The 61,065-nt window shown below is 42.4% G+C and overlaps 5 protein-coding genes and 3 pseudogenes across 5 annotated transcripts; all 8 read right to left on the minus strand.

The window, feature by feature from the left end:
* Positions 1-2,602: 2,602 nt before the first annotated feature.
* LOC123727722 (zinc finger BED domain-containing protein 4-like) lies at positions 2,603-4,264 on the minus strand (annotated as a pseudogene).
* A 4,001-nt stretch (positions 4,265-8,265) lies between these two features.
* On the minus strand, positions 8,266-12,381 carry LOC123727867 (toll-like receptor 13). The gene is made up of 2 exons (XM_045697673.1): positions 12,152-12,381; positions 8,266-11,765 (listed from the first exon to the last, which is right to left on the minus strand). The coding sequence occupies exon 2, from the start codon at positions 11,735-11,737 to the stop codon at positions 8,828-8,830; it is 2,910 nt and encodes a 969-aa protein (XP_045553629.1). The 5' UTR covers positions 11,738-11,765; positions 12,152-12,381; the 3' UTR covers positions 8,266-8,827.
* Positions 12,382-17,948: 5,567 nt separating this feature from the next.
* LOC106599195 (toll-like receptor 13) lies at positions 17,949-49,256 on the minus strand. Its single transcript, XM_045697674.1, has 2 exons — positions 49,029-49,256; positions 17,949-21,967 (listed from the first exon to the last, which is right to left on the minus strand). The coding sequence occupies exon 2, from the start codon at positions 21,825-21,827 to the stop codon at positions 18,909-18,911; it is 2,919 nt and encodes a 972-aa protein (XP_045553630.1). The 5' UTR covers positions 21,828-21,967; positions 49,029-49,256; the 3' UTR covers positions 17,949-18,908.
* LOC106574538 (toll-like receptor 13) lies at positions 26,718-28,764 on the minus strand. Its single transcript, XM_014150490.2, has one exon. The coding sequence runs from the start codon at positions 27,956-27,958 to the stop codon at positions 27,443-27,445; it is 516 nt and encodes a 171-aa protein (XP_014005965.1). The 5' UTR covers positions 27,959-28,764; the 3' UTR covers positions 26,718-27,442.
* On the minus strand, positions 28,931-30,375 carry LOC123727868 (leucine-rich repeat-containing G-protein coupled receptor 4-like). The gene has a single exon (XM_045697675.1). It carries the CDS (start codon positions 30,110-30,112, stop codon positions 29,528-29,530), a length of 585 nt encoding a protein of 194 aa, XP_045553631.1. The 5' UTR covers positions 30,113-30,375; the 3' UTR covers positions 28,931-29,527.
* On the minus strand, positions 39,548-41,135 carry LOC106574575 (zinc finger BED domain-containing protein 4-like; annotated as a pseudogene).
* LOC106596614 (toll-like receptor 13) lies at positions 45,371-48,126 on the minus strand (annotated as a pseudogene).
* Positions 49,257-55,286: 6,030 nt separating the features above from the next.
* On the minus strand, positions 55,287-59,904 carry LOC106574574 (toll-like receptor 13). Its single transcript, XM_014150555.2, has 2 exons — positions 59,871-59,904; positions 55,287-59,083 (listed from the first exon to the last, which is right to left on the minus strand). The coding sequence occupies exons 1-2, from the start codon at positions 59,902-59,904 to the stop codon at positions 57,021-57,023; spliced, it is 2,097 nt and encodes a 698-aa protein (XP_014006030.1). The 3' UTR covers positions 55,287-57,020.
* Between the last annotated feature and the right edge of the window lie 1,161 nt (positions 59,905-61,065).

Here is a 61,065-nt window from a genome sequence, read left to right on the forward strand (position 1 = left end):
CTGTTGTCACCTTCTCACCAAGCTGCTTGGCGATGGTCTTGTAGCCCATTCCAGCCTTGTGTAGGTCTACAATCTTGTCCCTGACATCCTTGGAGAGCTCTTTGGTCTTGGCCATGGTGGAGAGTTTGGAATCTGATTGATTGATTGCTTCTGTGGACATGTGTCTTTTTTACAGGTAACAAGCTGCGGTTAGGAGCACTCCCTTTAAGAGTGTGCTCCTAATCTCAGCTCGTTACCTGTATAAAAGACACCTGGGAGCCAGAAATCTTTCTGATTGAGAGGGGGTCAAATATATATTTCCCTCATTAAAATGCAAATCAATTTATAACATTTTTGACATGCGTTTTTCTGGATATTTTTGTTGTTATTCTGTCTCTCACTGTTCAAATAAACCTTCCAGTAAAATGATAGACTGATCCTTTCTTTATCAGTGGGCAAACATACAAAATCAGCAGGGGATCAAATACTTTTTCCCCCCACTGTATATATATACAGTCTTGGCCAAAAGTTTTGAGAATGGCACGAATATACATTTTCAAAAAGTCTGCTGCCTCAGTCTGTATGATGGCAATTTGCATATACTCCAGAATATTATAAAGTGTGATCAGATGAATTGCAATTAATTGCAAAGTCCCTCTTTGCCATGCAAATGAACTGAATCCCCAAAAACATTTCCACTGCATTTCAGCTCTGCCACAAAAGGACCAGCTGACAACATGTCAGTGATTCTCTCGTTAACACAGGTGTGAGTGTTGACGAGGACAAGGCTGGAGATCACTCTGTCATGCTGATTGATTTCGAATAACAGACTGGAAGCTTCAAAAGGAGGGTGGGGCTTGGAATCATTGTTCTTCCTCTGTCAACCATGGTTACATGCAAGGAAACACGTGCCGTCATCATTGCTTTGCACAAAAAGGGCTTCACAGGCAAGGATATTGCTGCCAGTAAGATTGCACCTAAATCAACCATTTATTGGATCATCAAGAAGTTCAAGGAGAGTGGTTCAATTGTTATGAAGAAGGCTTCAGGGGGCCCAAGAAAGTCCAGCAAGCACCAGGACCGTCTCCTAAAGTTGATTCAGCTGCGGGATCGGGGCAGCACCAGTACAGAGCTTGCTCAGGAATGGCAGCAGGCAGGTGTGAGTGCATCTGCACGCACAGTGAGGCGAAGACTTTTGGAGGATGGCCTGGTGTCAAGAAGTGCAGCAATGAAGCCACTTCTCTCCAGGAAAAACATCAGGGACAGACTGATATTCTGCAAAAGGTACAGGGATTGGACTGCTGAGGACTGGGTTAAAGTCATTTTCTCTGATGAATCCCTTTTCCGATTGTTTGGGGCATCCGGAAAAAAGCTTGTCCAGAGAAGACACGGTGAGCACTACGATCAGTCCTGTGTCATGCCAACAGTAAAGCATCCTGAGACCATTCATATGTGGGGTTGCTTCTCAGCCAAGGGAGTGGGCTCACTCACAATTTTGCCTAAGAACACAGCCATGAATACAGAATGGTACCAACACATCCTCCAAGAGCAACTTCTCCCAACCATCCAGGAACAGTTTGGTGACGAACAATGCCTTTTCCAGCATGATGGAGCACCTTGCCATAAGGCAAAAGTGATAACGAAGTGGCTCGGGGAACAAAACATCGATATTTTGGGTCCATGGCCAGGAAACTCCCCAGACCTTAATCCCATTGAGAACTTGTAGTCAATCCTCAAGAGGCGGGTGGACAAACAAAACCCCACAAATTCTGACAAACTCCAAGCATTGATTATGCAATAATGGGCTGCCATCAGTCAGGATGTGGCCCAGAAGTGAATTGACAGCATGCCAGGGCGGATTGCAGAGGTCTTGAAAAAGAAGGGTCAACACTGCAAATATGGACTCTTTGCATCAACTTCATGTAATTGTCAATAAAAGCCTTTGACACTTATGAAATGCTTGTAATTAAACTTCAGTATTCCATAGTAAAATCTGAAAAAATATCTAAACACACTGAAGCAGCAAACTTTGTGGAAATTAATATTTGTGTCATTCTCAAAACTTTTGGCCACGACTATATATAATTAATTTAGTCTCAAATAAATAATGAAACATGTTCAATTTGGTTAAAATAATGCAAAAAAACTGTGTTGGACAAGAAAGTAAAAGTGCAATATGTGCCATGTAAAAAAGCTCATGTTTAAGTTCCTTGCTCAGAACATGAGAACATATGTTAAAAGGAACCACCAGCTTTCATGGGTCTTCAATATTCCCAGTTAAGAAGTTTTAGGTTATAGTGCAGAAAGCAGAGCTTGTCTGTATGGTCCCCTGTCAGTCTGCTCCTCCTCTTATCATAAATGATTCCCACCTCACTGAACACTCTCTCGCTTGGGACTGAAGAAGGTGGGGGACAGAGAACCTTCTTTGCCAGTGGAGCGAGTGATTGAAGTCTGTCCTCATTTTGCTTCCACCACTCCAAAGGCAAGCCACTCTTTTTGTCAATGACAGGCTCTGTGAGATAACGCTCCAACTCAATTTCAAAACTGCACTGGACTTCAGCCTTGCCCTCTTGGCTTCCAAGGATTCTAACGTAGAGGCTGTCCACCAAACTGGGTGGCTGATCTACCCGGACTCTTTTCCTTTTGCACCTGGATCTGGGTCCTCCTCTTCACTCGTCCCATCTGCTGTGGCTCTGGGATTTGGTTTCCTTAGTAAGTCAGACTCCTCCTTCAGCCACTCTTTTGCTTTGTCTAGTGCTGTCCCTGAGGGGAAGGCATAGCTCTTGTAACGTGGATCCAGGACAGTTGCCAGCACCAGGCACTTTGTCTCCTCAGCCTTGGAGAACCTCCTTGTCAGACTGTCCAACATGGTCTCCGTAAAGTTTTGATGCCTTGAGTAGAAGAACCCTCCTGCTGCAGCATCAGCTTCAGCACCGACACACTGGGGATGATGCATGCGGCTGTAGAGTTGGAGTGGCTCATCTCCAGTGTCACCTCCTCCATAGGTGCCAGAGTCTCAATTAGGTTAGAGACAATGTCCCACTGTGCAGCAGACAAACTGCTGATGTGTCCGTATTCACCTGCATACACTTTCAGTGCACACCTCTGTTCAAACATCCTCTGCAACATGTGTAGTGTTGAGTTCCAGCGAGTTTGAACTGCTTACATGATGCTGTGTTTGGGAAGGCCAAGCTCTTCCTGAATGGCCCTCAGCCTCTGTTTGGCCAGTACAGAGTAGTCAAAGTGAGTTGCACAGCTCTTCAACATGGCAATAATGTCTAGCACAGCTCTCTGACTGGATAGGCCATCATTAATTACAAGCTGTAGGGTGTGTGCACTGCAGCTGAAGTCTGGAAGCTCTGCCAGTCTCATACCTTTCACCATGTTTGCCCCACTGTCCCTGAGGACCAGCACTACACGTTCTGTGTGGATTTCCCAATATTCCAACATAGTCAAAAACATCTCTCTGATGTAGTTTCCTGTGTGTGATCCAATCATTGTCTTGACATTCAGCACAACCTGCTTTCTTGTCCAGATATTGTCAATGAAATGTCCAGTAAGGCTCATTAGGGACTCTGTAGTGCCTGACCAGCAGTCAGTTGTGAATGCTATGTGTGGAGCGTTCACTGGTGCCACCAGATTCTTCACTTTCATCACAACTCTTTCATGTGTTTTATCTAGGATTTCTGTGCAAAATCATTTTTCATCTTTGATCCTGTACCGGGTTTCAGCAAGAGTAATCAGCCGCTGAAAACCAACATCAGACACCACTGTGGATGGCTGGTTGTCAGTGGCAATCATCTCAATAGTTGCTTCATCCATCTTCTTGGCCCTTGGGTCTTTGTCCTGCCATTTTGCTTGTTTATTAAAAAGTTGTATGATTGTAGCCTGCGATGTCTGTGAACTGTCTGTGTCACTTTTTCCAAGTGAAGAATTTGCGTTTGCTTTTTTCATCATTGCTTCCTTATGGGCTTTTGGATGGCTGTTCTTAAGGTAATTCCTTATGGGCTTTTGGATGGGTGTTCTTAAGGTGATTCCTTATGGGCTTTTGGATGGGTGCTCTTAAGGTAATTCCTTATGGGCTTTTGGATGGGTGTTCTTAAGGTGATTCCTTATGGGCTTTTGGATGGGTGCTCTTATGGTGATTCCACAGGTTAGTGGTATTTTTTGATTTAGCCGTTGCTGACCCCGTGCTTACATCTTTATCACAAATAAGACACTTTGCTTTCCCTGGTGCCAATTCAATGTAATAGTCCCACACTGGTGCTCTGCTTTTCTCTGCCATCTGTAAAATGTATATAATTATACACACACACACACACACACACACACACACACACACACACACACACACACACACACACACACACACACACACACACACACACACACACACAGAGAGAGAGAGAGAGCTCTCTGAAGTGACAAGGATACTGAAGAGTCTGCTTAGGAGACACAAATACTCTCAACTGTTTGAATAATGAAAATAGAGTTTAAGTTACCTGTGATGAATGTTGAAAACAAAAACTGTAATTTCTATATGCAGGAAATTCTATTTTAATAATGGCCATGGTAAGAATTGACTACCAAAGTGTGAGTCATAATCCCCATGACACCTTCCAGCAAAATCTGAAAAGCGGTTCCTTCATTCGTTTATTCCATAGGATATTTTTTAGATTGACTTCAAATAAGGTCTGGGTTTCGTGTAGGCTTACACGACCTTGCCAATCTGATAACCGTGTAGATAGGACAAAGGAACTGATCAATATTGGCTAAATATAAGCGAAGATTTTTAAAAAAATTATAGAGTGGCTTTATGAAAATATTTTGACAAAAACGTTACCTTATCCTAGTGAGATTTACACGAGTATCAAAACGCCAAGGCGGTTTAAGCCTGCACGAAACAGACCTTATTTGAAGTAGATCAAGACATTCTCTATGGAAGACATGAACGGTAAAATAACGAAGGAACCCCTTTTAAGTTCAGCCGCAAGTTATTATAGGAATTTTGACGCGTCGATTATTCCTCTCTATACCATTTGTATTTCATATACCTTTGACTATTGGATGTTCTTATAGGCAGTATAGTATTGCCAGCCTAATATCAGGAGTTGATAGGCTTGAAGTCATAAACAGCACTGTGTTTCAAGCATTGCGAAGAGCTGCTGGCAAACGCAGGAAAGTGCAGTTTGAATGAATGCTTACGAGCCTGCTGCTGCCTACCACCGCTCAGTCAGACTGCTCTATCAAATCATAGACTTAATTATAATATAATAAACACACAGAAATACGAGCCTTAGGTCATTAATATGGCCAAATTTGGAAACTATCATTCCAAAAACAAAACGTTTATTCTTTCAGTGAAATAAGGAACCTGTGACGATCGTCGTAAGGAGTAGACCAAAGTGCAGCGTGGTAAGTGCTCATGATTCTCTTTATTTAACTCAGAACACTAAAACAAAACAACAAACAACGGAACACGAACATCACGTTCTGCAGGCTAACTGATCTGTACAAAAACAAGATCCCACAACTGAAAGTGGGGAAAAAGGGCTGCCTAAGTATGATTCCCAATCAGAGACAACGATAGACAGCTGCCTCTGATTAGGAACCATACTGGCCAAGCAACAAAGAAATAGAAAACATAGAATGGAACATAGAACTACAAAATCTAGAATGCCCACCCAAATCACACCCTGACCTAACCAAAATAGAGAAATAAAAGGGCTCTTTATGGTCAGGGCGTGACAGAACCGTTCCGTATTTTATCAAAATATTGCTGTTACATTGCACAACCTTCAAATTTATGTCATAATTATGTAAAATTCTGGCAAATTAGTTTGCAACGAGCCAGGCGGCCCAAACTGTTGCATATACCCTGACTCTTCGTGCAATGAAAGCAAGAGAAGTGATACAATTTCACTAGTTAATATTGCCTACTAACATGAATTTATTTTAACTAAATATACAGATCAATCGATCGACCTCTACACTACATGACCAAAAATATGTGGACACCTGCTTGTAGAACATCTCATTCCAAAATCATGGGCATTAATATGGAGTTGGTGCCCCGTTTGCTGCTATAACAGCCTCCACTCTTCTGGGAAGACTTTCCACTAGATGTTGGAACATTGCTGCAGGGACTTCCATTCAGCCACGAGCATTAGTGAGGTCGGGCACTGATGTTGGGCGATTAGGCCTGGCTCGCTGTCGGCGTTCCAATTCCTCCGAAAGGAGTTCGATGGGGTTGAGGTCAGGGCTCTGGGCAGGCCGGTCAAGTTCTTCCACACCGATCTCAACAAATCATTTCTGTATGGACCTCGCTTTGTGCATGGGGGCATTGTCATGCTGAAACAGGACAGGGCCTTGCCCAAACTTTTACCATATAGTTGGAAGTACAGCATCATCTAGAATGTCATTGTATGCTGTAGCGTTAAGGTTTCCCTTCACTGGAACTAAGGGGCTTAGCCAAAAGCATGAAAAACAGCCCCGGACCATTCATTTGGGCAGGTAGCATTCTCCTGACATCCGCCAAACCCAGATTCGTCTGTCGGACTGCCAGATGGTGATGCTTAATTCATCACTCCAGAGAACGCGTTTCCACTGCTCCAGAGTCCAATGGCGGCAAGCTTTACACCACTCCAGCCAACACTTGGCATTGCGCATGGTGATCTCAGGCTTGTGTGCGGCTGCTTGGCCATGGAAACCCATTTCATGAAGCTTCTGACGAACAGTTATTGTGCTGAAGTTGCTTCCAGAGGGAGTTTGGAACTCAGTAGTGAATGTTGCAACCGAGGACAGACAATTTTAACGCGCTACATGCTTCAGCACTCACCGGTCCTGTTTTGTAAGCTTGAGTTGCCTACCATTTCGCAGCTGAGCCTTTGTTGCTCCTATACATTTCATCTTCACAATAACAGCACTTGCAGTTGACCGGGGAAGCTCTAGCTGGGAAGAAATTTGTCAAACCTCCCTGTTGGAAGTTGACAGTGCCACGTTGAAAGTCACTGAGCTATTCAGTAAGGCCATTCTACTGCCAGTCTTTGTCTGTGGAGATTGCATGGCTGTGTGCTCGATTTTATACACCTGTCAGTCACGGGTGTGGCTGAAATAGCAGAATCCACTCATTTGAAGGGGTGTCCACATACTATGCATATATAGTGTACTTTATTATCATATTTTATGCTCAACATTTTGTATGACATATTATAATTAAAATATGCAAATAAACTGAAATAGTGTGATTATATTGCATTCATTTATGAGATAAATGAGATCAAGTATAAAAATCAAGAAAATCTATGACAATGAAAAAAAAGGTATCACTAATTCAATTTCCCATTACACATTTAAGCACATATTACAAATATAAGCATTTCTTAACTAAGCTAACATAAGGAATTGTTTTAAAAGGTTATAACATAGATCATTTGGGAATTAGATTTGGAATTTTATGACCCCTTTAAGTATCCCCCAAAAAATATTTAAAAATGATTTGATAAAATATTGAATTTGCCCTTTACTACTGTAGCCCATAGAAACGCATTGAATAACATAAATTACAAAAAAGACAATCCAAAAACAAATCATAAGGAATAAGGTTTTGAAGTGTCTGTCATATATGTAGAAGATCTAAGAAAGCTCAGGAAATGTTTCATTTTTTTTGGACACACATTTAACCCCTTATTTTTGTCGGCAAAAACTACCTCTTTACTTCCATTCGTTTCTATGGGCTACCTTCAGACGAGTCCCATGACATTTGTGGGGATCGTAGAGTAAAACGGAGAACACCGTCGTGTTAGGGAAAGTTTCCCCTTTCCATAGAGTGGAACCGGTACTGGTTTACCTTCAGATGAGTCCAAGTGTCTTTCCATAGAAGGGTCATAATAGTTTGTAGGCCAAACCGTTCGGACTCTACGGACGTTTTCGTGAGAAGATTTTCAGGATATCTCATGGGCTGACAAACACTGCTGTAGCTCAGTCACCTTCCACTGCAGATCCGGAAGGCCAACATAACAGGTTGCAAACCTGGTCTTAGAGCGTTTCGTTTTATTCTGTACTTAAATCCGAGACACCTCATCTAATATGGTATGTTACGTTTTGCATGATTACATAAGACAGATGGGTGGGTGTATAACACAAATGTCTAGCAACCCGAAGGTTGCAAGTTCAAATCTCATCATGGACAACTTTAGCATTTTAGCTAGTTAGCAACTTTTCAACTACTTACTACCTTTTAGCTACTTTGTAACTACTTACAATATTAGCTAACCCTTCCCCCTAACCCTTACCTTAACCCTTTAAACTAACTCCTAAACTTAACCTTAACCCCTAGCCTAGCTAACGGTAACCACCTAGCCACTTAGCTAGATTTCATAACATATATTATGTTTTGCAAATTTGTAACATATTGTACGTTTTACATTAATACATTAACACACACCATACGAAACATAACATATCATACTAAATGTGGTCTTTCAGATAAATGTACAGAATAATACGAAATGCTCTGAGACCAGGATTTTTTTATTATGTTACTTAGATCGACGCATTGGTGCGTCAATACTACTAACGATTTCTTAAAGATGCACTCAAGGATGCAGAGCACAGCAAAATCATAACATACTATATAGTACAAATTAGATTCGTAACATATCATACAAATTGGTTAAAAAAACTTTAGATGACGTAATACACAGAAAATGGGGACCACTTCTGGCTCGTGAGCGCCACTTTCAAAACAACTGGCTGACATAATACAACAGTTTGAGAGTGCATCTTCAATGTAAATATACAGAAAAGGTTCAGAGTGTGATGGTTGTTTCAAATCAAGGTTTCACTATCACAGAGCCTGCACACCAGAGAGGATGGGATTTTCCTCAGGAGGGCCGTCCTTGGTCTCTAAAGCCAGCCGTAGTTGCTGCCAGAAGACCCCGGTTTGCTCCCCAGCTCTGGGCCAGCTCAGATATGTGCGTCTCTTCACCAGCTTCCTCATCCGGTGGTAGGGTGACAGCTGGTGGGTAGGGATCTCCTCCAGGAACACCAGAATCAGGACGTCCTTCTGCTCATCAAAGAGCCGGAAGCTGGCCACCTGGATCTCCCGGGAGCACCACTCACTCTCCAGGTAGCGGTGGCTGATCACACAGATGGTCTTGCGGCTTCCGTAGATGCCTTCCATAATGTTGTCTATGATTGGTTTGCCTGGCTGGAAGTCCCGGTGGTGGAGACACAGTTTCCAGCCCTGCTCTCCCTCCAGCTCTGGCAGAAGCTCCCTCAGGACCCAGGGCTCATCGTGGGCGTTGTAGGAGATGAAGGCATCATACTGACAGCCATGAGGAGTGAGCTTATTCCTTTGCTTGGTGTCATAGAGGAAAGCCAGGAAGAGGTAATAGCCGTAAATTACCTGCCATTTCAGGAAGTGGTAGGCAAAGGATGCTACCAGGGTGAGGAGGACCAAACAAGTTGTAGAGATGTAGTAGTAAAGTCCTAAGTGTACTGTACAGAACTGAAGCTCAACATCCAACAGCTTGGTGTCCTTTAGATCGGCAGGATAGTTGCAGGTAAATTCTCCTGCACCAACAACTTGTGTTTGGTTGTCGTTCTCCATCCAATTGACAAACCAAGCATCGCTGCAGCCACAGGTGAAAGCATTATCTTGCATGTCCAGGTATGTCAAGGCAGGGAGAGAATGCAACACTGTCTCATTGACTACTGTTATATCGTTCTTGCTCACCTGCAAGAAAGTGACTCTACTGAGGTTTGCTCCTATGAGGAAATCTAAGGACTGAAGTCGTGCTTTGGACAGGTACATTCTGTTGAGCCTTGGGGTTGGGTGAAACAGCTCTGGCTTGAGGGCTGTGAATGCATTCTTACTGATATCAAGGTACCACAACCGGGGTGTGTGAATAAATGTGTTTGGGTGCAGCTCCTTAATATTGAGATTCCCTGCCTTGAATGCCAATAAAGATTTCAGACCTTCAAGGAAGTTGCTAGGTAGATGAGACAATCCCTTGTGACGCTGACTATGGATGTGCAGGTTCTCCAGAGATGTCAGATGAGAGAAGGGTGGAGGGTCTAATTTATCATTATTTACATATGTGATGAAATTACAGGATATATCAAGAGTTCTGAAGCGTGGAAGTCCCGTGAGCACAGTATTTCTTATGTCTATTTGAGTGATCTTATTTGACTCGAGTCTAAGTTCTGTCAGATTCACCAATCCCTCAAAGGCTCCATCTTCAAGACTAGCAATCTGATTGTCAAATAAAAGCAGAGTCTTGAGTGATGCTAAGCCTTTAAAGTCTCCTTTTCTGATAGAGCTCAGTTTATTGCCTGCAAAATTCAAAGTCTCAAGTTTGTGCAAACCATTCATGAAGACATCATTCAAGGTCAGGATTTTGTTTGATCCCACTTTAAGGATCCTTAATTCTTTCAAATCCTGGAATACACATCCTGGAAGTTTGGAGATTTGATTGTGGAAAAGAAAGAGTTGTGTGAGTCCTGTGAGATTGGCGAAATCTGAGCAGCCAAGTTTATTGATGATATTGAAGCTCAGATCCAAGATCTTCAGTGTGGGTAGATTTCTTGTGGCATTTGGCACGGAAGAAAGGCTGTTGTGGCCCAGTTTCAAAGTACTTAATTGCTCCATTGATCTGAATGAAAACTCAGACAGCTGATTAATATTATTATCACATACGTCCATTTCGGTCAAATGTTTACATGACTGCAGAAATTCCTTAGAGAGAACACTTATGTTGTTATGATGCAGTCGGAGCAAGCTAAGTGTAGGTATATGGCAGGCAATATCAGTGAGAGCCTTGACCCTCTCTTCACCAATGTCATACAGTCTCAGATGGACTAATGAGGAGTTGACAGTCTGCAGCACCATAACCATCCTCTCGAAAGACATCTCAATCCCGCTCAGGTTCAGACGTTTGACGTTGCTCAAAAAAGACCTGTCCAGCACCTCCCATTCCATGCGGCCAAGTTGGCCACAGTAGGCGATGTCTAACACCTCAAGGTAAGGAAGAACATCTGCCGTGACCCTGAAGATTCCCAATGGATTCCTGGATAAATCCAACAGCCTCAGCTCTATAGAAGTGTTTGATATTTCCTGTGACTGGAAAGAGGTGAATCTGTTGCTCCCAATGTACAACTCCTGTAAGTGTGGTAATTGTACAATTGGCTGAACGTCCTTCATATTATAAAGGTTGTTCTTGGTTAAATTCACTGTCTTCAAACTGGAGAGAAGTTGAAAGGATGAGGACCCGATGGTTGAGATTAGGTTGTTGTCCAGATGTAGCAGGGAGAGGTTGACCAGGCCCTGAAACATGTGGTCTGACAGGGTTGTGAGTCTGTTATGAGCCAAACCCAGTTCCTGAAGAGCCTCTAGGTGTCCAAGAGACCCATCGTCCACTTGAGAGATCTGGTTTCTTGACATGTTCAGATTTTTGAGGTTTGACAGGCCTTTAAAATCCAACTTTCCAATGTTGGAAATGTTATTCATGGCCACATCTAAAACACTTACATTCTGTGGAATGTCTATAGGTATGACATTTAGGTTCCTCTTTTGACAGAGTACTATCATGTCAGAGGGGTCACTGAGATTACCCCGGATTGTGCAGTTTTTCAGGAAGTACCCACATACTGGATCAGCAAGAACCGAACAATACATCAGGAAACAAAGAAAGAGTCTCAGCTGAGAGAGTGTAGACCCACATCGTTGTCCTGGCATAGTTATATTGAGTGTCATTGTGAGGGGCTTGACATCTACTTCAGATCTAGAGAGAATAACAAAGACAAATCCAGTGACTAATTGTTACATCATTTGGGGGCTGGAAATGTAACATAATTAAACAATTCAATGAAGTTGCAATAACACTGATAGCTGTTGGTATTGTGGTCCTCAAAATAACTGACAGATTATTAATTATAGGTCAGCCAAATTATCAACATAACTCACAAAAAGTTTGCTTTACTGATAAAGACAAACTAGAGTAGAAAGGAAAAAAGGAAAAGACCACTATCAAATTAGAAATGAGTAGATAAGGGTAATAACATTGTCTGAATAAGAATAAAACACACATTTGTATGATATTTTTGAAGAGATAGACCAGCAAAAGACAACTAAAAACAGCCAGACTATATAGTAATCATTTTTACTCACAATTGTCAGAGGAAGACAGTCACAGTGAACACTAGTGCAGCATAGGACTGTAATCACCTGAGTCCCGGTCCTACCACCCTGCTCCAAAGAGCACGTCCCTAATGTTTTACTTCACTATACTTTGTTCAAAATATATCTTGGTATTTGTCTAGATTGATTTCTCACAAACAGCTACAACACAAAGCGAAAACTAAACAGACAGGGTTGATCTGACACACAGTTGATTAAGGGACAGAAAACAAGTGGCAGAAAAGAAGAAGCGAGAGAGAGAGTGGGGGGGATGTCGGGCTTGTTTGCTCTCTCTCACAGTTGGACCGAATAAAATACTGATGTTGACCGTATACGGGAACTTTCCGAGAACTGAGATATTTCCTAGAACAAAGAACATTCTGATCCAAACATCAAACGGGTACTAGAATTTAATTAATTTAATGTTCATTTCTTTACCAGAAGCTGCCTCCAACCACTATATCTCATTCATACTTCATAAACTTTATTTCATCCACATGGGACAGAAAAGAAAATGCAATGAAGTGGAAAATCTCTCTCATATGTGTGTGTGTGTGTGTGTGTGTGTGTGTGTGTGTGTGTGTGTGTGTGTGTGTGTGTGTGTGTGTGTGTGTGTGTGTGTGTGTGTGTGTGTGTGTGTGTGTGTGTGTGTGTGTGCGTGTGTGCATGTGTGTAGCAAGAGTGGGAGTAAAGGTGTCATTCTCAGAAAGAATGAAGGAATAGAAATATAATGAGGGATGGCCAGGGGGATGAGTGAGTTAACATAAGTTAGAAGAAGGTTATAGAGAAAACATACTGAAATTGGACTTGTCTTCTCCATCTCACAATTGGACTGAATAAAATACTGACGCTGAACATATAAGGGCACTTCCTGAGAACTGAGACATTCGCTGGCTGAGCTAGCTAGATATTTCTACCCAGAGACCACCAAAGAAAATCCTGATTGGATATTTTTTTCTCTTCAGTTTTAACCTTTCTCTTTCCAACACAAACTGAAGAGATGAATTCAGGTCATACAAATTATTGTGAATATTACATAGAAATTAAAACAGAATTTAGTTTGAAATATATCAATACAATTATAAATCCTTAGGCTTTTTCTGAAGGCATAGAAAGCCCTCGCGGTTCCCCACTGCAGAATGTCTCTCTCAATTCCTTGTTCAAGGAAGATGACTAAACCAGAGTTCTCAGACACACTTCTGTCTCCTTTGTGTAATAACAGTTTGTGTCCACTAGATGACAAAGTATACAAAGGAATGTGTTAGTAAAGAAAGGTCAGAAAGCAAATCTAATGCAGCATAGAACTTTCAAGATGATACGTGTTTGATTATTGAGTCAGGGAGAGAGTTATTTTATTCAGATTCAGATCAGATTGTTTAATAGTCACATGAACAGGGTTGCAGGTGTGATTGCAGGGTACAGTGAAAATCTTAGGCTTCAACCTCCAACATGCAGAACCAGTGAAATAACATAATGAAAAGGGTGATAAAAACAATAGAAATAGCACTATGTACATAATAACAACAATGGCATGCATGGTTAGATCATCTGTGAAGACAAGAGCTTCATGGGAAAGTGTTCAGTGATTTACAAAGCAGGTATGAGAGAAGTATTCACAGACGTCATAGCAGACATAGTCCTTATTCGTGAGCCAGAACTGATACCACATTGTGATACCACAGTAGATCTACCTTGCTTGTATGTTCTTTATGATATCATATAACTAATATGGATAATGTTTCCCTTTGTGCACTGACTTTCCCCTTGTTATTGTTCTATTTATCATTAGAAGCATAAAGAAGGGTGTCCTGGGGGATGATTTAACAAAAGTGAATGAGGAAGTGAGACGGTTCTACATGGAACCAAAAGGGTTCTACTTGAAACCAAAAAGGGTTCTACCTGGAACCAAAATGTTTTTCCTATGGGGACAGCTGAAGAACCCTTTTGGAACCATTTTTTCTAAGAGTGTACCATGCCATTTATTCCGTTCCAGTCATTACAGTGAGCCCATCCTCCTCAATCAAGGTGTTGCAAGCCTCCTGTGATAAGGACCTGTCTGCCACCTCTAGGGCAGTAGCCAGAGAGGCCCCACTGCCCATCTCCGGCATCACCAAAGCCCCATACACTACCCACCATTGCGACCTGTACGCTCTCGTTGGTTGGCCCTCGCTTCATACTCGTCGCCAAACCCACTGGCTAAAGGTTATCTTCAAGTTTCTGCTAGGTAACGCCCCGCCTTATCTCAGCTCACTGGTCACCATAGCAGCACCCACTTGTAGCACACGCTCCAGCAGGTATATCTCACTGGTCAACCCCAATGCCAATTCCTCCTTTGGTCGTCTTTCCTTCCAGTTCTCTGCTGCCAATGACTGGAACGAACTGCAAAAATCTCTGAAGCTAGAGACTCATATCTCCCTCACTAGCTTTAAGCACCAGCTGTCAGAGCAGCTCACATCACTGCACTTGTACATAGCCCATCTGTAAACAGCCCATCTATCTACCTACCTCATCCCCATACTGTATTTATTTATTTATCTTGCTCCTTTGTACCCCAGTATATCTACTTGCACATTCATCTTCTGCACATCTACCATTCCAGTGTTTAATTGCTATATTGTAATTACTTCGCCACCATGGCCTATTTATTGCCTTAACTTACCTCTTTTGCACTCACTGTATATAGACTTTTTGTTTTCTTTTGTTCTACTGTATGTTTTGTTTATTCCATGTGTAACTCTGTGTTGTTGTATGTGTCGAATTGCTATGCTTTATCTTGGCCAAGTCGCAGTTGCAAATGAGAACTTGTTCTCAACTAGCATACCTGGTTAAATAAAGATGAAATAAAAATAAAGAAAATTTTAAAAATCAAGGAAGGCATGATGACATCAAAGTGTATGTGGGCTCTGAGTAGTACCACTATGAGACACCCAGGCTCCTGGCTTTCAGCAAGATCCACCCAGAGCCTAACAAAATCCTCCCAGACATGATGGGCTGTGTGGAATAGGAGTCAGTGTGTGTGCGATCTCTGTTCGATGAAAAACAACTGTGAACATCTGTACAACATGGTGTCTTATTGGAATATTATCCAAACCTGCTGTCAAAACATTTAATCACGTGTTAACTCAAACAACACAACACACAAGTCACTCGAACAATGTTCTTTGAACGCTTCAATTTATACTTTATTATCACATTTTATTCGAACATTTTGTATGACAGATATCAAAATATACAAATAAAATGAAATAGTGTGATTATATTGCATTAATTTAGTAACAAAATCAAGAAAATCTATGACAAGGAAAAAAGAAGCAAATATGATCATGAATTGGCTTATTCAATTTCCTATTACAAATATAAGCATTTCTTACCCTCTTAAAAAAATGATTTGATAAAATATTGAATTTGCCCTTTACTACTATAGCCCATAGAAACGCATTGAATAACATACTCATCCAATAAAAAAAAAGACTGTCCAAAAATAAATCATACGAAATAAGGTTGTTGAAGTGTCTGTCCCAGTGGTTAATTTTGCCTTTAGTTAACAGAAAGAAAAGTAATGTGAAAAAGTAAATTTTTAAGGTGGGACTAATATTCTAAGAGTTGATTTGGGTTGGGTCGGCCCGGGTTAATGGTTTGCATAACATTGTAAACTATGTTTGAGACCAACGAGTGGCCTTGGCTGTGTGAGATGCGTGCCAGTTTCTCACAGAACTAGAATGAGATTCACTTTCTATGACCTCTCTCCCTCTCTCTACTCTGATAGACATGAGCCTGCAACTCACATCTCTCATTTATTTCTTTACAGAATCATAGCCATGCGAAGGATTCTGAACGAACTGCAGCACCCTTGATACATTTAAATACATTTGCCAAAGTTGTATTACTACTGCTGTCTGTTCAGACATGAATTAAATCATTCCGAATGGCCTACTACACCATGACAATAATTTATAATTTAGCGACAGAGGCTCAGTAGCTGTGGATTGTGACCTAATAAACAAGGAATAGCCTACAGTCGGGAACACGTGGCAAATCTGTCAGTGAAAAAACACCACGCAGACAAAACAGGCCTTTCGCAATATTTCAACTACAATCAAGCGAAAACACAGGTTGTAAAGCAAATGACTCCTGCTGAAAAGAGAAAATGATGTAGGCTACCAAAATATTTGATCAACTTCGAAATATTATTTTTACAAAAGAGAGAGCGAGAGAGAGACAGGCTTTTGGCACGAGCATCGGCCATCACCAGCGAGTTAGCTGGGTGAGTCAGTGAAACTGGAAAGCATTTTTAGGACTATAATTTCCTCTGCATATTGTAGCCTACAATATATGTCTTCACACAACTAGGCCTAGACTATTGATGGATTCTAGACAAGGTCGTTTTTAATTGATCTCAGATTCTCAGTTTGTCAAAGTAGCCTGTTATTTTGATTATTTGTGTGGTGTTAAAAATGACTCTGGCAAAGTCTCCAGTCAGGTAAAATGACATAGAATTCCATGAAATGCATTTATAAAATGCCAACATTTTCCCGGACCCTAGGGTACTAAAAATGTTCTTCTATAAGTGCCTCAATTCTACTGCTCTATGCCACTATGCAAATGTGATGATATGCATGCAATGCTTTATTATAAATGTAATTCATTTTTTTCATTCGTTCCGATACCTTAGAACTCCCCAGGTCACCTGACTCTCGCTCTCACATTTTGTTCCGGCACCTCCCGATTTACAAATGAAGCACTGGTCTCGCCAATATCTAGGGGATATAAGAACTCCACCTTCCACTGCAGATGCAGAAGACCAACATAGACGGTTGCAAACCTGGTCTCAGAGCATTTCCTATTATTCTGTATGTACAGTGCATTTGGAAAGACACCTTGACTTTTTATTCAGACACCTTGACTTTTTCTACATTTTGTTACATTACAGCCTTATTTTAAAATGGATTGAACAGTTTTTTCCCCCTCATCAATCTACACACAATGCCCCATAATGACAAAGCAAAAACAGCTTGTTTGAAATGTTTGCAAATACATTCAATTTTTTTTAAACTGAAATATCACGTTTACATAAGTATTGAGACCCTTTACTCAATACTTTGTTGAAGCGCCTTTGTCAGTGATTACAGCCTAGAGTCTTCTTGGGTATGACGCTTCAAGCTTGGCACACCTGTATTTGGGGAGTTTCTCCCATTCCTCTCTGCAGATCCTCTCAAGCTCTGTCAGGTTGGATGGGGAGTGTTGATGCACAGCTATTTTCAGGTCTCTCCAGAGATATTCGATCGGGTTCAAGTCCGGGCTCTGGCTGGGCCACTCAAGGACATTCAGAGACTTGTCCCGAAGTCACTCCTGCATTGTCTTGGCTGTGTGCTTAGGGTCGTTGTCCTGTTGGAAGGTGAACCTTCACCCCAGTCTGAGATCCTGAGTGCTCTGAAGCAGGTTTTCATCAAGGATCTCTCTGTACTTTGATCCGTTCATCTATGCCTCCATCCTGACTAATCTCCCAGTCCTTGCCGCTGAAAAACATCCCCACAGGGTTGAATTCTAGAGCTCTGTCAGAGTGACCAACGGGTTCTTGGCCATCTCCCTGAGCAAGGCCCTTTTCCCCTGATTGCTCAGTTCGACCCTGCGGCCAGCTCTAGGAAGTCTTGGTGGTTCCAAACTTCTTCCTTTAAGAATGATGGAGGCCACTGTGTTCTTGTGGACATTCAATGCTGCAGAAATGTTTTGGTACCCTTCCCCAGATCTGTGCCTCAAAACAATCCTGTCTCGGAGCGCTACAGACAATTCCTTTGACCTCTTGGCTTGGTTTTTGCTCTGATATGCACTGTCAACTGTGGGACCTATATAGACAGGTGTGTGCCTTTCCAAATCATGTCCAATCAATTGAATTTACCACATGTGGACTCCAGTCAAGTTGTAGAAACATCTCAAGGATGATCAATTGAAACTGGATGCACCTGAGCTCAATTTTGAGTCTCATAGCAAAGGGTCTGAATCCTTACGTAAAAGGTATTTCTGTTTTTTTAGGTAAAACCTTCAAAAAACCTAATGTTGCTTTGTCATTATGGAGTAATGGGTGTAGATTGATGAGGATTTTTTTTTAAATACATTTATTAATAATAAGGCTGTAACGTAACAAAATGTGGGCAACCTTAACCCCTAACCCTAACCCCTAGCCTAGCTAACATTAGTGAATTAGCTAACATTAGCAAGCTAGCTAACATTAACCACCTAGCCACCTAGCTAGATTTCATAACATATATTATGTTTTGCAAATTTGTCACATATTGTAAGTTTTGTATTAATACATACCATACTAAACATATCATACTAAATTTGGCCTCGAAGATATATGTACAGAATAATATGAATTGCTCTGAGACCAGTTTGTCGGAAGCAGCGGACTGAGAACCAGCTCATGCAAAAAACCTGATAGCTTAAACTGACTTTGATGGGGATTTTTTTTATTATGTTACTTAGATTGACCCATCAATACTCTTAGGAACTTCTTAAAGATGCACTCCAGGATGATAAGCACAGCAAAATTGTAACATACCGTATAGTACGAAATAAATTCGTAACATATCATAAGAATAGGTAAAAAAACACTTCAGATGGCGTAATACACAAAAAACAGTGACCACTTTTGGCTCGTGAGCACCACTTTTAAAACTACTGGCTGAAATTGTACAAATTGTACAGAAGGTTCAGAGTGTGATGGTTGTTTCAAATCAAGGTTTCACTATCACAGAGCCTGCACACCAGAGAGGATGGGATTTTCCTCAGAAGAGCCGTCCTTGGTCTCTAAAGCCAGCCGTAGTTGCTGCCAGAAGACCCCGGTTTGCTCCCCAGTTCTGGGCCAGCTCAAGTAGGTGCGTCTCTTCACCAGCTTCCTCATCCGGTGGTAGGGTGACAGCTGGTGGGTAGGGATCTCCTCCAGGAACACCAGAATCAGGACGTCCTTCTGCTCATCAAAGAGCCGGAAGCTGGCCACCTGGATCTCCCGGGAGCACCACTCACTCTCCAGGTAGCGGCGGCTGATCACACAGATGGTCTTGCGGCTTCCGTAGATGCCTTCCATAATGTTGTCTATGATTGGTTTTCCTGGCTGGAAGTCCCGGTGGTGGAGACACAGCTTCCAGCCCTGCTCTCCCTCCAGCTCTGGCAGAAGCTCCCTCAGGACCCAGGGCTCATCGTGGGCGTTGTAGGAGATGAAGGCATCGTATTGACAGCCATGAGGCGTGTGCTTATTCCTTTGCTTGGTGTCATAGAGGAAAGCCAGGAAGAGGTAATAGCCATAAACTACCTGCCATTTCAAGAAGTGGTAGGCAAAGGATGCTACCAGGGTGAGGAGGACCAGAGTAGTGGTAGAGATGTAGCAGTGAAGTCCAAAGTGTACTGTACAGAACTGAAGCTCAACATCCAACAGCTTGGTGTCCTTTAGATCGGCAGGATAGTTGCAGGTAAATTCTCCTGCACCAACAACTTGTGTTTGGTTGTCGTTCTCCATCCAATGGACAAACCAAGCATCGCTGCAGCCACAGGTGAAAGCATTATCTTGCATGTCCAGGTATGTCAAGGCAGGGAGAGAATGCAACACTGTCTCATTGACTACTGTTATGTCGTTCTTGCTCACCTGCAAGAAAGTGACTCTACTGAGGTTTGCTCCTATGAGGAAATCTAAGGACTGAAGTCGGGCTTTGGACAGGTACAGGCTGTTGAGTCTTGGGATTGGGTGAAACAGCTTTAGAGTGATGGCTGTGAACTCATTCTTACTGATATCAAGGAACCACAACTGGGGTGTGTGAATGAATGTGTCTGGGTGCAGCTCCTTAATATTAAGACTCCCTGCTTGGAATGACAATAAAGATTTCAGTCCTTCAAGGAAGTTGATAGGTAGATGAGACAGTCCCTTGTGACGCTGACTAAATATCCTGAGGTCCTCCAGAGATGTCAGATGAGAGAATGGTGGAGGGTTTAGTTTATCATCATTTACATATGTGATGTAATTACAGGATATATCAAGACTTTTTAAAAGTGGGAGTCCCGTGAGCACAGTATTTCTTATGGCTATTTGAGTGATCTTATTTGAGCACAGTAGAAGATCTGTCAGGTTGACCAATCCCTCAAAGGCTCCATTTTCCATACTAGCAATCTGATTGTCAAATAAAAACAGATTATTGAGTGATGTTAAGCTTTTAAACTCTCCTTTTCTGATAGAGCTCAGTTTATTGCTTGCCAAACTCAAAGTCTGAAGTTTGTGCAAACCATTCATGAAGGCATCATTCAAGGTCAGGATTTTGTTTGATCCCAGTTTAAGGAGCCTTAATTCTTTCAAATCCTGGAAAACACATCCCGGAAGGTTGGGGATTTGATTGTGGAAAAGAAAGAGTTGTGTGAGTCCTGTAAGATTGGAGAAATCTGAGCAGCCTAGTTTATTGATGATATTGAAGCTGAGATCCAAGATCTTCAGTTTAGGTAGATTTCTTGTGGCCTTTGGCACAGAAGAAAGCCTATTGTGGCCCAGTTTCAAAGTACTTAATTGCTCTATTGATCTGAATGAAAAGTCAGACAGCTGAGTAAGACCAGTATCTGATATGTCCACTTCTGTCGTATGTTTACATGACTGCAGAAATTCCTCAGAGAGATTACCTATGTTGTTATATTCTAGTCGGAGCACGCTGAGTGTAGGTATATGGCAGGCAATATCAGTGAGAGCCTTGATCTTGAGCCTTGAGCCATTGACGAGGTCATTCAATCTCAGATGGACTAAGGAGGAGTTGACAGTCTGCAGTACCATACCCATCCTCTCGAAAGACATCTCAATGCCGCTCAAGTTGAGACGATTGACGTTTCTCAGAAAAGACCTGTCCAGGACATCCCATTCCATGTGTCCAAGTTGGCCACAGTAGGCGATGTCTATCACCTCAAGGTAAGGAAGAACATCTGCCGTGATCCTGAAGATTCCCAATGGATTCCTGGATAAATCCAACAGCCTCAGCTCTATAGAAGTGTTTGATATTTCCTGTGACTGGAAAGAGGTGAATCTGTTGCTCCCAATGTACAGCTCATGTAAGTGTGGTAATTGTACGATGGGCTGAACATCCTTCATATTATAAAGGTTGTTATTGGTTAAATTCACTGTCTTCAAACTGGAGAGAGGCTGAAAGGATGAGGAGCTGATGGTTGCAATGAGGTTGTTGTCCAGATGTAGCAGGGAGAGGTTGACCAGGCCCTGAAACAAATGGTCTGACAGGGTTGTGAGTCTGTTATGAGCCAAACCCAGTTCCTGAAGAGCCTCTAGGTATCCAAGAGCCCCATCGTCCACTTGAGAGATCTGGTTTCTGGACATATTTAGAATTTTTAGGTTTGATAGGCCTTTAAAATCCAACTTTTTAATCTTGGAAATCTTATTCATGGCCAAGTCTAAATTGATTACTTTCCGCGGAATATATATTGGTATGACTTCAAGATTCCTGTTATAACAGAGTACTTTCATGTTAGAGGGGTCAAAGAGGTTCCCCCGGATTGTGCAGTTTTTCAAGAAGTACCCACATACTGGATCAGCTAGACCCCAGCAATACATCAGGAAACAAAGAAAGAGTCTCAGCTGAGAGAATGTAGACCCACTTTGTTTTCCCGGCATGGTTATCTTGAGTGTCATCGTGTTAGAGGCTTCCCACTGGGCACACACTGGTTGAATCAATGTTATTTCCACCTAATTTCAATGAAATGACGTTGAACCAACGTGGAATAGACGTTGAATTGACGTCTGTGCCCAGTGGATTGACGTCTTCTTCAGTTCTAGAGTAAATAACAAAGAAAAATATAGTGACTAACTGTTACATGATTTTGGTGCTGGAAATATTACATAATTAGACAAGCTAATTAAATTGCAATAACATTGATAGCTGTTGGTATTGTGGTCCTCAAAATAGCTGACAGATTATTAATGGTAGGTAATCCAATATATCAAAATAGCTCACAAAAAGTTTGCTTTACTGATAAAGACAAACTATATTAGAGAGGAAAAAAGAAGACCACTATCAAATTATAAATGAGTAGATAAGGGTAAAAAAATATCTGAATAATAGAAAACACAAAACATGTATCATATTTTTTAGTAGCAAAAGACAATGAAAAACATAGCCAAAATACGTGGTAATTATTTTTACTCACAATTTTCAGAGGACAATCACAGTGAACACTAGTGCAGCATAGGACTGTAATCACCTGAGTCGCGGTCCTACCACCCTGCTCCAAAGAGCACTTCCCTGACGTTTTACTTCACTATATTAAAACCCTTTGTTAAAATAATAGTCTTAGTCTTGGATAACTTTTTGACTTGTAAGCACAGATACAGCACAAAGTGACTGGGTAGACTAAACACACCGCGTTGAGAGAGAGAGAGAGAGAGAGAGAGAGAGAGAGAGAGAGGAAATGTGTCATTCTCATTATTTTGGGGGCAACAGATGAGGAAGTGAGAAGAAAGTTATTGAGCAAACATCCCAAAATTAGACTAGACACATCGCGAAGATAAAGGGAGGGGGGAGAGAGAGAGAGAGAGAGAGAGAGAGAGAGAGAGAGAGAAAATATGTCATTCTCATTATTTTGGGGGGAACAGATGAGGAAGTGAGAAGAAAGTTATTGAGCAAACATCCCAAAATTAGACTAGACACATCGCGAAGATAAAGGGAGGGGGGGAGAGAGAGAGAGAGAGAGAAACAGAAATAGAGTGGTCACACCCACTGAATATACCCTGGTATAGAAAGACCCACACACTGTCATGCTCAATGCAAACTGTGAAATGGAATGGAACATACTAAAAGCTGTACATACCACAAATGTTGGAATACACTTAACCGTACTGCATAGACAGTATTACAAGGAAACAACTTACTCAATGGCATAAACCATATAATCTCTGTCTGGTTCGCATTAACCTGGAGTTATTCAGCTACAGCTCAGGCAAACCAACCTGGAGAATGTCAAGCATTAATCTTTCATGACATCCATTCATTTCACCACTTTGATTAATGCTTGACATTAATGATGATTTTATTTGATCCACAGGTGAAAGGAAAGAAAATGGAATAAAGGGAGATAGAAGTACATGTCTTTCTCATATCAAGGTGTGTGTGTTCAACCTGGCTTCAGGACAATTCGTAGGATTTGGTATGTTGATTTTCTCCCTCCATTTAGTATGTGTCACGACTCCTACCGTAGGTGGCTCCCCCTCCTGTTCAGGTGGCACTCGGCGGTCGTCGTCGCCGGCCTACTAGCTGCCACTGATTTCCTTTTCCCCCTTTTTGTTGATTGTGTGCACCTGTTTTTGGTTTGGGCTGATTAGCTGGGCTATTTTAGCCAGGAGGCCCACCTGCTCTGTGTGCGGGATTGTTTGGTACTGTATTGCTTGTGTATGCATTTTTGAAGTGCGAGTGTGTATGGTGCACCGACCTGGTTTTGTCCCATGTGTTTGGGCACGTTGGTTTTGGTGTGCGCTCTAGTTCGCTGTTGGGGCGGCTTGTGTTTTGCCGTTGTGTGTTAAATAAATAACACTACCCTGTATTCTCTGCCTCCTGCTCCTGACTCTGCACCCACTACGCCCTAGCGTTACAGTATGATATATTGTGTGTGTGTACACACCAATGAGTGTATACACAACTATGACTGTATAGTGTACTCCCACTGACACTGTTAGAATACTCTATTTTAAAGTTGGGGGAGTTCTCATCGCTGCTGCTGAGCAGAGCAGAGCGGGTACCCCCACATATTAAATCAACCACGCCTGGTCTCGACTAGTCCGACGGCCATATTGAATGTCTTCACCAATCGCCTTACGGTGGATCTCAATTGCACGGTTTTCTCACTCATGTCCGTTTAACAGGCTTCATGAGAAAATTGGAGGCGACAAGAGTTCATTTAATATAGTCGTTTAGTTTACAGCGTGGATAACCCGAAAGCATTAAATACTCAGGATTTTGTCGGTCTTTGAAGCCGTAGTCCTTCACCAGAGGTGAGTTTGTCTGTCTCCTTAGAAGAGCTTCTGCAAGCTGATGAAAAAGGGGCGATGTTTGTGTACTCTGCGTGTTGTAAAAGTTGGCTAAGGCAGGCCTTAATTTTAAACTATTACTGATACGTGTGAGAGAATTAACAGTCTTTGTCTTTTGGGAGATAAGCTACTTTTATTATTTGCGCAGTAAGAGTTTGCACTTAGATGAAAGCACAACATCAGGCTCTGGGACACGCGGTCACATCTGTCTCGCGAAGATTTCAAAACCTGACTTAACTTATCTTGTTTGCATTAACGTTTTTGTTAGTCTGGCATGCACTGCCTCGTGTTATTAGACCTGAAACGTAGCCTATAATATAATTCCAGTTTTCCTTAGCCATAGTGTATCATTATTAGCAAGTATAATTTTGTTTCATTAGTATGGTTAACCTGTTACAATGTAGCATTGGCGCGTTTCGAAGGTTGTCATCTATTGCAAAGGGAGGCGGGCTGGTGAGTAGTGTAACCAGTGTTGCAATGATTGAAACAATATTGCTCGACATAAATTACAGTCTAGGCTACAAATAATTATGTTACTTTCTACAGGCGGCCAATACTTAAGTAACGTTACCCCAGTGCCATAAACACCGGTCCTACCCAACGTTTTTTCCACATGACCATATTTTTTCCCACAAAATAATCAGCAGCTTTACATCGGTGCGTTCAGGCACACCCATCTATGATACTAAACTTAATTCAATTTACCATCTGTTTGAAACATATGTAAAGGGACGTTAATGCCAATAATCTGCTGGATTTGGTTGCTTTGAATTGCATACAAGTTGGCCAGTCAGTTAGATTTTTACCCAATGCCGGATCCCATCAATGGTAAGGAACATGCACTTAAAATGAACCAAATATTGGGAGTGTTTGCCCGCGACTCAATGCACTGCATCAGAGGTGCAAAACAATGTTATAACTTATCACTGACAGTCTGATCACGATATTCGTTATTGTTAGTGTCGTGGCAAGGAAACCAAACACGGAGCAGATTTACCTTCTCTCCATCTTATCCCTCCCTTACCCAAAAGGCTCAGGCTTTTCTGTTTACATCTATGCGGGCCGGCACCCGTGTCTCACTGGGCCATTACATTTACATTTACATTTTAGTCATTTAGCAGACGCTCTTATCCAGAGCGACTTACAGTAGTGAATGCATACATTTCATACAATTTCATACATTTTTTTCTGTGCTGGCCCCCCGTGGGAATCGAACCCACAACCCTGGTGTTGCAAACACCATGCTCTACCAACTGAGCTACAGGGAAGGCCAAGGCCATGGCTCCAGCTGACCTGGAAATCATAACATATTGTACGTTTTGCAATAATACATTAATACATACCATTCCAAACGTAACATATCATACCAAATTTAGTTTCTTGGATTTACGAACAGAATAACATGAAATGCTCTGGGACCAGGTTGGCGGATGCGGTGGATTGAGAAGCAGCCCATGCAAAAAAAAACTGATATCTCTAGTTTAAACCCGATGCAAGACCCACTGGTTGATGCTTATTTATAAAACCCTCATAGGCCTCACTCCCCCGATCTGAGATACCTACTGCAAGCCTCATCCTCCACATACAACATCCGTTCTGCCAGTCACATTCTGTTAAAGTGCCCCAAAGAACACACATCCCTGGGTCGCTCCTCTTTTCAGTTCGCTGCTGCTAGCGACTGGAATGAGCTGCAAAAACCACTCAAACTGGACAGTTTCATCTCCATCTCTACATTCAAAGACTCAATCATGGACACTCTTACTGACACTTGTGGCTGCTTCGCGTGATGTATTGTTATCTCTACCTTCTTGCCCTTTGTGCTGTTGTCTGTGCCCAACAATCTTTGGCCGATGTTTGTGCTGCTACCATGTTGTGTCGCTACCGTGTTGTTGACATGTTGTGTTGCTATCATGCTGTGTTATGTGTTGCTGACCTGCTTTGTTGTTGTCCTAGGTCTCGCTTTATGTAGTGTTGCGGTGTCTCTCTTATCGTGATGTGTTTTGTAAAAAAAAATGGTAAATAAGAATTTGTTCTTAACTGACTTGCCAAGTTAAATAAAGGTTAAATAAATAGAAAATATTTATAATACAAATTTACAACAACAAAAAATGGTGACCACTTTTGGCTTGTGAGCACCACAAGTCTGAGAGTGCATCTTTGATACTCACATAAATATGTAGCGGGTCTTTTATGCACCACAGCAGAACCAAGAAATGAAGAGCGACACCACGGCTGGCTTTTAGGCTTTTATGTTGATCTGCAACAGTATTGTGAAAAGACAGGAAAGGAACACATCAGTCTCCAATGCACCATCTGACAAGTTGTTCTTTCTCTCTGTGTTTTCTCGGACTCACACAATCACACTCATACATAAAGCCATAATGTATACTATAAAATAATAACCTGTCCTTAATACAAAGAATGTATAATCTTAATTCTTAGACAATAGAACCATACCTGCAATAGTATTGTGAAAAGACAGGACAGGAACACATCAGTCTCCAATGCACCATCTGACAAGTTGTTCTACACAGGAGCATGAAGGTAAAACACATATCCTGTCTCACATCCCCAATACACTGCTGGGTGCTTTCAGTGTTGACAGTACCAAAATACAACAACTCATGTACAAAAACACTGCAGCACTTTTAGCACTCTGTAAACTATATTAATAACAACAATAAAACTCTTAAAGTTACATGTTTCAATAGTCTCACACTCCCTTATAACAATATCTACAGCATTAACCTTGGGATATTTTATTTATTTCACGTTATGGACTTCTACAAAGGAGTAATCTGCAACACATACCTTTCTCTCAGGGTATTTTCGGACTGAGGAGAACGGGAGCTACGGGTAGTACCAGGGTGTTAGTAGGTGTCGCAAGCACCCAGATCAAATAAAATACATTTAATGAAACAAAACCCAAAGATGTTAACATCATTCAGCTACTGTAGCTGCCTACCTAACATCAACAGGTAGCACCAGTAGTGCAACAATTAAAAATAGACACCAAAAGTATCTGACTCCCCCTTCTGTCTGAACTTGGAATATTCCTGTTCGCGGGCTTTGGCCACTGACCCTCAACCTGGTTCTTCTGTTCTGCTGTTCTGCGTTGTGTACTATTCTAATCATTTGAAGTTTGATGGAATAACCATTTTAACTCTACTACAAATATACAGAAAAGGTTCAGAGTGTGATGGTTGTTTCAAATCAAGGTTTCACTATCACAGAGCCTGCACCTCAGAGAGGATGGGATTTTCCTCAGCAGGGCCGTCCTTGGTCTCTAAAGCCAGCCGTAGTTGCTGCCAGAAGACCCCGGTTTGCTCCCCAGCTCTGGGCCAGCTCAGGTATGTGAGTCTCTTCACTAGCTTCCTCATCATGTCGTAGGGTGACAGCTGGTGGGTAGGGATCTCCTCCAGGAACGCAAGAATCAGGACGTCCTTCTGCTCATCAAAGAGCCGGAAGTTGGCCACCTGGATCTCCCGGGAGCACCACTCACTCTCCAGGTAGCGGCGGCTGATCACACAGATGGTCTTGCGGCTTCCGTAGATGCCTTCCATAATGTTGTCTATGATTGGTTTGCCTGGCTGGAAGTCCCGGTGGTGGAGACACAGCTTCCAGCCCTGCTCTCCCTCCAGCTCTGGCAGAAGCTCCATCAGGACCCAGGGCTCATCGTGGGTGTTGTAGGAGATGAAGGCATCGTATTGACAGCCATGAGGAGTGAGCTTATTCCTTTGCATGGTGTCATAGAGGAAATCCAGGAAGAGGTAATAGCCGTAAATTACCTGTCATTTCAGGAAGTGGTAGGCAAAGGATGCTACCAGGGTGAGGAGGACCAGACAAGTGGTAGAGATGTAGTAGTAAAGTCCTAAGTGTACTGTACAGAACTGAAGCTCAACATCCAACAGCTTGGTGCCCTTTAGATCTGCAGGATAGTTGCAGGTAAATTCTCCTGCACCAACAACTTGTGTTTGGTTGTCGCTCTCCATCCAATGGACAAACCAAGCATCGCTGCAGCCACAGGTGAAAGGATTATCTTGCATGTCCAGGTATGTCAAGCCAGGGAGAGAACGCAACACTGTCTCATTGACTACTGTTATGTCATTCTTGCTCACCTGCAATAAAGTGACTACCCAGGTTTGCTCCTATGAGGAAATCTAAGGACTGAAGTCGGGCTTTGGACAAATACATTCTGTTGAGCCTTGGGATTGGGTGAAACAGCTTTGACGTGAGGGCTGTGAACGCATTCTTACTGATATCAAGGAAACACAATCGGGGTGTGTGAATAAGTGTCTCTGGGAGCAGGTTCTTAATATTGAGAAGCCCTGCCTTGAATGCCAATAAAGATTTCAGACCTTCAAGGAAGTTGATAGGTAGACGAGACAGTCCCTTGTGACGCTGACTATGGATCTGCAGGTTCTCCAGAGATGTCAGATGAGACAAGGGTGGAGGGTCTAATGTATCATCATTTACATATGTGATGTAATTACAGGATATATCAAGAGTTCTTAAGCGTGGAAGTCCCGTGAGCGCAGTATTTCTTATGTCTATTTGAGTGATCTTATTTGAGCTCAGTTTAAGTTCTGTAAGGTTGACCAATCCCTCAAAGGCTCCATCTTCCAAACTGGCAATCTGATTGTCATATAAAAGTAGAGTCTTGAGTGATGCTAAGCCTTTAAAGTCTCCTTTTCTGATAGAGCTCAGTTTATTGCCTGCCAAATTCAAAGTCTCAAGTTTGTGCAAACCATTCATGAAGGCATTATTCAAGGTCAGGATTTTGTTTGATCCCAGTTTAAAGAACCTTAATTCTTTCAAATCCTGGAAAACACATCCCGGAAGGTTGGGGATTTGATTGTGGAAAAGAAAGAGTTGTGTGAGTCCTGTAAGATTGGATAAATCTGAGCAGCCTAGTTTATTGATGATATTGAAGGTGAGATCCAGGATCTTCAGTGTAGGTAGACTTCTTGTGGTCTTTGGCACGGAAGAAAGCCTATTGTGGCCCAGTTTCAAAGTACTTAATTGCTCTATTGATCTGAATGAAAAGTCAGACAGCTGAGTAAGACCAGTATCTGATATGTCCACTTCTGTTGTATGTTTACATGACTGCAGAAATTCCTCAGAGAGATTACCTATGTTGTTATATTCTAGTCGGAGCACGCTGAGTGTAGGTATATGGCAGGCAATATCAGTGAGAGTCTTGACCTTGAGCATTGAGCCTTTGACGAGGTCATGCAATCTCAGATGGACTAATGAGGAGTTGACAGTCTGCAGCACCATACCCATCCTCTCGAAAGACATCTCAATGCCACTCAAGTAAAACGATTGATGTTTCTCAGAAAAGACCTGTCCAGGACATCCCATTCCATGTGTCCAAGTTGGCCACAGTAGGCGATGTCTATCACCTCAAGGTAAGGAAGAACATCTGCCGTGATCCTGAAGATTCCCAATGGATTCCTGGATAAATCCAACAGCCTCAGCTCTATAGAAGTGTTTGATATTTCCTGTGACTGGAAAGAGGTGAATCTGTTGCTCCCAATGTACATCTCCTGTAAGTGTGGTAATTGTATGATGGGCTGAACTTCCTTCATATTATAAAGGTTGTTCTTGGTTAAATTCAATGTCTTCAAACTGGAGAGAGGCTGAAAGGATGAGGACCCGATGGTTGAGATGAGGTTGTTGTCCAGATGTAGCAGGGGGAGGTTGACCAGGCCCTGAAATAAATTGTTTGGCAGAGTTGTGAGTCTGTTATGAGCCAAACCCAGTTCCTGAAGAGCCTCTAGGTGTCCAAGAGATCCATTGTCCACTTGAGAGATCTGGTTTCTTGACATGTTCAGAATTTGTAGGGTTGAAAGGCCTTTAAAATCCAACTTTCCGATTTTATCAATGTTATTCATTGCCACATCTAAAACGCTTACTTTCCGTGGAATGTCTGTTGTCACAGCTGTCTGAAGGATCGTACCAAAACGCAGCGTGTTCGTAGTTCCACGTCTTTATTTACCATGAAACTGAATGCTATACACTACACACTAGAAATAGCAAAACAACAACTGTAACGCAGCGCAGGCAACAAACACTACTCAAAAATGAACAACCCACACATGGAAAACAGGCTACCTAAATATGGATTTCAATCAGAGACAACGATAGACAGCTGCCTCTGATTGGAAACCATACCTGGCCAACGCATAGAAAAGGAAAACATAGAAATCTAGAAACCCCACAATGAAACAGAATCCCCAAAACACCCCCCTGTCATGCCCTGACCACTCTACTATGGAAATTGACCTCTTACAAGGATCAGGACGTGACAGTACCCCCCCCCCCCGCAAAGGTGCAGACCCCGACTGCACCCAAACAAAACCCAACAAAACAACCCCAAACACAAAGGGTGGGTAGGGAGGGTGACAAAAGTCTATGGCGGCTCTAGTACTACACCCAGAACCCTCCTCTCCCTCCGATCCTCCAGCAACGGAGGTGGCTCCGGCTCAGGGCGTAACCTCCGTTCCGCCCGCAGATCCCTCCGCTTCCATAACACCGACCTGTGGATCATTATCGGAGAAATCGGACTGTAGATCATTACCGGAAGCTCTGTGATGTAATCCGCCGCTGGAGGATCTGGACTGCAGTCCGCCGCTGAAGGCTCTGGGCTGCAGGCCCCCGCTGAAGGCTCTGGGCTGCAGGCCGCCGCTGAAGGCTCTGGGCTGCAGGCCGCCGCTGAAGGCTCTGGGCCTCAGACCGCCTCTGAAGGCCCCGGACTAGGGAGCATCGCTGGAGGCTCCAGACTGGGGAGCGTCGCTGGAGGTTCTGTACGTGGAGCAGGTACAGGGCACTCCGGACTGGGCATGCGCACTGGAGGTCTGGTGCGTGGAACTGGCCTAGGAGGCGCAAGACTGGTTACGCGCACCTCAGGACCAGTGCAGGGAGCAGGAATAGGACACTCCGGACTGGGCATGCGCACTGGAGGTCTGATGCGTGGAACTGGACTAGGTGGTGCCAGACTGGTAGCACGCACCTCAGGGCGAGTGCGGGAAGGAGGCACAGGACGTACCGGACGATGGAGGCGAACTGGAGACCGTGCATGCTGAGCAGGCCTACTCCTTCCTGGCTCAATGACCATCTTCGCCCTACACCGGTGAGGAGCTTGCACCAACCGCACCGGGGTGTGAGTGCGTATGGGCGATATAGTGCACATCACACCATAACCCATTGCTCGCCCTTCAGCACGCCCGCTCTGCCGTGTCATTTCCACCAGTACCTCTCTCCGGAATCTTGCGTCGAGTTCCGCGCTTGACTCCCTTACTGGCTCCGGTTTACTCCACGGCTCTCTCCGATAAGCCCGGGAAGTTAGATCAGGGCTCCCCCTGACATCGCCAACCTCCCCGTATGCCCCCCCCCCAAAAAAAAAAAATATTTTTTGGGGGGCTGCCTCTCCACCTTGCCTCTTGGAGGATATAGCGCCTCATAGTATCGTCGCTCCCTCTTTGCTTCTTCTATTTCCTCCCTCGGGCGACGATACTCCCCATCCAGGGTCCTTTCCCTTCCAGGATTTCCTCCCAAGTCCATGACTCCAGGTACTTCCTCCCACGCTGCTTGGTCCTTCTTTTCTGGGTTGTTCTGTCACGGCTTTCTGAAGGATTGGACCAAAACGCAGCGTGTTCGTAGTGCCACATCTTTTTATTAATCGTGAAACTAAATGCAATACACCAACCACTTTAAATAACAAAACAACAACCATAACGCAGAGCAGGCAACAAACACTATTAAAAAATTAACAACCCACACCCACACATGGAAAACAGGCTACCTAAGTATGGCTTCCAATCAGTGACAACAATAGACAGCTGCCTCTGATTGGAAACCATACCTGGCCAACGCATAGAAAAGGAAAACATAGAAATAGAAACCTAGAAACCCCACAATGAAGCAGAAACCCAAAAACACACCCAAAACACCCCCTGTCACGCCCTGACCACTCTACTATGGAAAATGACCTCTTACAAGGGTCAGGAGGTGACATCTGTAGGTATGACTTCTGTAGGTATGGTTCCTCTGTTCACAGAGTACTTTCATGTCAGATTGGTCACTGAGATTACCCCGGATTGTGCAGTTTTTCAGGAAGTACCCACATACTGGATCAGCAAGAACCGAACAATACATCAGGAAACAAAGAAAGAGTCTCAGCTGAGAGAGTGTAGACCCACATCGTTGTCCTGGCATAGTTATATTGAGTGTCATTGTGAGGGGCTTGACATCTACTTCAGATCTAGAGAGAATAACAAAGACAAATCCAGTGACTAACTGTTACATCATTTGGGGGCTGGAAATGTAACATAATTAAACAATTCAATGAAGTTGCAATAACACTGATAGCTGTTGGTATTGTGGTCCTCAAAATAACTGACAGATTATTAATTATAGGTCAGCCAAATTATCAACATAACTCACAAAAAGTTTGCTTTACTGATAAAGACAAACTAGAGTAGAAAGGAAAAAAGGAAAAGACCACTATCAAATTAGAAATGAGTAGATAAGGGTAATAACATTGTCTGAATAAGAATAAAACACACATTTGTATGACATTTTTGAAGAGATAGACCAGCAAAAGACAACTAAAAACAGCCAGATTATATAGTAATCATTTTTACTCACAATTGTCAGAGGAAGACAGTCACGGTGAACACTAGTGCAGCATAGGACTGTAATCACCTGAATCCCGGTCCTACCACCCTGCTCCAAAGAGCACTTCCTGACGTTTTACTTCACTATACTTTGTTCAAAATATATCTTGGTATTTGTCTAGATTGATTTCTCACAAACAGCTACAACACAAAGCGAAAACTAAACAGACAGGGTTGATCTGACACACAGTTGATTAAGGGGCGGAAAACAAGGGGCAGAAAAGAAGAAGCGAGAGAGAAAGAGTGGGGGGCTATTTCCTGTGACTAGAAAGAGGTGAATCTGTTGCTCCCAATGTACAACTCATGTAAGTGTGGTAATTGTACGATGGGCTGAACTTCCTTCATATTATAAACAGCTACAACACAAAGCGAACACTAAACTGACTGGGTTGACCTGACACACAGTTGATTAAGGGGCAGAAAACAAGGGGTCTCATCTGCGTCCTCGTCGTCCTTACCTGGGTCTTAAACTGAATGCAGTTCGGCGTCGTAACCGCCCTCAGTGGGCAAATGCTCACCTTCGATAGTCACTGGCACGCTGGAGAAGTGTGCTCTTCACAGCCATTTTAGGGGAGTGGAACAACATTCCACAGGCCACAGTCAACTGCCTGATTAACTTTATGCGTAGGAGATGTGTGGCGCTGCATGAGGCAAATGGTGGTCACACCAGATACTGACTGGTTTTCTGATCCACGTCCTACTTTCTGTGACCTGTAGATACATACCTGTGTTCCCAGTCATGTGAAATCCATAGGTTAGGGCCTAATTAATTTATTTCAATTGAATTATGTCCTTATATGAACTGTAACTCAGTCAAATCTTCAAAATTGTTGCATGTTGCATTTATATTTTGTTCAGAGTAACATAAGGTAAAAGTTATTGAGCAAAACATCCCAGAATTGGAAACCATAGTAGATCTACCTTGCTTGTATGTTCTTTGTGATACTGTTTCCCTTTGTGCACTGACTTTCCCCTTGTTATTGTTCTATTTCTCAATCATACTTCATAGACTATATTTCATCCACAGGTGAGAGGAAAGAAAATGGAAGGAAGGGGAGAATGACGACTCTCTCATATCAAGGTGTGTGTGTGTGTGTGTGTGTGTGTGTGTGTGTGTGTGTGTGTGTGTGTGTGTGTGTGTGTGTGTGTGTGTGTGTGTGTGTGTGTGTGTGTGTGTGTGTGTGTGTGTGTGTGTGTGTGTGTGTGTGTGTGTGTGTGTGTGTGTGTGTGTGTGTGTGTGTGGAGGGTTAAGGTTAGAATTAGTGTTAGTGTCAGAATTAGGTTTAGGGTTATGGTTAGGAGCTAGGGTTAGTTTTAGGGTTAGGGTTAGGATCCAGGGTTAGGTTAAGGGTTAGGGATAAGGTTAAGTTTTGGTTTTGGGGTTAAGGTTAGGGTTAGGGTAAGGGAAATTAGGATTTTGAATGCGACTAAAGAAATAAAAATGAAGGAATAGAAACATAAAGAAGGGTGTCCTGGGGGATGATAAAACAAAAGAAATAAGGAAGTGAGAAAAAGTTTGATATGAGAGAGGCGTCATTCTCCCCTTCCTTCCAAACAGACCAAAATTGGACTTCTGTATGACCTTTATGGTGAAACTTAACTGATATGGACACTTTGTGTGACTTTCCCCTTGTATTTATTGTTCTATTTCTCATTCATACTTCATAGACTTTATTTCATCCACAGGTGAGAGGAAAGAACATTGAATAAGTGGAGAGAGAAGGACATAAAGACCACAGGAGGCTGGTGAGAGGAGGACAGCTCATAATAATGGCAGGAATGGAGTGAATGGAATGGTATCAAACACATGGAAACAACGTGTTTGATGTGTTTGATACACTCTTGGAAAAAAGGTGCTATCTAGAACCTAAAAGGGTTCTTCGGCTGGCCCCATAGTAGAAGCCTTTGAAGAACTAGTTTTAGTTCCAGGTAAAACCATTTTGGTTCCAGGTAGAGCCCATTCGACAGAGGGTTCTACATAGAACCAAAAGGGTTCTGCCTGAAACCAAAAAGGGTTCTACCTGGAACCAAAAAGGTTTCTCCTATGGGGACAGCTGAAGAACCCTTTTGGAACCATTGTTTCTAAGAGTGTACCATTCCATTTATTCCGTTCCAGCCATTACAATGAGCCCATCCTCCTCAATTAAGGTGTTACAAGCTGCCTGTGATAAGGACCTGTCTGCCACCCCTAGGGCAGTAGCCAGAGAGGTCCCACTGCCCATCTCCGGCATCAAGGAAGGCATGTGCGGCCTACATCAAAGTGTATGTGGGCTCTGAGTACTACCACTACGAGACACCCAGGCTCCTGGCTTTCAGCAGGATCCGCCCAGAGCCTAACAAAATCCCCCCAGACATGATGGGCTGTGTGAAATAGGAGTCAGTGTGTGTTCAATGAATAACAACTGTGAACATCTGTACTCAATGGACAACATGGTGTCTTATTAGAAAATTAGCCAAATCTGCTGTCAAAACATAAAATCACATCACCACAATTCACAAGTCACTCAAACAATGTTTGTTTAAAGGTTCAAGTAATACAATCTAGCTCCATCAAAGATACTGGTAACTAACCCAAGATTTATCATCGGCATTGTTTCCAATGAGAGCAGAACAAGCAAGAAGGTGGCCAGAGCCAAGCACATGCTTGTGAGATCCTATTGGCTCGTTATACCATGTATCTGCATATATCCTTTAGGGAAAGTCTACTCTGAAGTGCGAATGTTCAATAACTCAATTCGCCCTTGCACTCCTAAACAGCGCCATTTTTTAAAACTTTGGCAAAGGATCAAGCCTACAGAACTTAGAGCATTCTGTCCGTAACAGACAATACACTACAATTGAGGTCAACCGATTATGATTTTTCAACGCCGATACCGATACCGATTATTGGGGGCCAAAAAAGCCACTGCCGATTAATCGGCCGATATATATATACAGTGGGGGGGGGGAAGTATTTGATCCCCTGCTGATTTTGTACGTTTGCCCACTTACAAAGAAATTATCAGTCTTTCATTTTAATGGTAGGTTTATATGAACAGTGAGAGACAGAATAACAACAAAAAAATCCAGAAAAACGCATGTCAAAAATGTTATAAAATGATTTGCATTTTAATGAGGGAAATAAGTATTTGACCCCTCTGCAAAACATGACTTAGTACTTGGTGGCAAAACCCTTGTTGGCAATCACAGAGGTCAGACGTTTCTTGTAGTTGGCCACCAGGTTTGCACACATCTCAGGAGGGATTTTGTCCCACTCCTCTTTGCAGATCTTCTCCAAGTCATTAAGGTTTCGAGGCTGACGTTTGGCAACTCGAACCTTCAGCTCCCTCCACAGATTCTCTATGGGATTAAGGTCTGGAGACTGGCTAGGCCACTCCAGGACCTTAATGTGCTTCTTCTTGAGCTACTCCTTTGTTGCCTTGGCCGTGTATTTTGGGTCATTGTCATGCTGGAATACCCATCCACGACCCATTTTCAATGCTCTGGCTGAGGGAAGGAGGTTTTCACCCAAGATTTGACAGTACATGGCCCCGTCAAATGATGCGGTGAAGTTGTCCTGTCCCCTTAGCAGAAAAACACCCCCAAAGCATAATGTTTCCACCTCCATGTTTGACGGTAGAGATGGTGTTCTTGGGGTCATAGGCAGCATTCCTCCTCCTCCAAACACGGCGAGTTGAGTTGATGCCAAAGAGCTCCATTTTGGTCTCATCTGACCACAACATTTTCACCAGTTGTCCTCTGAATCATTCAGATGTTCATTGGCAAACTTCAGATGGGCATGTATATGTATTCTTGAGCAGGGGGACCTTGCGGGCGCTGCAGGATTTCAGTCCTTCACGGCGTAGTGTGTTACCAATTGTTTTCTTGGTGACAATGGTCCCAGCTGCCTTGAGATCATTGACAAGATCCTCCCGTGTAGTTCTGGGCTGATTCCTCACCGATCTCATGATCATTGCAACCCCACGAGGTGAGATCTTGCATGGAGTCCCAGGCCGAGGGATATTGACAGTTCTTTTGTGTTTCTTCCATTTGCGAATAATTGCACCAACTGTTGTCACCTTCTCACCAAGCTGCTTGGCGATGGTCTTGCAGCCCATTCCAGCCTTGTGTAGGTCTACAATCTTGTCCCTGACATCCTTGGAGAGCTCTTTGGTCTTGGCCATGGTGGAGAGTTTGGAATCTGATTGATTGATTGCTTCTGTGGACATGTGTCTTTTTTACAGGTAACAAGCTGCGGTTAGGAGCACTCCCTTTAAGAGTGTGCTCCTAATCTCAGCTCGTTACCTGTATAAAAGACACCTGGGAGCCAGAAATCTTTCTGATTGAGAGGGGGTCAAATATATATTTCCCTCATTAAAATGCAAATCAATTTATAACATTTTTGACATGCGTTTTTCTGGATATTTTTGTTGTTATTCTGTCTCTCACTGTTCAAATAAACCTTCCAGTAAAATGATAGACTGATCCTTTCTTTATCAGTGGGCAAACATACAAAATCAGCAGGGGATCAAATACTTTTTCCCCCCACTGTATATATATACAGTCTTGGCCAAAAGTTTTGAGAATGGCACGAATATACATTTTCAAAAAGTCTGCTGCCTCAGTCTGTATGATGGCAATTTGCATATACTCCAGAATATTATAAAGTGTGATCAGATGAATTGCAATTAATTGCAAAGTCCCTCTTTGCCATGCAAATGAACTGAATCCCCCAAAAACATTTCCACTGCATTTCAGCTCTGCCACAAAAGGACCAGCTGACAACATGTCAGTGATTCTCTCGTTAACACAGGTGTGAGTGTTGACGAGGACAAGGCTGGAGATCACTCTGTCATGCTGATTGATTTCGAATAACAGACTGGAAGCTTCAAAAGGAGGGTGGGGCTTGGAATCATTGTTCTTCCTCTGTCAACCATGGTTACATGCAAGGAAACACGTGCCGTCATCATTGCTTTGCACAAAAAGGGCTTCACAGGCAAGGATATTGCTGCCAGTAAGATTGCACCTAAATCAACCATTTATTGGATCATCAAGAAGTTCAAGGAGAGTGGTTCAATTGTTATGAAGAAGGCTTCAGGGGGCCCAAGAAAGTCCAGCAAGCACCAGGACCGTCTCCTAAAGTTGATTCAGCTGCGGGATCGGGGCAGCACCAGTACAGAGCTTGCTCAGGAATGGCAGCAGGCAGGTGTGAGTGCATCTGCACGCACAGTGAGGCGAAGACTTTTGGAGGATGGCCTGGTGTCAAGAAGTGCAGCAATGAAGCCACTTCTCTCCAGGAAAAACATCAGGGACAGACTGATATTCTGCAAAAGGTACAGGGATTGGACTGCTGAGGACTGGGTTAAAGTCATTTTCTCTGATGAATCCCTTTTCCGATTGTTTGGGGCATCCGGAAAAAAGCTTGTCCAGAGAAGACACGGTGAGCACTACGATCAGTCCTGTGTCATGCCAACAGTAAAGCATCCTGAGACCATTCATATGTGGGGTTGCTTCTCAGCCAAGGGAGTGGGCTCACTCACAATTTTGCCTAAGAACACAGCCATGAATACAGAATGGTACCAACACATCCTCCAAGAGCAACTTCTCCCAACCATCCAGGAACAGTTTGGTGACGAACAATGCCTTTTCCAGCATGATGGAGCACCTTGCCATAAGGCAAAAGTGATAACGAAGTGGCTCGGGGAACAAAACATCGATATTTTGGGTCCATGGCCAGGAAACTCCCCAGACCTTAATCCCATTGAGAACTTGTAGTCAATCCTCAAGAGGCGGGTGGACAAACAAAACCCCACAAATTCTGACAAACTCCAAGCATTGATTATGCAATAATGGGCTGCCATCAGTCAGGATGTGGCCCAGAAGTGAATTGACAGCATGCCAGGGCGGATTGCAGAGGTCTTGAAAAAGAAGGGTCAACACTGCAAATATGGACTCTTTGCATCAACTTCATGTAATTGTCAATAAAAGCCTTTGACACTTATGAAATGCTTGTAATTAAACTTCAGTATTCCATAGTAAAATCTGAAAAAATATCTAAACACACTGAAGCAGCAAACTTTGTGGAAATTAATATTTGTGTCATTCTCAAAACTTTTGGCCACGACTATATATAATTAATTTAGTCTCAAATAAATAATGAAACATGTACAATTTGGTTAAAATAATGCAAAAAAACTGTGTTGGACAAGAAAGTAAAAGTGCAATATGTGCCATGTAAAAAAGCTCATGTTTAAGTTCCTTGCTCAGAACATGAGAACATATGTTAAAAGGAACCACCAGCTTTCATGGGTCTTCAATATTGCCAGTTAAGAAGTTTTAGGTTATAGTGCAGAAAGCAGAGCTTGTCTGTATGGTCCCCTGTCAGTCTGCTCCTCCTCTTATCATAAATGATTCCCACCTCACTGAACACTCTCTCGCTTGGGACCGAAGAAGGTGGGGGACAGAGAACCTTCTTTGCCAGTGGAGCGAGTGATTGAAGTCTGTCCTCATTTTGCTTCCACCACTCCAAAGGCAAGCCACTCTTTTTGTCAATGACAGGCTCTGTGAGATAACGCTCCAACTCAATTTCAAAACTGCACTGGACTTCAGCCTTGCCCTCTTGGCTTCCAAGGATTCTAACGTAGAGGCTGTCCACCAAACTGGGTGGCTGATCTACCCGGACTCTTTTCCTTTTGCACCTGGATCTGGGTCCTCCTCTTCACTCGTCCCATCTGCTGTGGCTCTGGGATTTGGTTTCCTTAGTAAGTCAGACTCCTCCTTCAGCCACTCTTTTGCTTTGTCTAGTGCTGTCCCTGAGGGGAAGGCATAGCTCTTGTAACGTGGATCCAGGACAGTTGCCAGCACCAGGCACTTTGTCTCCTCAGCCTTGGAGAACCTCCTTGTCAGACTGTCCAACATGGTCTCCGTAAAGTTTTGATGCCTTGAGTAGAAGAACCCTCCTGCTGCAGCATCAGCTTCAGCACCGACACACTGGGGATGATGCATGCGGCTGTAGAGTTGGAGTGGCTCATCTCCAGTGTCACCTCCTCCATAGGTGCCAGAGTCTCAATTAGGTTAGAGACAATGTCCCACTGTGCAGCAGACAAACTGCTGATGTGTCCGTATTCACCTGCATACACTTTCAGTGCACACCTCTGTTCAAACATCCTCTGCAACATGTGTAGTGTTGAGTTCCAGCGAGTTTGAACTGCTTACATGATGCTGTGTTTGGGAAGGCCAAGCTCTTCCTGAATGGCCCTCAGCCTCTGTTTGGCCAGTACAGAGTAGTCAAAGTGAGTTGCACAGCTCTTCAACATGGCAATAATGTCTAGCACAGCTCTCTGACTGGATAGGCCATCATTAATTACAAGCTGTAGGGTGTGTGCACTGCAGCTGAAGTCTGGAAGCTCTGCCAGTCTCATACCTTTCACCATGTTTGCCCCACTGTCCCTGAGGACCAGCACTACACGTTCTGTGTGGATTTCCCAATATTCCAACATAGTCAAAAACATCTCTCTGATGTAGTTTCCTGTGTGTGATCCAATCATTGTCTTGACATTCAGCACAACCTGCTTTCTTGTCCAGATATTGTCAATGAAATGTCCAGTAAGGCTCATTAGGGACTCTGTAGTGCCTGACCAGCAGTCAGTTGTGAATGCTATGTGTGGAGCGTTCACTGGTGCCACCAGATTCTTCACTTTCATCACAACTCTTTCATGTGTTTTATCTAGCATTTCTGTGCAAAATCATTTTTCATCTTTGATCCTGTACCGGGTTTCAGCAAGAGTAATCAGCCGCTGAAAACCAACATCAGACACCACTGTGGATGGCTGGTTGTCAGTGGCAATCATCTCAATAGTTGCTTCATCCATCTTCTTGGCCCTTGGGTCTTTGTCCTGCCATTTTGCTTGTTTATTAAAAAGTTGTATGATTGTAGCCTGCGATGTCTGTGAACTGTCTGTGTCACTTTTTCCAAGTGAAGAATTTGCGTTTGCTTTTTTCATCATTGCTTCCTTATGGGCTTTTGGATGGCTGTTCTTAAGGTAATTCCTTATGGGCTTTTGGATGGGTGTTCTTAAGGTGATTCCTTATGGGCTTTTGGATGGGTGCTCTTATGGTGATTCCACAGGTTAGTGGTATTTTTTGATTTAGCCGTTGCTGACCCCGTGCTTACATCTTTATCACAAATAAGACACTTTGCTTTCCCTGGTGCCAATTCAATGTAATAGTCCCACACTGGTGCTCTGCTTTTCTCTGCCATCTGTAAAATGTATATAATTATAAACAAAAAAAACACACACACACACACACACACACACACACACACACACACACACACACACACACACACACACACACACACACACACACACACACACAGAGAGAGAGAGAGCTCTCTGAAGTGACAAGGATACTGAAGAGTCTGCTTAGGAGACACAAATACTCTCAACTGTTTGAATAATGAAAATAGAGTTTAAGTTACCTGTGATGAATGTTGAAAACAAAAACTGTAATTTCTATATGCAGGAAATTCTATTTTAATAATGGCCATGGTAAGAATTGACTACCAAAGTGTGAGTCATAATCCCCATGACACCTTCCAGCAAAATCTGAAAAGCGGTTCCTTCATTCGTTTATTCCATAGGATATTTTTAGATTGACTTCAAATAAGGTCTGGGTTTCGTGTAGGCTTACACGACCTTGCCAATCTGATAACCGTGTAGATAGGACAAAGGAACTGATCAATATTGGCTAAATATAAGCGAAGATTTTTAAAAAAATTATAGAGTGGCTTTATGAAAATATTTTGACAAAAACGTTACCTTATCCTAGTGAGATTTACACGAGTATCAAAACGCCAAGGCGGTTTAAGCCTGCACGAAACAGACCTTATTTGAAGTAGATCAAGACATTCTCTATGGAAGACATAAACGGTAAAATAACGAAGGAACCCCTTTTAAGTTCAGCCGCAAGTTATTATAGGAATTTTGACGCGTCGATTATTCCTCTCTATACCATTTGTATTTCATATACCTTTGACTATTGGATGTTCTTATAGGCACTATAGTATTGCCAGCCTAATATCAGGAGTTGATAGGCTTGAAGTCATAAACAGCACTGTGTTTCAAGCATTGCGAAGAGCTGCTGGCAAACGCAGGAAAGTGCAGTTTGAATGAATGCTTACGAGCCTGCTGCTGCCTACCACCGCTCAGTCAGACTGCTCTATCAAATCATAGACTTAATTATAATATAATAAACACACAGAAATACGAGCCTTAGGTCATTAATATGGCCAAATTTGGAAACTATCATTCCAAAAACAAAACGTTTATTCTTTCAGTGAAATAAGGAACCTGTGACGATCGTCGTAAGGAGTAGACCAAAGTGCAGCGTGGTAAGTGCTCATGATTCTCTTTATTTAACTCAGAACACTAAAACAAAACAACAAACAACGGAACACGAACATCACGTTCTGCAGGCTAACTGATCTGTACAAAAACAAGATCCCACAACTGAAAGTGGGGAAAAAGGGCTGCCTAAGTATGATTCCCAATCAGAGACAACGATAGACAGCTGCCTCTGATTAGGAACCATACTGGCCAAGCAACAAAGAAATAGAAAACATAGAATGGAACATAGAACTACAAAATCTAGAATGCCCACCCAAATCACACCCTGACCTAACCAAAATAGAGAAATAAAAGGGCTCTTTATGGTCAGGGCGTGACAGAACCGTTCCGTATTTTATCAAAATATTGCTGTCACATTGCACAACCTTCAAATTTATGTCATAATTATGTAAAATTCTGGCAAATTAGTTTGCAACGAGCCAGGCGGCCCAAACTGTTGCATATACCCTGACTCTTCGTGCAATGAAAGCAAGAGAAGTGATACAATTTCACTAGTTAATATTGCCTACTAACATGAATTTATTTTAACTAAATATACAGATCAATCGATCGACCTCTACACTACATGACCAAAAATATGTGGACACCTGCTTGTAGAACATCTCATTCCAAAATCATGGGCATTAATATGGAGTTGGTGCCCCGTTTGCTGCTATAACAGCCTCCACTCTTCTGGGAAGACTTTCCACTAGATGTTGGAACATTGCTGCAGGGACTTGCTTCCATTCAGCCACGAGCATTAGTGAGGTCGGGCACTGATGTTGGGCGATTAGGCCTGGCTCGCAGTCGGCGTTCCAATTCCTCCGAAAGGAGTTCGATGGGGTTGAGGTCAGGGCTCTGGGCAGGCCGGTCAAGTTCTTCCACACCGATCTCAACAAACCATTTCTGTATGGACCTCGCTTTGTGCATGGGGGCATTGTCATGCTGAAACAGGACAGGGCCTTGCCCAAACTTTTACCATATAGTTGGAAGTACAGCATCATCTAGAATGTCATTGTATGCTGTAGCGTTAAGGTTTCCCTTCACTGGAACTAAGGGGCTTAGCCAAAAGCATGACAAACAGCCCCGGACCATTCATTTGGGCAGGTAGCATTCTCCTGACATCCGCCAAACCCAGATTCGTCTGTCGGACTGCCAGATGGTGATGCTTAATTCATCACTCCAGAGAACGCGTTTCCACTGCTCCAGAGTCCAATGGCGGCAAGCTTTACACCACTCCAGCCAACACTTGGCATTGCGCATGGTGATCTCAGGCTTGTGTGCGGCTGCTTGGCCATGGAAACCCATTTCATGAAGCTTCTGACGAACAGTTATTGTGCTGAAGTTGATTCCAGAGGGAGTTTGGAACTCAGTAGTGAATGTTGCAACCGAGGACAGACAATTTTAACGCGCTACATGCTTCAGCACTCACCGGTCCCGTTTTGTAAGCTTGAGTTGCCTACCATTTCGCAGCTGAGCCTTTGTTGCTCCTATACATTTCATCTTCACAATAACAGCACTTGCAGTTGACCGGGGAAGCTCTAGCTGGGAAGAAATTTGTCAAACCTCCCTGTTGGAAGTTGACAGTGCCACGTTGAAAGTCACTGAGCTATTCAGTAAGGCCATTCTACTGCCAGTCTTTGTCTGTGGAGATTGAATGGCTGTGTGCTCGATTTTATACACCTGTCAGTCACGAGTGTGGCTGAAATAGCAGAATCCACTCATTTGAAGGGGTGTCCACATACTATGCATATATAGTGTACTTTATTATCATATTTTATGCTGAACATTTTGTATGACATATTATAATTAAAATATGCAAATAAACTGAAATAGTGTGATTATATTGCATTAATTTATGAGATAAATGAGATCAAGTATAAAAATCAAGAAAATCTATGACAATGAAAAAAAGGTATCACTAATTCAATTTCCCATTACACATTTAAGCACATATTACAAATATAAGCATTTCTTAACTAAGCTAACATAAGGAATTGTTTTAAAAGGTTATAACATAGATCATTTGGGAATTAGATTTGGAATTTTATGACCCCTTTAAGTATCCCCCAAAAAATATTTTAAAATGATTTGATAAAATATTGAATTTGCCCTTTACTACTGTAGCCCATAGAAACGCATTGAATAACATAAATGACAAAAAAGACAATCCAAAAACAAATCATAAGGAATAAGGTTTTGAAGTGTCTGTCATATATGTAGAAGATCTAAGAAAGCTCAGGAAATGTTTCAGTTTTTTTGGACACACATTTAACCCCTTATTTTTGTCGGCAAAAACTACCTCTTTACTTCCATTCGTTTCTATGGGTTACCCTCAGACGAGTCCCATGACATTTGTGGGGATCGTAGAGTAAAACGGAGAACACCGTCGTGTTAGGGAAAGTTTCCCCTTTCCATAGAGTGGAACCGGTACTGGTTTACCTTCAGATGAGTCCAAGTGTCTTTCCATAGAAGGGTCATAATAGTTTGTAGGCCAAACCGTTCGGACTCTACGGACGTTTTCGTGAGAAGATTTTCAGGATATCTCATGGGCTGACAAACACTGCTGTAGCTCAGTCACCTTCCACTGCAGATCCGGAAGGCCAACATAACAGGTTGCAAACCTGGTCTTAGAGCGTTTCGTTTTATTCTGTACTTAAATCCGAGACACCTCATCTAATATGGTATGTTACGTTTTGCATGATTACATAAGACAGATGGGTGGGTGTATAACACAAATGTCTAGCAACCCGAAGGTTGCAAGTTCAAATCTCATCATGGACAACTTTAGCATTTTAGCTAGTTAGCAACTTTTCAACTACTTACTACCTTTTAGCTACTTTGTAACTACTTACAATATTAGCTAACCCTTCCCCTAACCCTTACCTTAACCCTTTAAACTAACTCCTAAACTTAACCTTAACCCCTAGCCTAGCTAACGGTAACCACCTAGCCACTTAGCTAGATTTCATAACATATATTATGTTTTGCAAATTTGTAACATATTGTACGTTTTACATTAATACATTAACACACACCATACGAAACATAACATATCATACTAAATGTGGTCTTTCAGATAAATGTACAGAATAATACGAAATGCTCTGAGACCAGGATTTTTTTTATTATGTTACTTAGATCGACGCATTGGTGCGTCAATACTACTAACGATTTCTTAAAGATGCACTCAAGGATGCAGAGCACAGCAAAATCATAACATACTATATAGTACAAATTAGATTCGTAACATATCATACAAATTGGTTAAAAAAACTTTAGATGACGTAATACACAGAAAATGGGGACCACTTCTGGCTCGTGAGCGCCACTTTCAAAACAACTGGCTGACATAATACAACAGTTTGAGAGTGCATCTTCAATGTAAATATACAGAAAAGGTTCAGAGTGTGATGGTTGTTTCAAATCAAGGTTTCACTATCACAGAGCCTGCACACCAGAGAGGATGGGATTTTCCTCAGGAGGGCCGTCCTTGGTCTCTAAAGCCAGCCGTAGTTGCTGCCAGAAGACCCCGGTTTGCTCCCCAGCTCTGGGCCAGCTCAGATATGTGCGTCTCTTCACCAGCTTCCTCATCCGGTGGTAGGGTGACAGCTGGTGGGTAGGGATCTCCTCCAGGAACACCAGAATCAGGACGTCCTTCTGCTCATCAAAGAGCCGGAAGCTGGCCACCTGGATCTCCCGGGAGCACCACTCACTCTCCAGGTAGCGGTGGCTGATCACACAGATGGTCTTGCGGCTTCCGTAGATGCCTTCCATAATGTTGTCTATGATTGGTTTGCCTGGCTGGAAGTCCCGGTGGTGGAGACACAGTTTCCAGCCCTGCTCTCCCTCCAGCTCTGGCAGAAGCTCCCTCAGGACCCAGGGCTCATCGTGGGCGTTGTAGGAGATGAAGGCATCATACTGACAGCCATGAGGAGTGAGCTTATTCCTTTGCTTGGTGTCATAGAGGAAAGCCAGGAAGAGGTAATAGCCGTAAATTACCTGCCATTTCAGGAAGTGGTAGGCAAAGGATGCTACCAGGGTGAGGAGGACCAAACAAGTGGTAGAGATGTAGTAGTAAAGTCCTAAGTGTACTGTACAGAACTGAAGCTCAACATCCAACAGCTTGGTGTCCTTTAGATCGGCAGGATAGTTGCAGGTAAATTCTCCTGCACCAACAACTTGTGTTTGGTTGTCGTTCTCCATCCAATTGACAAACCAAGCATCGCTGCAGCCACAGGTGAAAGCATTATCTTGCATGTCCAGGTATGTCAAGGCAGGGAGAGAATGCAACACTGTCTCATTGACTACTGTTATATCGTTCTTGCTCACCTGCAAGAAAGTGACTCTACTGAGGTTTGCTCCTATGAGGAAATCTAAGGACTGAAGTCGGGCTTTGGACAGGTACATTCTGTTGAGCCTTGGGGTTGGGTGAAACAGCTCTGGCTTGAGGGCTGTGAACGCATTCTTACTGATATCAAGGTACCACAACCGGGGTGTGTGAATAAATGTGTTTGGGTGCAGCTCCTTAATATTGAGATTCCCTGCCTTGAATGCCAATAAAGATTTCAGACCTTCAAGGAAGTTGCTAGGTAGATGAGACAATCCCTTGTGACGCTGACTATGGATGTGCAGGTTCTCCAGAGATGTCAGATGAGAGAAGGGTGGAGGGTCTAATTTATCATTATTTACATATGTGATGAAATTACAGGATATATCAAGAGTTCTGAAGCGTGGAAGTCCCGTGAGCACAGTATTTCTTATGTCTATTTGAGTGATCTTATTTGACTCGAGTCTAAGTTCTGTCAGATTCACCAATCCCTCAAAGGCTCCATCTTCAAGACTAGCAATCTGATTGTCAAATAAAAGCAGAGTCTTGAGTGATGCTAAGCCCTTTAAAGTCTCCTTTTCTGATAGAGCTCAGTTTATTGCCTGCAAAATTCAAAGTCTCAAGTTTGTGCAAACCATTCATGAAGACATCATTCAAGGTCAGGATTTTGTTTGATCCCACTTTAAGGATCCTTAATTCTTTCAAATCCTGGAATACACATCCTGGAAGTTTGGAGATTTGATTGTGGAAAAGAAAGAGTTGTGTGAGTCCTGTGAGATTGGCGAAATCTGAGCAGCCAAGTTTATTGATGATATTGAAGCTCAGATCCAAGATCTTCAGTGTGGGTAGATTTCTTGTGGCATTTGGCACGGAAGAAAGGCTGTTGTGGCCCAGTTTCAAAGTACTTAATTGCTCCATTGATCTGAATGAAAACTCAGACAGCTGATTAATATTATTATCACATACGTCCATTTCGGTCAACTGTTTACATGACTGCAGAAATTCCTTAGAGAGAACACTTATGTTGTTATGATGCAGTCGGAGCAAGCTAAGTGTAGGTATATGGCAGGCAATATCAGTGAGAGCCTTGACCCTCTCTTCACCAATGTCATACAGTCTCAGATGGACTAATGAGGAGTTGACAGTCTGCAGCACCATAACCATCCTCTCGAAAGACATCTCAATCCCGCTCAGGTTCAGACGTTTGACGTTGCTCAAAAAGACCTGTCCAGCACCTCCCATTCCATGCGGCCAAGTTGGCCACAGTAGGCGATGTCTAACACCTCAAGGTAAGGAAGAACATCTGCCGTGATCCTGAAGATTCCCAATGGATTCCTGGATAAATCCAACAGCCTCAGCTCTATAGAAGTGTTTGATATTTCCTGTGACTGGAAAGAGGTGAATCTGTTGCTCCCAATGTACAACTCCTGTAAGTGTGGTAATTGTACAATTGGCTGAACGTCCTTCATATTATAAAGGTTGTTCTTGGTTAAATTCACTGTCTTCAAACTGGAGAGAAGTTGAAAGGATGAGGACCCGATGGTTGAGATTAGGTTGTTGTCCAGATGTAGCAGGGAGAGGTTGACCAGGCCCTGAAACATGTGGTCTGACAGGGTTGTGAGTCTGTTATGAGCCAAACCCAGTTCCTGAAGAGCCTCTAGGTGTCCAAGAGACCCATCGTCCACTTGAGAGATCTGGTTTCTTGACATGTTCAGATTTTTGAGGTTTGACAGGCCTTTAAAATCCAACTTTCCAATGTTGGAAATGTTATTCATGGCCACATCTAAAACACTTACATTCTGTGGAATGTCTATAGGTATGACATTTAGGTTCCTCTTTTGACAGAGTACTATCATGTCAGAGGGGTCACTGAGATTACCCCGGATTGTGCAGTTTTTCAGGAAGTACCCACATACTGGATCAGCAAGAACCGAACAATACATCAGGAAACAAAGAAAGAGTCTCAGCTGAGAGAGTGTAGACCCACATCGTTGTCCTGGCATAGTTATATTGAGTGTCATTGTGAGGGGCTTGACATCTACTTCAGATCTAGAGAGAATAACAAAGACAAATCCAGTGACTAACTGTTACATCATTTGGGGGCTGGAAATGTAACATAATTAAACAATTCAATGAAGTTGCAATAACACTGATAGCTGTTGGTATTGTGGTCCTCAAAATAACTGACAGATTATTAATTATAGGTCAGCCAAATTATCAACATAACTCACAAAAAGTTTGCTTTACTGATAAAGACAAACTAGAGTAGAAAGGAAAAAGGAAAAGACCACTATCAAATTAGAAATGAGTAGATAAGGGTAATAACATTGTCTGAATAAGAATAAAACACACATTTGTATGATATTTTTGAAGAGATAGACCAGCAAAAGACAACTAAAAACAGCCAGACTATATAGTAATCATTTTTACTCACAATTGTCAGAGGAAGACAGTCACAGTGAACACTAGTGCAGCATAGGACTGTAATCACCTGAGTCCCGGTCCTACCACCCTGCTCCAAAGAGCACGTCCCTAACGTTTTACTTCACTATACTTTGTTCAAAATATATCTTGGTATTTGTCTAGATTGATTTCTCACAAACAGCTACAACACAAAGCGAAAACTAAACAGACAGGGTTGATCTGACACACAGTTGATTAAGGGGCGGAAAACAAGTGGCAGAAAAGAAGAAGCGAGAGAGAAAGAGTGGGGGGCTATTTCCTGTGACTAGAAAGAGGTAAATCTGTTGCTCCCAATGTACAACTCATGTAAGTGTGGTAATTGTACGATGGGCTGAACTTCCTTCATATTATAAACAGCTACAACACAAAGCGAACACTAAACTGACTGGGTTGACCTGACACACAGTTGATTAAGGGACAGAAAACAAGTGGCAGAAAACAAGGGGCAGAAAAGAAGAAGCGAGAGAGAGAGTGGGGGGGATGTCGGGCTTGTTTGCTCTCTCTCACAGTTGGACCGAATAAAATACTGATGTTGACCGTATACGGGAACTTTCCGAGAACTGAGATATTTCCTAGAACAAAGAATATTCTGATCCAAACATCAAACGGGTACTAACACTGACACTTTTTTCAATCCAGAGAATTTAATGTTCATTTCTTTACCAGAAGCTGCTTCCAACCACTATATCTCATTCATACTTCATAAACTTTATTTCATCCACATGGGACAGGAAAGAAAATGCAATGAAGTGGAGAATCTCTCTCATATGTGTGTGTGTGTGTGTGTGTGTGTGTGTGTGTGTGTGTGTGTGTGTGTGTGTGTGTGTGTGTGTGTGTGTGTGTGTAGCAAGAGTGGGAGTAAAGGTGTCATTCTCAGAAAGAATGAAGGAACAGAAATATAATGAGGGATGGCCAGGGGGATGAGTGAGTTAACATAAGTTAGAAGAAGGTTATAGAGAAAACATACCGAAATTGGACTTGTCTGCTCCATCTCACAATTGGACTGAATAAAATACTGACGCTGAACATATAAGGGCACTTCCTGAGAACTGAGACATTCGCTGGCTGAGCTAGCTAGATATTTCTACCCAGAGACCACCAAAGAAAATCCTGATTGGATATTTTTTTCTCTTCAGTATTAACATTCCAACACAAACCGAAGAGATGAATTCAGGTCATACAAATTATTGTAAATATTACATAGAAATTAAAACAGAATTTAATATAAAATATTTCAATACAATTATAAATCCTTAGGCTTTTTCTGAAGGCATAGAAAGCCCTCGCGGTTCCCCACTGCTGAATGTCTCTCTCAATTCCTTGTTCAAGGAAGATGACTAAACCAGAGTTCTCAGACACACTTCTGTCTCCTTTGTGTAATAACAGTTTGTGTCCACTAGATGACAAAGTATACAAAGGAATGTGTTAGTAAAGAAAGCTCAGAATGCAATTCTAATGCAGCATATAACTTTTTTCAAGAGGATACGTGTTTAGGCTCACAATGAATAGCTTAACAAAACCAACTGATGAAATTGAAACCGAGTCCCATAGAGATGACAATGATAAGACAGTGCATAATGTGTAAGTCTCAGGTTAGAATTCAGTGCATTTTCATTGAAGATTATTGAGTCAGGGAGAGAGTTATTTTATTCAGATTCAGATCAGATTGTTTAATAGTCACATGAACAGGGTTGCAGGTGTGATTGCAGGGTACAGTGAAAATCTTAGGCTTCAACATGCAGAACCAGTGAAATAACATAATGAAAAGGGTGATAAAAACAATAGAAATAGCACTATGTACATAATAACAACAATGGCATGCATGGTTAGATCATCTGTGAAGACAAGAGCTTCATGGGAAAGTGTTCAGTGATTTACAAAGCAGGTATGAGAGAAGTATTCACAGACGTCATAGCAGACATAGTCCTTATTCGTGAGCCAGAACTGATACCACATTGTGATACCACAGTAGATCTACCTTGCTTGTATGTTCTTTATGATATCATATAACTAATATGGATAATGTTTCCCTTTGTGCACTGACTTTCCCCTTGTTAATGTTCTGTTTATCATTAGAAGCATAAAGAAGGGTGTCCTGGGGGATGATTTAACAAAAGTGAATGAGGAAGTGAGAAAAAATTATTGAGCAAACAGACCAAAATTGGACTTCTGTATGACCTTTATGGTGAAACTTAACTGATATGGACACTTTGTGTGACTTTGCCCTTGTATTTATTGTTCTATTTCTCATTCATACTTCATAGACTTTATTTCATCCACAGGTGAGAGGAAAGAACATTGAATAAGTGGAGAGAGAAGGACATAAAGACCACAGGAGGCTGGTGAGAGGAGGACAGCTCATAATAATGGCTGGAATGGAGTGAATGGAACGGTATCAAACACATGGAAACAACGTGTTTGATACACTCTTGGAAAAAAGGTGCTATCTAGAACCTAAAAGGGTTCTTCGGCTGGCCCCATAGTAGAAGCCTTTGAAGAACTAGTTTTAGTTCCAGGTAAAACCCTTTTGGTTCCAGGTAGAGCCCTTTCCACAGACGGTTCTACATGGAACCAAAAGGGTTCTACTTGAAACCAAAAAGGGTTCTACCTGGAACCAAAATGTTTTTCCTATGGGGACAGCTGAAGAACCCTTTTGGAACCATTTTTTCTAAGAGTGTACCATGCCATTTATTCCGTTCCAGTCATTACAGTGAGCCCATCCTCCTCAATCAAGGTGTTGCAAGCCTCCTGTGATAAGGACCTGTCTGCCACCTCTAGGGCAGTAGCCAGAGAGGCCCCACTGCCCATCTCCGGCATCACCAAAGCCCCATACACTACCCACCATTGCGACCTGTACGCTCTCGTTGGTTGGCCCTCGCTTCATACTCGTCGCCAAACCCACTGGCTACAGGTTATCTACAAGTCTCTGCTAGGTAAAGCCCCGCCTTATCTCAGCTCACTGGTCACCATAGCAGCACCCACTTGTAGCACACGCTCCAGCAGGTATATCTCACTGGTCAACCCCAATGCCAATTCCTCCTTTGGTCGTCTTTCCTTCCAGTTCTCTGCTGCCAATGACTGGAACGAACTGCAAAAATCTCTGAAGCTAGAGACTCATATCTCCCTCACTAGCTTTAAGCACCAGCTGTCAGAGCAGCTCACATCACTGCACTTGTACATAGCCCATCTGTAAACAGCCCATCTATCTAACTACCTCATCCCCATACTGTATTTATATATTTATCTTGCTCCTTTGCACCCCAGTCTCTCTACTTGCACATTCATCTTCTGCACATCTACCATTCCAGTGTTTAATTGCTATATTGTAATTACTTCGCCACCATGGCCTATTTATTGCCTTAACTTACCTCTTTTGCACTCACTGTATATAGACTTTTTGTTTTCTTTTGTTCTACTGTATGTTTTGTTTATTCCATGTGTAACTCTGTGTTGTTGTATGTGTCGAATTGCTATGCTTTATCTTGGCCAAGTCGCAGTTGCAAATGAGAACTTGTTCTCAACTAGCATACCTGGTTAAATAAAGATGAAATAAAAATAAAGAAAATTTTAAAAATCAAGGAAGGCATGATGACATCAAAGTGTATGTGGGCTCTGAGTACTACCACTACGAGACACCCAGGCTCCTGGCTTTCAGCAAGATCCACCCAGAGCCTAACAAAATCCTCCCAGACATGATGGGCTGTGTGGAATAGGAGTCAGTGTGTGTGCGATCTCTGTTCGATGAAAAACAACTGTGAACATCTGTACAACATGGTGTCTTATTGGAATATTATCCAAACCTGCTGTCAAAACATTTAATCACGTGTTAACTCAAACAACACAACACACAAGTCACTCGAACAATGTTCTTTGAACGCTTCAATTTATACTTTATTATCACATTTTATTCGAACATTTTGTATGACAGATATCAAAATATACAAATAAAATGAAATAGTGTGATTATATTGCATTAATTTAGTAACAAAATCAAGAAAATCTATGACAAGGAAAAAAGAAGCAAATATGATCATGAATTGGCTTATTCAATTTCCTATTACAAATATAAGCATTTCTTACCCTCTTAAAAAAATGATTTGATAAAATATTGAATTTGCCCTTTACTACTATAGCCCATAGAAACGCATTGAATAACATACTCATCCAATAAAAAAAAGACTGTCCAAAAATAAATCATACGAAATAAGGTTGTTGAAGTGTCTGTCCCAGTGGTTAATTTTGCCTTTAGTTAACAGAAAGAAAAGTAATGTGAAAAAGTACATTTTTAAGGTGGGACTAATATTCTAAGAGTTGATTTGGGTTGGGTCGGCCCGGGTTAATGGTTTGCATAACATTGTAAACTATGTTTGAGACCAACGAGTGGCCTTGGCTGTGTGAGATGCGCGCCAGTTTCTCACAGAACTAGAATGAGATTCACTTTCTATGACCTCTCTCCCTCTCTCTACTCTGATAGACATGAGCCTGCAACTCACATCTCTCATTTATTTCTTTACAGAATCATAGCCATGCGAAGGATTCTGAACGAACTGCAGCACCCTTGATACATTGAAATACATTTGCCAAAGTTGTATTACTACTGCTGTCTGTTCAGACATGAATTAAATCATTCCGAATGGCCTACTACACCATGACAATAATTTATAATTTAGCGACAGAGGCTCAGTAGCTGTGGATTGTGACCTAATAAACAAGGAATAGCCTACAGTCGGGAACACGTGGCAAATCTGTCAGTGAAAAAACACCACGCAGACAAAACAGGCCTTTCGCAATATTTCAACTACAATCAAGCGAAAACACAGGTTGTAAAGCAAATGACTCCTGCTGAAAAGAGAATGATGTAGGCTACCAAAATATTTGATCAACTTCGAAATATTATTTTTACAAAAGAGAGAGCGAGAGAGAGACAGGCTTTTGGCACGAGCATCGGCCATCACCAGCGAGTTAGCTGGGTGAGTCAGTGAAACTGGAAAGCATTTTTAGGACTATAATTTCCTCTGCATATTGTAGCCTACAATATATGTCTTCACACAACTAGGCCTAGACTATTGATGGATTCTAGACAAGGTCGTTTTTAATTGATCTCAGATTCTCAGTTTGTCAAAGTAGCCTGTTATTTTGATTATTTGTGTGGTGTTAAAAATGACTCTGGCAAAGTCTCCAGTCAGGTAAAATGACATAGAATTGCATGAAATGCATTTATAAAATGCCAACATTTTCCCGGACCCTAGGCTACTAAAAATGTTCCTTCTATAAGTGCCTCAATTCTACTGCTCTATGCCACTATGCAAATGTGATGATATGGATGCAATGCTTTATTATAAAGGTAATTCATTTTTTTCATTCGTTCTGATACCTTAGAACTCCCCAGGTCACCTGACTCTCGCTCTCACATTTTGTTCCGGCACCTCCCGATTTACAAATGAAGCACTGGTCTCGCCAATATCTAGGGCATATAAGAACTCCACCTTCCACTGCAGATGCAGAAGACCAACATAGACGGTTGCAAACCTGGTCTCAGAGCATTTCCTATTATTCTGTATGTACAGTGCATTTGGAAAGACACCTTGACTTTTTATTCAGACACCTTGACTTTTTCTACATTTTGTTACATTACAGCCTTATTTTAAAATGGATTGAACAGTTTTTTCCCCCTCATCAATCTACACACAATGCCCCATAATGACAAAGCAAAAACAGCTTGTTTGAAATGTTTACAAATATATTCAAATTTTTTTAAACTGAAATATCACGTTTACATAAGTATTGAGACCCTTTACTCAATACTTTGTTGAAGCGCCTTTGTCAGTGATTACAGCCTAGAGTCTTCTTGGGTATGACGCTTCAAGCTTGGCACACCTGTATTTGGGGAGTTTCTCCCATTCCTCTCTGCAGATCCTCTCAAGCTCTGTCAGGTTGGATGGGGAGTGTTGATGCACAGCTATTTTCAGGTCTCTCCAGAGATATTCGATCGGGTTCAAGTCCGGGCTCTGGCTGGGCCACTCAAGGACATTCAGAGACTTGTCCCGAAGTCACTCCTGCGTTGTCTTGGCAATGTGCTTAGGGTCGTTGTCCTGTTGGAAGGTGAACCTTCACCCCAGTCTGAGATCCTGAGCGCTCCGAAGCAGGTTTTCATCAAGGATCTCTCTGTACTTTGATCCGTTCATCTATGCCTCGATCCTGACTAATCTCCCAGTCCTTGCCGCTGAAAAACATCCCCACAGCATGATGCTGCCACCACCATGCTTCACCGTAGGGATGGTGCCAGGTTTCCTCCAGACATGATGCTTGGCATTCAAGCCAAAGAGTCAATCTTGGATTCATCAGACCAGATAATCTTGTTTCTCATGGTCTGAGAGTCCTTCATGTGCCCTCTGCAGAGATGGTTGTCCTTCTGGAAGGTTCTCCCATCTCCACAAAGGAACTCTAGAGCTCTGTCAGAGTGACCAACGGGTTCTTTGCCATCTCCCTGAGCAAGGCCATTTTCCCCTGATTGCTCAGTTCGACCCTGCGGCCAGCTCTCGGAAGTCTTGGTGGTTCCAAACTTCTTCCTTTAAGAATGATGGAGGCCACTGTGTTCTTGTGGACATTCAATGCTGCAGAAATGTTTTGGTACCCTTCCCCAGATCTGTGCCTCAAAACAATCCTGTCTCAGAGCTCTACGGACAATTCCTTTGACCTCTTGGCTTGGTTTTTGCTCTGACAACTGTGGGACCTATATAGACAGGTGTGTGCCTTTCCAAATCATGTCCAATCAATTGAATTTACCACATGTGGACTCCAGTCAAGTTGTAGAAACATCTCAAGGATGATCAATTGAAACAGGATGCACCTGAGCTCAATTTTGAGTCTCTTAGCAAAGGGTCTGAATCCTTACGTAAAAGGTATTTCTGTTTTTTTAGCTAAAACCTTCAAAAAACCTAATGTTGCTTTGTCATTATGGAGTATTGGGTGTAGATTGATGAGGATTTTTTTTTAAATACATTTATTAATAATAAGGCTGTAACGTAACAAAATGTGGGCAAAGTCAAGGGGTCTGAATACTTTCTGAATCCACTGGGAATCCAAAACACTCCATTTAGTATGGTATGTTAGGTTTGTCATGGTTGCATATGACAGATGGGTGGGCATATAACTCAAACATCTAGCAACCCAAAGGTTGCGAGGTTGAATCTCATTACGGACAACTTTAGCATTTCAGCTAGTGAAGAACTGTTCAACTACTTACCACATTTTTGCTAATTAGTAACTACTTAGCTTATTAGCTAACCCTTCCCCTAACCCGAAACCCTTTAACCTAACTACTAAACTTAACCTTAACCCCTAACCCTAACCCCTAGCCTAGCTAACATTAGTGAATTAGCTAACATTAGCAAGCTAGCTAACATTAACCACCTAGCCACCTAGCTAGATTTCATAACATATATTATGTTTTGCAAATTTGTCACATATTGTAAGTTTTGTATTAATATATACCATACTAAACATATCATACTAAACTTGGCCTCAAAGATATATGTACAGAATAATATGAATTGCTCTGAGACCAGTTTGTCGGAAGCAGTGGACTGAGAACCAGCTCATGCAAAAAACCTGATAGCTTAAACTGATTTTGATGGGGATTTTTTTTATTAAGTTACTTAGATTGACCCATCAATACTCTTAGGAACTTCTTAAAGATGCACTCCAGGATGATAAGCACAGCAAAATTGTAACATACCGTATAGTACAAAATAAATTCGTAACATATCATAAGAATAGGTAAAAAAACACTTCAGATGGCGTAATACACAAAAAACAGTGACCACTTTTGGCTCGTGAGCACCACTTTTAAAACTACTGGCTGAAATTGTACAAAAGTTTGAGAGTGCATCTTTAATATTCTCATGTAAATATACAGTGAAGGTTCAGAGTGTGATGGTTGTTTCAAATCAAGGTTTCACTATCACAGAGCCTGCACACCAGAGAGTATGGGATTTTCCTCAGAAGAGCCGTCCTTGGTCTCTAAAGCCAGCCGTAGTTGCTGCCAGAAGACCCCGGTTTCCTCCCCAGCTCTGGGCCAGCTCAAGTAGGTGCGTCTCTTCACCAGCTTCCTCATCCGGTGGTAGGGTGACAGCTGGTGGGTAGGGATCTCCTCCAGGAACACCAGAATCAGGACGTCCTTCTGCTCATCAAAGAGCCGGAAGCTGGCCACCTGGATCTCCCGGGAGCACCACTCACTCTCCAGGTAGCGGCGGCTGATCACACAGATGGTCTTGCGGCTTCCGTAGATGCCTTCCATAATGTTGTCTATGATTGGTTTTCCTGGCTGGAAGTCCCGGTGGTGGAGACACAGCTTCCAGCCCTGCTCTCCCTCCAGCTCTGGCAGAAGCTCCCTCAGGACCCAGGGCTCATCGTGGGCGTTGTAGGAGATGAAGGCATCGTATTGACAGCCATGAGGCGTGTGCTTATTCCTTTGCTTGGTGTCATAGAGGAAAGCCAGGAAGAGGTAATAGCCATAAACTACCTGCCATTTCAGGAAGTGGTAGGCAAAGGATGCTATCAGGGTGAGGAGGATCAGAGTAGTGGTAGAGATGTAGCAGTAAAGTCCAAAGTGTACTGTACAGAACTGAAGCTCAACATCCAACAGCTTGGTGTCCTTTAGATCGGCAGGATAGTTGCAGGTAAATTCTCCTGCACCAACAACTTGTGTTTGGTTGTCGTTCTCCATCCAATTGACAAACCAAGCATCGCTGCAGCCACAGGTGAAAGCATTATCTTGCATGTCCACGTATGTCAAGGCAGGGAGAGAACGCAACACTGTCTCATTGACTACTGTTATGTCGTTCTTGCTCACCTGCAAGAAAGTGACTCTACTGAGGTTTGCTCCTATGAGGAAATCTAAGGACTGAAGTCGGGCTTTGGACAGGTACAGGCTGTTGAGCCTTGGGATTGGGTGAAACAGCTTCAGAGTGAGGGCTGTGAACTCATTCTTACTGATATCAAGAAACCACAACTGGGGTGTGGGAATGAATGTGTCTGGGTGCAGCTCCTTAATATTAAGACTCCCTGCCTGGAATGACAATAAAGATTTCAGTCCTTCAAGAAAGTTGATAGGTAGATGAGACAGTCCCTTGTGACGCTGACTAAATATCCTGAGGTTCTCCAGAGATGTCAGATGAGAGAAGGGTGGAGGGTTTAGTTTATCATCATTTACATATGTGATGTAATTACAGGATATATCAAGACTTTTTAAAAGTGGGAGTCCCGTGAGCACAGTATTTCTTATACCTATTTGAGTGATCTTATTTGAGGCCAGTTTAAGTTCTGTCAGGTTGACCAATCCCTCAAAGGTTCCATTTTCCATACTGGCAATCTGATTGTCAAATAAAAACAGATTGCTGAGTGATGTTAAGCTTTTAAACTCTCCTTTTCTGATAGAGCTCAGTTTATTGCTTGCCAAATTCAAAGTCTCAAGTTTGTGCAAACCATTCATGAAGGCATCATTCAAGGTCAGGATTTTGTTTGATCCCAGTTTAAGGATCCTTAATTCTTTCAAATCCTGGAAAACACATCCCGGAAGGTTGGGGATTTGATTGTGGAAAAGAAAGAGTTGTGTGAGTCCTGTAAGATTGGAGAAATCTGAGCAGCCTAGTTTATTGATGATATTGAAGCTGAGATCCAAGATCTTCAGTGTAGTTAGATTTCTTGTGGCCTTTGGCACAGAAGAAAGCCTATTGTGGCCCAGTTTCAAAGTACTTAATTGCTCTATTGATCTGAATGAAAAGTCAGACAGCTGAGTAAGACCAGTATCTGATATGTCCACATCTGTCGTATGTTTACATGACTGCAGAAATTCCTCAGAGAGATTACCTATGTTGTTATATTCTAGTCGGAGCACGCTGAGTGTAGGTATATGGCAGGCAATATCAGTGAGAGCCTTGAGCCGTTGACGAGGTCTTGCAATCTCAGATGGACTAATGAGGAGTTGACAGTCTGCAGCACCATACCCATCCTCTCGAAAGACATCTCAATGCCACTCAAGTTGAGACGATTGACGTTTCTCAGAAAAGACCTGTCCAGGACATCCCATTCCATGTGTCCAAGTTGGCCACAGTAGGCGATGTCTAACACTTCAAGATAAGGAAGAACATCTGCAGTGATCCTGAAGATTCCCAATGGATTCCGGGATAAATCCAACAGCCTCAGCTCTATAGAAGTGTTTGATATTTCCTGTGACTGGAAAGAGGTGAATCTGTTGCTCCCAATGTACAGCTCATGTAAGTGTGGTAATTGTACGATGGGCTGAACATCCTTCATATTATAAAGGTTGTTATTGGTTAAATTCACTGTCTTCAAACTGGAGAGAGGCTGAAAGGATGAGGAGCTGATGGTTGCAATGAGGTTGTTGTCCAGATGTAGCAGGGAGAGGTTGACCAGGCCCTGAAACAAATGGTCTGACAGGGTTGTGAGTCTGTTATGAGCCAAACCCAGTTCCTGAAGAGCCTCTAGGTATCCAAGAGCCCCATCGTCCACTTGAGAGATATGGTTTCTGGACATATTTAGAATTTTTAGGTTTGATAGGCCTTTAAAATCAAACTTTTTAATCTTGGAAATCTTATTCATGGCCAAGTCTAAATTGATTACTTTCCGCGGAATATATATTGGTATGACTTCAAGATTCCTGTTATAACAGAGTACTTTCATGTACGGATTGTGCAGTTTTTCAGGAAGTACCCACATACTGGATCAGCTAGACCCCAGCAATACATCAGGAAACAAAGAAAGAGTCTCAGCTGAGAGAATGTAGACCCACTTTGTTTTCCCGGCATGGTTATCTTGAGTGTCATCGTGTTAGAGGCTTCCCACTGGGCACACACTGGTTGAATCAATGTTATTTCCACCTAATTTCAATGAAATGACGTTGAACCAACGTGGAATAGACGTTGAATTGACGTCTGTGCCCAGTGGATTGACGTCTTCTTCAGTTGTAGAGTAAATAACAAAGAAAAATATAGTGACTAACTGTTACATGATTTTGGTGCTGGAAATATTACATAATTAGACAAGCTAATTAAATTGCAATAACATTGATAGCTGTTGGTACTGTGGTCCTCAACATAACTGACAGATTATTAATGATAGGTAATTCAATATATCAACATAGCTCACAAAAGTTTGCTTTACTGATAAAGACAAACTATATTAGAGAGGAAAAAAGAAGACCACTATCAAATTATAAATGAGTAGATAAGGGTAAAAAAGAAATCTGAATAATAGAAAACACAAAACATATTGTATCATATTTTTTAGGAGCTAGACAAGCAAAAGACAATGAAAAACATAGCCAAAATACATGGTAATTATTTGTACTCACAATTGTCAGAGGAAGACAGTCACAGTGAGCACTAGTGCAGCATAGGACTGTAATCACCTGAGTCCCGGTCCTACCACCCTGCTCCAAAGAGCACTTCCTGACGTTTTACTTCACTATATTAAAACCCTTTGTTAAAAAAATAGTCTTAGTCTTGGATAACTTTTTGACTTGTAAGCACAGATACAGCACAAAGTGACTGGGTAGACTAAACACACCGCGTTGAGAGAGAGAGAGAGAGAGAGAGAGAGAGAGAGAGAGAGAGAGGAAATGTGTCATTCTCATTTTTTGGGGGGGAACAGATGATTTACCATAATTGAGGAGGAAGTGAGAAGAAAGTTATTGAGCAAACATCCCAAAATTAGACTAGACACATCGTGTTGATTAAGATAAAGGGACAGAGGAGAGAGAGAGAGAGGGAGAGAGAGAAAGAGAGAGAGAGAGGAAATGTGCCATTCTCATTATTTTGGGTGGAACAGATGCTTCACCATAAGTGAGGAGGAAGTGAGAAGAAAGTTATTGAGCAAACATCCCAAAATTGGACGTCAGAAGAAAATGATGTTCCTGACCCCAGTAATAAAGTAAACTTAGAATTAAGAAATAATTTCTGAGAACTAAGATCTAAAGCACATTCTGA

This window comes from Salmo salar, chromosome ssa16, assembly GCF_905237065.1.
Source record: "Salmo salar chromosome ssa16, Ssal_v3.1, whole genome shotgun sequence".
NCBI lineage: Eukaryota > Metazoa > Chordata > Actinopteri > Salmoniformes > Salmonidae > Salmo > Salmo salar.

Excerpts from the sequence above, each read along its gene's own strand:
- LOC123727867 (XM_045697673.1), bottom strand. The coding sequence starts at position 11,737 with ATGACACTCAATATAACTATGCCAGGACAACGATGTGGGTCTACACTC.
- LOC106599195 (XM_045697674.1), bottom strand. The coding sequence starts at position 21,827 with ATGACACTCAAGATAACCATGCCGGGAAAACAAAGTGGGTCTACATTC.
- LOC106574538 (XM_014150490.2), bottom strand. The coding sequence starts at position 27,958 with ATGCAAAGGAATAAGCTCACTCCTCATGGCTGTCAATACGATGCCTTC.
- LOC123727868 (XM_045697675.1), bottom strand. The coding sequence starts at position 30,112 with ATGAATAACATTGATAAAATCGGAAAGTTGGATTTTAAAGGCCTTTCA.
- LOC106574574 (XM_014150555.2), bottom strand. The coding sequence starts at position 59,904 with ATGACACTCAAGATAACCATGCCGGGAAAACAAA. Across the intron at positions 59,084-59,870 it reads AACCATGCCGGGAAAACAAA|ATGTCTTTCGAGAGGATGGG; the intron begins GTGGGTCTACAT and ends AGTGGCATTGAG.